This window comes from Nicotiana tabacum, chromosome 16 (genome assembly GCF_000715075.1).
Source record: "Nicotiana tabacum cultivar K326 chromosome 16, ASM71507v2, whole genome shotgun sequence".
NCBI lineage: Eukaryota > Viridiplantae > Streptophyta > Magnoliopsida > Solanales > Solanaceae > Nicotiana > Nicotiana tabacum.
The window spans coordinates 119,105,170-119,177,258 of NC_134095.1; the positions used below are offsets into that span (position 1 = coordinate 119,105,170).

Sequence of the window (72,089 nt, forward strand, 5' to 3'; positions counted from 1 at the left end):
ACAAACAGTCCATCAACAGGCAGCCTATATAAAACCTCCACGTCCTGCAGTGTGACGATGGCCTCACCAATGGGTAGGTGGAATGTGTGCGTCTCCGGTCGCCACCACTTTATCAAGGCCATGACAAAGATCAATCAAGCTACAACCGCCCGATCTCAATCACCTGTAGAAACCCGTGTCCGCAAGCGCGCGACTACACGGTCATGGAGATCTCTGGCATGCAGAAAGTCCCACATGTTGTTCACTTTCTTGGTGCAGAGAGTCTGGGTCAGTAACTCACCCTCCCATATGGGGGGGGGGGGCTATGATCGCTCTGTAACGAGAGTAGCGCATTGCTGGAAGGTCCGGGATGAATAGGCGACACCTCCATGTCGTCTACTGTAAATTAAACAACATTACTTACATGTTAGTTTTATAATTTAATATGTTAGTTATTAAATTAAATAATTATTTTTCATAATTATACAATATTTAATTATGATGTATTCACATAAGGGTTCCAGGCTAGATATTTGAGGCCCAGTAGCACCAAGATATCCTAAATTCTTTCATGTGTTAGTTTTATTATAATTTTATATGTTAGTTTGTAAATTAAATAATTAATTTTATAATTAAAAATATTCACATACGGGTTCCAGGCTCGATATTTGCGGTCCAGTAGCACCAAGATATCCTAAATTCTTCCATGTGTTAGTTTTATTATAATTTTATATGTTAGTTTGTAAATTTAATAATTAATTTTTATAATTAAATATTCACATATGAGTTTCACGCTCGATATTTGGAGCCCAGTAGCACCAATTTATTCTATGTGTTAGTTTTATTATTTTACATGTTAGTTTTATAATATTATATGTTTGTTTGTAAATTAAATAATTAATTTTTATAATTATACAATATTTAATTATCAAATATTCATATATGGGTTCCAGGATCGATATTTGTGGCCCAGTAGCACCAAATATATGTTGACTATAATTGGACAAAGTTTGTGTTTGATCTATCAGTTATTTTGACGTATTTTTGAGTATAAGAGATACTTAAACTACAGGAAACTACACTAAAAAGCACTACATTTTACTACGCTAAAAGACATTACATTTTACTACGCTAAAAGTCATTATATTTTACTACCCTAAAAGGCATTTTGATTTACTAGTCTTTAAGCAAAAAAATAATTTAAACCACATAAAACACAACAAATACATTGTAATCACAAAAATACATATAAAACAGTAATAGTAATTTATTAACATTTTTATTAACAAATAATAATGATTTCATAATTTTTAAATATTTTTTTACAACATTAATATCTTAGCCCGGATAAAAATAACATACCAATTTAATTGAAAAAAATAAAATAAAATACAAAATAACATACAACACATTCAAAACAACTAATATACACTATTTATATGAGTTTGGGCATAAACTAAATCGGAATACCTCGATTTATATTTTTCGAAAAGTTGATGATTTGAAAATTTAACTCCGAAACAAGCAACCTACAGTAATAGAAGGCTTGGCTAGGATGTGGGACCAACAATATCGATTTTTTACGGGACAGGTGGGGCCACACGAGCTTTTTTTGTTGCGAATGGAGGGGGAGGGGGCCCCTTTTTTTTACAAAAACGAAGGGGAGAGGGACTGGGCAGAACATGGGGAAAGGGAAGGGATTATGATATATATAACGTTGTTCATTATCACGCTTTATATAAAATGCTATAATGGACCGCATTTTATATACATGTCTTTTTAGTTGCCACTAAATCACGGTTTGTTACTGTGTTTTATGTAAAACGCGGTTACCTTAACGGTCGTGTTTTATATAAAAATGTAATTTTTTTAACACCTAAAAACGTATTTTGAATAAAAAAAACATAAAAACGTGGTTTTTTTTAATCTTTTGATTCCCTTTTCCGAGTGTCAGAGAAGTAATTATTCTCCTGTAATAATGAGTTGTACGTCTCAAAGTGTGTGCAAGCCTCTGTAATTGGATCTCTACACACTGTGCAATTCGCATTAAATAATCTTTAAAACAAAGTTTAAATAATTAGTTTGCCCCATTAATAGAGAACTCACGCTCGCCACCACTGTCCTTTCAACCAAAAAGCTGCACAAATTCTCTCTCTTCTTTCTCTCTCCAAACGTCAATGGCGAATCCAAACTGTGCACAACCCTTTGCAACTGACCTATATATCTATATAACGGAATTACACTCGCTCACAGGTTGTTACTATCTGGTAATCTAACATTCCTAAATCCTAATCATTAGTTTTGTTCAAGTGTGATTCCAAATTTAGTGTTAACGAGTTGAAAGTATATAAAATTGTTTTGTGTTCACGTGATTTGAACCAAAAGCAATGAGTTTAGTTGAATCCACTGCAAAAGGCTTGATTAGTCTCTCTGACTTTGTTAGTGATCGACTTTATATAATGTGATTTTATTATAGTGTGCAAAGTTGATTCGGATCTGATCTGTGTTTGAGATGTTGTTATCTCTCATGCTGGAAATGTTGGAAAATTGGACTCAATTGTCATTAGGATGTTCGTTCAAGCTGCTTTCTTTTTTCTTCTTCTCCATTTTTATTGATCTTAGCTGGATTTTCTGTTTTTGATCTGTATTTAAGACCTTTTTCAGCTAGAAATACTGAAAGTTGGATTATCAATAGTGATATTTCGTTTCTGTTTTTTTTTTTTTTTTTTGCGTGTGTGTCTATTTTCGTTCATCTTAGGTGAAAAATATTGTGTTTTGATATGTGTAACTGTGTTTGAGGTGAAGGGGAGCCTTGGGCAACGGTAAAGTTGTTGTGTCCATGTGACCTTTAAGTCTCGAGTTCAAGCCATGGAACCAAATGCTTGCGTCGGAGTAGACGGGCTACATTACATCCCTTGGGGTTCGGCCCTTTCCCAGACACTATGTGAATGCGGAATGTTTCGTGTACCGGGCTGCCCCCTTTTTTTATCTGTGTTTGAGGCCCTTTTCAGCTTGAATTGCTGAAAAGTGGAATATAAATTGTGCTTGGCATGTTAGTTTCTGGTGATTCTTTTTGCTTTTTTGTTGGTAAATTTTCCTATTTTTATTGATGTTTTTTTTTTTGCAGGTTGATTGGTCCGTATAGTTGCTGGATTTGAGTTATTTTGTTTTTGAGGATAGAGTTAAGAGTTGTTTCAGAATTGTTGTTTTATAGTGCAGTTGTGTTTTAGAGGACTTTTCAAGTCCATTCTGAGGAGTGGTAATTCATGCATCATTACCATCCTGGAGGAGTTTTGGTTGATCAGAATTTGCTTGTTTTAGTTTCCTATTGCAGACCTATAGGATCGAGATTGTGCTAATTGTGATCTTGATTATCTGATTGGTTTGGTGTACTTTTGGAAAACCATTCTTTTAAGGAAGTTACGTAGTCGAATGCTAGTTGAAATTGCTCGCATTTTGGGCGATATATATGGGAGATGGTATCTGATGATAGCTTACAGTTTTCATAGTTCTTGGAGGTTCAGGTTGAAGCAAATAGCTAGCACATTGTGATCTTCTCGACTTGAATTTTCTAGAGGTTACAGAAATTTGGACATGAAAAGCCCTTTGCTTAACAAATTATCTAAAACTTTCTGGTCTAAACCGCAATTCAACTGGTTACTCTTGTGTCTTGTCAGTGTCTTGGTTGTAATAGCATTGCTAGGATCATCTTCTTCAAGTGCCTTTAACTCAGTCACTTCCTCTGTGAAGCCTGATATCTATACAAATTACAGAAAGCTCAAGGAGCAAGCGAGAAGTGATTATTTAGAGCTAAAAAGCCTTTCTGTGGGAGAAAATCAGATAAAGGATGTTGGTCTTTGTGGTAAGGAAAGAGAGAATTATGTGCCTTGCTACAATGTGTCTGCAAATACTCTAGCTGGGTTTAAAGATGGGGAGGAGTTAGATCAGCATTGTGAGTTATCAAGAGAATATCAATATTGTTTGATTCGTCCTCCTAAGGACTATAAGATTCCACTGTCTTGGCCAGCAGGTAGGGATGTAATATGGAGCGGAAATGTGAAGCTAACCAAAGATCAGTTCCTTTCTTCTGGAAGCATTATGAAAAGGTATAGTTAATTAAATGATCTTGTAGATGATCTTAAACATGTCAAATTCCGTACTTAACATGCTAGAAGGATGAATGCCTCTTTTTTAAGTTTCCGAACTCTTCTGGATTGATGCATTTGTAGGAATAATCTTGAAGTCTTTATGTGAGGTGACAGCTATCATTCTACCTTATAATGACTTTTGTTTTCTCCAGGCTAATGTTACTAGAAGAGAATCAAATTGCTTTCCATTCACAAGATGGACTGATTGTCGACGATGTCAAAGATTACTCTCACCAAATCGCAGAGATGATTGGGCTGGGAAGTGACACAGAGTTTCTTCAAGCTGGTGTAAGTAAATCTTTTGTTCATCTTTCCGTAAGCTACTTGATTGAGCCCCTACAGTTTCCAAAGAATCAATGCTTCTAGTATGCTATCGGTTTCATAGCATTGGAACTCTGACGCAGAACCATAATTCTACTCTAGAATAAAAGATTTCTCTTTGCTGAATAACAGGTGCGTACTGTACTAGATATTGGCTGTGGATTTGGTAGCTTCAGTGCCCACCTACTCTCGTTGAACTTGATGGCTCTTTGTGTGGGAGCATATGAGTCATCTGGTAGCCAAGTTCAGCTAACACTCGAGAGAGGACTTCCTGCAGTCATTGGAAACTTTATTTCAAAACAGCTACCATTTCCATCATTGTCCTATGACATGGTTCATTGTGCTCAGTGTGGGATCATTTGGGACAGCAAAGGTATTGTCCTTGCTGGGTTTTCATGAACTGTGTTTCCCATCCTTATTTCTCATTATCGTTTAATGTGGACTGACCTGATTTACCGCCAGTAGTTTATAAAGACTTGTTTCATTAAGTATTCTTCTGTGTACCTAATTATGATACTTACTTTATTTTTACTAGTCTATTTATGCTGTGAGAGAAATACTTCACAACTATTGAAGTATTGATCCACGGTATCTTCTACTTTACAACGAACCTCTTTTACAGTCAAAAGATCTTCGCCAAGATAAAAGAAGTCTGGTCGATAAGGCCAATCTCATTAGAAAATTTTGGTGATACTGCTGATAAATTTTTTGTTCTAATTTAAAATTCTGCCCCTTCTCTGTCTCACCGAAGTGTAACTGCCACCAGCTGCTGCCCTAGAAGTTAAGACGGTCTTCTTCGTGTGATGATTGACCTTTACTGCTAAGCTGAAGTTAAATAGATCTTCACATTTAGACACCTTCATCTTTTTCTGATAGTGATGAGTTCTAGTTTTTGTTTGTTTATTGGATTCCTCAACAACCATCAGTATGGTAATCTTCTGAAAATTTATACCCGAACAAGTCTGTAATGGCATGAAACTAATAATGATTTGGTGAACAGATGGGCTGTTTCTTATTGAAATTGACCGCGTACTCAAGCCTGGAGGTTACTTTATTTTGACCTCACCCATAACCCGGCAGCAGGGTAGATCTACCAGTTCAAAGAAGGGAAGCATGTCTACTCCTTTGGAAGAGATCACTAAGAAGCTTTGTTGGTCTCTTTTGGAACAGCAAGAAGAAACTTTCGTCTGGCAGAAGACGGTTGATTCACAGTGCTACACATCTGGGTAAGGCTAACAAGAAAGCCAATGTCAAGTACTCCCTCTATCTTCTGTTTCTCATATCCTTGAAACTGCTTTTGAATTCGTTTTATTCAGTTGAATAAAGTAAAATTTGAAGAACAATAATTTATGAAAGTTACAACTGACTGTGGATTACTGGAATCAGGATATAATTAGACTAATTTTTGGGTTTAAAAACCTTTTTGTCCCCTCATCTTTCTGAAGGGAAAAAAATACATTTTCTAAGATACTTGCCTTTTGTATGTGTGTATGGTCAGCTTTGAAATAATTCACATTTTATTGCCCTGTTACTTTTATAAGCTCCACTTCAACCCCTCCCACTCCCACGAAAAAGTAAAGAAGAATAAGCTCTCTCATGTTCAGACTTTGACGTAGATTGTCTTCCATTTATGTTCTATTTTTCAAGTTAAACTTTTGCTTTTACTTTTTCAGTTTTCGTTTTTTCCCAGTTGACCTTGTCTAATTGGCTTTTGTTTTTTGATGTAGCAAGCAGGGTATGGTACCACTTTGTAAAGGAGAGGATATGCAACTGTACTACCAGCCACTTGCACGTTGTATATCTGGAACAGGCAGCAATCGATGGGTTCCAATTCTTAGCAGATCTGGTTCGCTGAACTCAACTGAGCTTAAAGTTCATGGCAAGTTTATTTGAATAAACTTGGTTTGTCGACTTTACTGTCATCCTCTAATTTCCTGCCATTCCGGCTCTTTGCTGTTAACATTCAATCATTGCCTGTGTTTTGCTTTATGGCAGGAGTTCATCCTGAGGATTTCTTTGAGGATTCAGGATTTTGGAAATCAGCTGTGAGAAACTATTGGTCTTTGCTGTCACCCTTGATTTTCTCTGACCATCCAAAGAGGCCAGGTGACGATGATCCATTACCTCCATATAATATGGTGCGCAATGTCTTGGACATGAATGCTCATTATGGGGGTTTAAATGCCGCATTGTTGGAGGCAAGCAAATCAGTTTGGGTGATGAATGTTGTGCCTCTTGGGGTGCATAATACACTTCCGCTCATACTTGATCGAGGTTTTACTGGTGTTCTGCATAACTGGTAAGACATTAAGTGTTAGACACATTAAGATTTATACGCTCTTGGATATTGTGCATATTAGTATATCAATCTAAAGTATACGGGTTAGCTATTCTCTTGCAAATTATTTTAGTAGAAGAAAATCACAGAGCTGTGTGAATTAAGTAGCAACTATTTATTTATTTTAATGTATGTGATCATAAATCACCTAATGACATTTACAATTTTGGAGTGGATCTGATATAGTGTAATGTAATATATCGAACTCTATTTGTTAGCAATGATGATGTCCTTTTCCTGGCGTACCATGAAATTCCTCTATAATACAATAATATATTTTCTTGTTTTTTTATGTATTGTGATCTTAGTTTGCACGTTGCATGGATTATTGTCTCTTTAGTTTGCTTGCTTCTTCATCCCTTCCGATTGATGATCAACAGGAATCTGCTGCATCCTGGAGCACATAGCAATAACAGCTGACCCAATACCTAATACACGAATCATAAAATTTTAAAATGATCCTGAAACTTTTCACCGAGTATCTTATAACTAAGCATCTCTAACAGTAGTGCGTGGGTTCAAAGACTTCATAAGCATAGAATAGTTTGTAGTTTTGTATTATGATTGTGTCCTTTTCTGAGTCTTGAATGTTTTCTTCGATAAACCCACGTCTGTTTGGTCAGTGAGGAGAAGTTGAAGATAAAGGAAGAGTAATAAACAATAAGAACCTTGACCTTATCCTCAACAGGATGTTTATCTATGATTCTGAGTCATGATTTCCGATGATATTGGTTACAGTAATTTTATGCTTTTAATGTTTGAAGAAATTCTGTTGGATACTGATATCAGATGTTCTTAAAATTGGGCCAGGTGCGAACCCTTTCCTACATATCCAAGAACATATGATTTGCTCCATGGTAATGGACTTCTGTCACACCTTGCTTCACAAGGATGCAGTATAATTGAACTACTTTTAGAGATGGATCGTATCTTGCGGCCTGAGGTAATATTATATTTGCAGTCCACACAATTAAAATATCTTTTGTTTTACTCGTTCGTTAAACTTAAGCTTGCTTTTCTTATATATGCTCTTATGTTTCTCTTTGGAGACGGGATTTGGCATTTAAGCGTAGTCCATTTATTGCTTTATGTCTTTCTTGTTGTATTTCAACGAAGAAGGTGAGTCTTGGAGCAACGGTAAAATTGTTTCCGTGTGATCTATAAGTCACGGGTTCAAGTCATGGAAGCAGCTATTAATGCTTGCATTAGGGTAGGTTGTCTACTTCACACCCTTACGGGGTGTGGCACTTCCCCGGACCCTGCAAGAACGCTGAATGCTTTCTACACCGAGCTGCTTTTTTTGTATTTGACTGAACACCTTCAAATGTGTCCCTCAAGTTTGCCCGATTCCTTGCAGTTATTGCATGTTTTAACATTTGAGTTTGATTCTAAGAACAAACTTATTGACAGGGATGGGTTATTCTCTCTGATAAATTGGGACCCATAGAGAAAGTGCGGATGTTAGCCACACAAATCCGCTGGGAAGCGAGGGTGATTGACCTCCAGAATGGAAGTGACCAACGACTACTCGTATGCCAAAAACCATTCGTGAGAAAGTGATCGATCATCTTGACATGAAACTTCGACAATTCAATGACAGACCAATCTGTTAGCGCACTGCTAATTCTCCTAAACTTTCAATGGAAAAGAGGAATTAGTATCACATGAAGAAGTGAAGTATTTCTTTTCCATTCGTGCGCGCAGGCTGCCCCAAAGGTGGAAATATAATTTTTGAAAGCTGTAGATTGAGCAAGATTGCTGTAGTAGAGACAGCACATAAAGAAGATTTCTCCCTTTCATTAGATTTATGTAGCAATTCATTCAGCACTATTTTTCTTCCTCGTTTTTCAGTTTTTAGCACATCTTTTTCAATTGTAATTAAATGGTATTTTAGCGAAGAATCACCTATTCTTGAGAGCAAGAGATTTTGTCGCAAAATGTACGAATCAATATAAATAATGGTTTCCCGATATACACCTTGTTTAACCAAAAATCTGAGTCTTTGGTCAAAGCTAAAAAGAAATTCGGGTTACTGATAATCAGGAGACAAAAATAAAATACTTTTGAGAACGATGGTAAAGAAGCAAATAGATGTATATTTCAATAAATTCTCAATAGTATCTCGTCCTTACAAATGATGATACTTCTTCCTTTTATAGATAATTCTAGGTAAAGGAATGAAGCCTCAGCTTTAATGATATAATCATGAGTAATAAATGATATTAAATAAGCCGTTATACAATCATTCCTATTAAATACCGATTTCATAACGTATCAAGTATTTAATAATGAATTTGGACTCCTTTCTGTCACCAGATCTTTGCTTTCAATGCCTTCTATCCGTTGGCTGTAGATAATTTAAATTGGTACGAGACTCGTATCTATACGTCGTCTCGTGCCTATTTAAATTCTTCTTCCCGTGGCTGTTTCCATCCGTGCCTCTTAGTCAATTGCTGCGCTTTGACCATTTAACTAATCCACGTGTCATGCCACATCATCTTTTAATATAAACTCAGTTTTTTCCCAATACAGATAGTCCCCCCACTTTCCATTTTTTTTATCAATTAAATAATTGGGAAGTGGATCTTCATGTAAAAGGAATTTTTACCACAATTAATGCTCATGACAGTACTAACGTCTCATCAGTCTTTTCCATTTAATGTTCTGCCCATGTGTCATTTTCTAATTGATTCCACTATTCATACTCTTTTTCGAGACTTCTTCACTCTCACTATTTACGAAGTGATAGCTGCCTTAATTATAGGCTTTTCATCATTACACTTAAAAAGTTGACGGTTCCCATTTTACACATAACTTTGTCCTCCTTTGTCTTCTTCACAAATCTTCAGCACATACTTCCTTCTTAACAATGTCTTCTTCAAACCCTAACCGTAAAAAAGTTCCAATTCTAGATCAATTCCCCAACGCCCCTGTTAGACACAGAAGAGGCGGAGGAGGTAGGCTTCGAACAGGGTTAGAATCTACGCGAGGCGGCTCCTCTGGTTCTTCTTCAAGGAGTTCTATCCCAAAAGCCCCTTCTTCTAAGAGTAGGGAAATTCTTGATCCTTCTCAAGAACCCTCTGTTGATGATATAGTTCCCGGCGATTTGTCTTTTGAAAGTGACAAAACGTCTCTTCAAAAACAAATTAAAAATTTAGAAAGAGCCGATACTTACCCCTTCACTTTAGGTTTCAATCCTCCGATTGACCCAGTTATTCTCGATTTTTGTCGTTTCTTTACAATTTGTTTGGCCCAAATCGGTCCATTGGTGTGGAGAACAGTGGCTTGTTTGAGATATTTATCTTCCAAGGCCAATGTCAATTTCACCTTTTCTCACCTCATTCATCTATACCATCCTAACTTAATACGCCATGGGTTTTTTACCTTAACTGCAAGGAGCAAAAAGGTTTTGGTAAATCCTGCGGATGACAAAGATCGTGGATGGTATATCCGTTACGTTGCTGTCCGTACAGTGGACTTGATTGGTGAAACAAATATTCCCTTTCCTGAGAAGTGGAATTTTGAACGTAGGTTTCCTTTTATTTACCGTACCTACTTTTGAGAATTTCAAAAAGAAAGTTGTTTTTTAATCTCGTCCCTTCTTGGTTTTTTGTAGCAACCATGAGAGATGTGGAACCTATTCCCAACTTTCGTGGTTGGGTAGACTCACTTTTGAAGATTGCTTCAAGGGAGCAGAGAACTTGGAAATCAATTTCTTCCTTACATGGTTGGAAAGTCAAAACATATGGTATCCCCCCTTTTATATAAATTTTTTTTACATGTTAAGCGCTTTTTCCTCAACTTTAATCATGTATATCCATCCTTTAATCAGGATTTGGCATTAGAGGAATGACGGCTGAAGTAGTTATGGCCATTCGCATGTCTGCGAATGCTGCTCTTGATTTGGATAAGGCTCGAGCCTTGCTGCCTAAAAGGAAAGCTACAAAGGAAAGTTCTGAAGAAGAAGAGGAGAGTACCTCCCTAATTACCAGGCCGAGGGTCAGGAGACGAATAATCATTGATGATGAAATTGAAAACACTCCTGCTCGTACCTCCGCCACCGAGCCTGTTTTGATTCAATCTGATGAGGACACCGAAGCAAGAGATAATGATGAATCAATTCAGCATCTTTTTGACAGTGGTTTCGGGAGTGGCGAGGTCGGCCCTGTTTTTGATGAAGCTCCTCTTTCCTCATTTGTTCCTATTTCCTCCATTCCTCTGCCAGCTGTAAGTATTTCGTTACCAGTTTTGACGACTTCCGTTCTTTTGCCAGTCTCTACCGCTCCTATATCCGTTCCTTTGGCTGTTTCTACCGCACCTGCTTCCGCTCCTGTGTTGGTTTCTACATCTTTTCCTTCCATTCCTTCCACTGCTCCTCTTCCCTCTGTTCATCATACAGAGATAGGTTCTAGCAGTGGAAGTATGACTATGAGAAGTGTTACTTTGGAGGTTCCTGCCAATCATAGCCTCTTGAGGAAGACCGGCAGAGCCGATGTTTGGCTCGAACCTCTAATTGGAGATATCGAGAAGAAGAAGATGGAGAGCCATAGCTGCTTAACTCTGATGAATGACGTAGTTCATTCTACTTTGAAGGTATTTTTACCAACAAGTTTTTTTTTTAAATTATCTTCAATCTCTCATTTCCATGACTTACCTCTGTAGGCTAACCTTATTGGCACGGAATTAATGGGAAGAATTTCCCTACTGGAAAGAAGAGCTCGTGAGTCTGAAAAGACTATGCACGAGGCCGAGGAAATAGCTAGGGGAGCCCAGCTTGAAGCAACCAATTGGAAGGAGCAGTTCGAGAATGCTCAAGGGACCATAGAGGAGTTGCAAGAAGATAAAAATCTCCTGGAGCAGCAAAACCGTGGTTTAACTTCTGAACTGGCAACTGTCAAAGCCTCTTCAAGCCAATTGAAAAGAGATAAAGAGCTTTTGGAATGCTCTTTGTCAGAACAATTATCCAGGGCTAGTGAAGAAGTTAGAGAGCTGAAGGCACTTTTGGCTAGGAAGGAAGAATATGCAGGAGAGTTAGTGCAAAGCTTGACTCAAGCTCAGGCTGACTTACAGACTTCCTCTGACGAGATTCATGCCTTGAAGAGTTCTCATGCTTCTCTTGAAGCTTCCCTTGATTCCCATTTAGCTGAATATCAAATCTTAAAAAACGATCTTGCTATGTGGGAAAAGGAATATGGACTTCTAGAGGAAAATTTTAACATAGAAGTAAGTTGGGCTTTCCTGAAATCTCGTCGTGATGCTTTGACGAAAGCTGCTCAAGAAGGTTTTGACTTGCAGTCTGAACTGGCCAAAGTCATAGATACCATCGAGAAAAGCCAACAGTCTGCTGATACTCCTTCTCCTGCACTTGAAGTTCCTGGAACAGAAGAACTTTTAAATGAAGAAGTGAATACTGCAGCAATTGGGATTACAATTCCTGCTTCAGCTGAAAATGTTGCAATTCCAGCTTCAGAGGGTGAAACTTCTATGACTCAGTCTGTGGAAGTTGAAGCTTCCGTGACTCTTTCTTCCCTCGTTGATCCTAACATTTCAAGCTCAGCTGAAACCGTTCTTGTTGCTGCTTCTTCAGAAGTTGCCACCGTGCCTGTGGCTGAAAGTGAAATTAATATTGCAACTTCTGATGCGCTAACCCCTTCAATTGAATGATGGTTTTATCCCTTAGTTTTTAAGGGATTTTTTGGTGAAAGTCCCCATTTATCATAATGGGGCACTTGTATAAACTTTTATTGACTAAGTTTCTACTTAGTCTTTTTAATTATATTAAGAAGTTTTGTTAGTACTGCAATGTGTTCTATTCTTGCCTTTACCTTACTTATTTAGGACTTATAGAATAGTTTAGCATTTTTATCCTTTGAAAATGCTTTATGATACTTCTCATGACTTATTAACATGAGGCTTATAAAAGAGGGCCCTTTTATTTTATCGACACTTAATGAAGAAGACGTCTCAACTTCATAATGGTGTTATAGTACGATGAAAGTAATAGGAAAACACACGTTTTATATGAAACAACTTTGGCAAGTTTTTATTCATAAACTTTTAACAAGTGTTTGACTGTTACATGTATTACAATACATCTACAGCTTTCTCGTAACTGTTTTTCTTGTAACAGATTTGTAAATAACATAAAATAAACAAGGTTTTTCTTCATAACCTGTTTCAGTACATAGTCATGACCCTATCTTTACATGTTAAGAAGGGTTTGAGAGGTGACTTTGTTTATGAGTTTGAGAGATGACTCTGTTGTTCTCATGAATGCTGAAGACTTCGTAACTTTTTCTCAACACTTGCTTCTTTGTAGCCGATTTTTGTTCGATACTCGTATCTGTTTCTTTCTCTACACATATCTGTGTATAATATGTAGTCCCCCAAGTGTTTGAGCGATGAAGTATGAAGCCTCGAGCACTTGTTTATTTCTTTTACTTTGGCCCTTTTCCTGAAACAGAAAGATATACGGGACTCGACGGTGCGATTATAGATGAAGACTGCCTAACTCGTGTGTATTTCCATCAGATTAATTGTAACCCTGGGCTAGGAATTTAAGAATACTCCATTTTGCCTTGCAGGTTGTGACTCATCATTTGGCACGAGTTAGGATATTTTGCCTAACATCTAAAATCGTTAGTAAAATATTAATAAACCAAGAGAGAAATTTTAACATGATGATACCTGACCGTAGGTACTTTCTTAAAAGTAATATCTTTTTAAGTGGACAGCATTCCAATGTGAGGGTAAAACTTTACCATCCATTGTTTCCAACTGGTATGCTCCTTTTCCCGCAATGCCACGGACTTTGTATGGTCCATCCCATGTTGGACTTAGCTTTCCTGAGTTAGCAGCTTTTGCAGATTGGAACACCTTTTTAAGCACAAAGTCCCCAATTTTGAAAAATCTGAGGCGTGCTTTCCTATTGTAATATCGTTCTATTACTTGCTTTTGTGCTGCCATTCTTATCGAAGCAACTTCTCTTCTTCCTTCAAGTAAATCTAGGCTAACCTGCATCTCTTCATTATTAGATTCCTCCGTTGCCTGATCGTATCGTGTGCTTGGCTCACCTATTTCAACTAGAATTAAGGCTTCCGTACCATAAACCATTGAAAATGGTGTTTCTCCAGTGCCTGTTTTGGTCGTTGTACGATAAGCCCATAGTACTCCAGGTAACACCTCAGGCCAATTACCTTTTGAATCTTGTAACCTCTTTTTCAAGTTATTAATAATAACTTTATTAGTTGATTCTGCTTGTCCATTCCCCACTGGATGATATGGCGTAGACGTTATTCTTTTGATCTGCCAACTTCGAAGAAATTCTGTAACTTGTGCTCCAATAAATTGTGGTCCATTGTCACACACGATCTCTTTTGGTACTCCAAAGCGGCATATTATATTTCGCCATATGAAGTCTTTAACTTCTTTTTCTCGTACCTGTTTAAATGCCCCTGCTTCCACCCATTTAGTGAAATAATCTGTAAGTACAAGTAGAAATTTTACCTGACCTTTTGCTTGTGGAAGTGGACCTACGATATCCATTCCCCATTTCATAAAGGGCCAAGGGGCTAAAACATGATGTAGTAACTCAGCTGGTCTGTGCATATTATTGCCGTACCTTTGACATTTATCACATTTGGACACGAAACTGGTTGCCTCTTCTTCCATCTTAGGCCAATAATATCCTGTGTGAATTAACGTTCTTACCAGTGACCGTCCTCCTGCGTGATTCCCACAATGTCCTTCATGTACTTCTCTCATGACATATTCGGTTTGAGAGGGACCTAGACACCTTGCTAGTGGTCCGCCGAACATCTTTCGATAAAAATTACCTTGATATAAACAATATCGTGCAGCTTTTTTGCGAAGCGCGTAAGCCTTTCCTTTGTCATTAGGCACGGTTCCGTGCTGTAAAAAGGCAACAATTTCATTTCTCCAATCCCATGTTAGATGATTAAAATGTACCTCGTTTTTATCAGGTTCAAGAACGGAATGAAATAGATGTATGACTGAAGCATCTGTATTGTTTGCCACGTCTGCTGCGGATGCAAGGTTAGCTAAAGCATCTGCCTCTACATTCTCATCTCTTGGGATCTACACTACTTTCCAAGTTTGGAATTGCTTTATTAACTCCCATACCTTTGCGAGGTATTCTTGCATTCATGACTCTCTGGCTGTATAAGTCCCCAGCATCTGATTAACCACGAGTTGAGAATCACTCTTGATTATAATCTGTGTTATGCCGAGTTCTCGTGCCAATTCTAAACCTGCAATTACAGCCTCATACTCTGCTTCATTGTTAGTTATAGAATGACATTTTATAGCCTGTCTAATGGTCTCACCCGCAGGTGGTACGAGGACTATTCCTAAGCCTGCCCCTTTTACATTAGATGAACTGTCAGCGTATAAAACCCAAGTCCCCGGGTTCGCACCATTAAAAACTAATAATTCTTTTTCTGCTTCTAAATGCATCCCCTGGCTAAAATCAGCCACGAAATCAGCTAGTACTTGAGACTTTATAGCGGTCCTAGGTTGATAAATAACTTCATACTCACTTAGTTCTATAGCCCATTTTGCTAATCTTCCTGAAAGTTCGTGTTTATGCAAAATATTTCGAAGTGGAAAAGCAGTAACAACTACAATGGGATGACATTGAAAATAAGGTCTTAACTTTCTAGATGCCATGATCAAAGCTAATGCTAATTTTTCTAGCTGTGGGTATCGTGTCTCAGCTTCCAATAAGGACTTACTTACATAATAAATAGGAGATTGTTTACCTTGGTCCTCGCGGACTAAAACAACACTTACTGCGACTTCAGACACGGCCAGATAAATGAGAAGTTTTTCCCCCACCTTCGGTTTTGCCAACAACGGTGGTTTTGACAAATAAGCTTTCAAATTTCTAAGAGCTTGTTGACAATCTTCATTCCATTCAAAATGATCTTGCTTTTTAAGTGCAGAGAAAAACTTAAAACACCTTTCCGAGGATTTGGAAATAAATCTCCCCAAAGCTGCAATTCTTCCCGTTAATCTTTGTACTTCCTTTTTATTAATAAGTATATCCGGGATTTCTTCTATTGCTTTGATCTGAGAAGGATTCACTTCAATACCACGATTAGAAACAAGAAAACCCCAAAACTTACCTGATGCAACCCCAAATGCACATTTTTCTGGGTTGAGTTTCATATTAAATTTTCGCAAAAATTTCAAAAGTAACAGATAGATGAGAAACATGGTCGTGAGACTGCTGGGTTTTGAAGAGCATATCTTCTATATATACCTCCATCGTTTTCCCTAAATGTTCTTGGAACATTTTGGTGACCAACCTTTGATAGGTTGCCCCAGCATTTTTGAGGCCAAAGGGCATTACTTTATAACAGTAAGTCCCCCTGTCTGTGATGAAAGAAGTTTTTTCTTCATCACCAGGATCCATTTTAATTTGATTATATCCTTAGTATGCATCTAAAAAACTTAAAAGCTCATGACCTGCGGTTGCATCAATTAGTTGATCTATATGCGGTAAGGGAAAGGAATCTTTTGGACAGGCTTTATTTAAATCGGTATAATCTACACAAACATGCCACTTACCATTTTTCTTGGGTACGACCACCGTATTAGCTAACCAAGTAGGATATTTTACCTCACGGATTGATCCGATTTTTAATAACTTTTGGACTTCCTCCTGAATCACCTGGTTCTTGAAAGCACCTTGTTTCCGTTTCTTTTGCTTTATTGGTGTGAAAGAGGGGTCCTCATTGAGTTTGTGAGTTACCACATTTGGTGGAATACCTGTCATGTCAGCGTGGGACCAAGCAAAGCAGTCTAAGTTAGCTTTTAAAAATTCGATTATCATACCTCGCATGTTCGTGCTTAAATTGGCCCCGACATAAACCTTCCGTTCAGGCCATTGATCAAATAACATCACTACCTCAAGATCTTCAATTGTCGTTTTGATGCTTTCATTTTCTTCAGGTTCTTGAATTGTGTCAGGTCTTGAGTCCAAATCCGTTTTTTCCTGTTCAGTTGAAGTTTGATCTTTTTTACCTTCAACTGTTTCCTGTAATTGCTACTTTTCTTTATTCTCGGCGCTCGTACTTGTTACAGCGTTAACACTTTTAGCCATCTGCTGATCCCCACGAATTTGGCAAATTCCCCATGGTGATGGGAATTTAATAACCTGATGTAGAGTTGATGGGACAGCGTCCATATCGTGTATCCATGGTCTCCCCATGATCATATTGTAGGCCATTTCCATATCAACTACCTGAAATTTAGTTTCCTTCACAACACCCATAGCAAAAGTTCTTAGAAATACCTCGCCTTTTGTTACTACACTTGAATTGTCAAAGCCTGACAATGTGTGCGCCTTAGGTATCATTTTGTCTTCAGCTTGCATTTCTCGTAGTACCCTTAATAATATAATGTTTACAGAACTCCCTGGATCAATCAAAACTCGTTTTACATTAGTATCATGTACAAGTAAAGATATTACTAGTGCGTCATTATGTGGAGTTGTTACTCCTTCGGTATCTGTGTCATCAAATGAAATACTTTCATTTTCAAGGACCTGCCGCACCCGTTTCCCGTGTGTAATTGTTACCTTAGAAACCTTGTTGAAGGCTGTATAGGTTACGTCGTGAATGTCCTCTCCCCCGCTTATGACATTCACTGTCCTTTTGGGTGAAGGAGGTTGTGGTGGCTCTTGTCTGTTTTTCATATAAGCTTGTTTTCCTTTCTCACTAAATAACTCAGTGAGGTACCCTTGCTTTAATAAATGATCCACTTCACTCTGCAGGAATCTGCATTCTGAAGTTTTGTGCCCGTGATCGTTGTGAAATTCGCACCAATGATCCGGATTGCGTCTACTTGGATTTGACCGCATCTCTTTTGGCCACCGTACCTTATCTCCCATGCTTCTTAAAACATCTACGAGCTCGGAGGTAGAGACATTAAAATTATATCCACCGAATCGTGCCTTTAAACTCCTGTCATCATCTCGTAATTCTTGTCTGTTCCGATCATTCCTGAACTTTGAAGAAGAGCCAGAATCCCGATTCCTTGATTTTTGATCATATTGCTGGCTATCTTGTTTCGACCGTGGGTCCTTTCCTGCGGGTCCCATATATGGATCGTACCTGTTTTTACCTGATCTTTTTTCGGTTTCTGACCTTCGGGTACCGCCCCTTTCTTCATGATGGAGCTTAGGTACGATATCTTCTTCGATTCGCAACTTCGTGCTATACCTGTTGTAAACATCATTCCATGTGGTTGCAGGAAATTCTCTAAGACTTTCTTTGAGTCGTCTCGTGGCTTCAGAACTTTTGTCATTTAAATTACTTGCAAAAGCTATAGCAGCCCAATTGTCAGGCACACGAGGTAGAGTCATTCTTTCACGCTGGAATCTATCAACGAAGTTTCTAAGCAACTCCGAATCCCTTTGTTTGATTTTGAAAATATCTTCCATCCTTTTCTCAACCTTTTGTGCTCCCGAATGTGCTTTAATAAAAGAATCTGCAAGCTCAGCAAAAGAATTAATAGAATTTTCAGATAAAAGAGAATACCAGGTTAATGCACCCTTGGTGAGTGTTTCTCCAAATTTCTTGACCAATACTGATTCAATTCCTTGTTTGGTCAAGTCGTTGCCTTTTACGCCGGTTGTAAATGCAGTTACGTGGTCACGTGGGTCTGTAGTACCATCATATTTCGGGATGTCAGGCATTTTGAACTTTTTCGGAATTGGAAGGGGAGCAACACTAGGCTTCCATGGTTGTTGTGAGTATTTGTCCATGTCTACTCCTTTTATTACAGGCGGAACTCCAGGGATTTGTTCAATACGCTCATTTTGTTCTTTAAGCTGTTTCTGCAAGGTTAGTACTAAATTTTGCAAATACGAATTATTTAAATTATCTGGTCCCCCTTCTTGTGGTTCACTGAGGGTTGCTCCGTTTCCAGAATTATCAAGACCAGAACGGGGGTTCTCCAATGTATTATTATTAGGAGTTGGTGTAGGTGGCGCAACAGGCAATCGACTAACAAGTGCCTGAAGAGCTTTGCCGACCTGTGCATCAATTAGCTTTTGCAAAGCTTCAGTTGTAACTCCTTCAAAATGTTCAGATTGCTCTTGTTGATCAGCACGTGATTCAGTAACAGGAGTGCCTTCACAAGATTGACGTGGTGAATTTAGAGGAGAGGGAACCACATTATCTTGATTTTGATATATTTGATTCTCATGGTTTCCCAATGTGTTGTTACTATTGTTGTCGGCGTTGTTGTTTGACATGGTGACGCCAATAGATAAGATGTAGCTTAAAAGGAAAGATTATCAGATTCCCGGTAACAGAACCAATTTGTTTAACCAAAAATCTGAGTCTTTGGTCAAAGCTAAAAAGAAATTCGGGTTACTGATAATCATGAGACAAAAATAAAATACTTTTGAGAACGATGGTAAAGAAGCAAATAGATGTATATTTCAATAAATTCTCAATAGTATCTCGTCCTTACAAATGATGATACTTCTTCCTTTTATAGATAATTCTAGGTAAAGGAATGAAGTCTCAGCTTTAATGATATAATCATGAGTAATAAATGATATTAAATAAGCCGTTATACAATCATTCCTATTAAATACCGATTTCATAATGTATCAAGTATTTAATAATGAATTTGGACTCCTTTCTGTCACTAGATCTTTGCTTTCAATATCTTCTATCTGTTGGCTGTAGATAATTTAAATTGGTACGAGACTCGTATCTATACGTCGTCTCGTGCCTATTTAAATTCTTCTTCTCGTGGCTGTTTCCATCCGTGCCTCTTAGTCAATTGCTGCGCTTTGACCATTTAACTAATCCACGTGTCATGTCACATCATCTTTTAATATAAACTCATTTTTTTCCCAATACACACCTTGTTTTCTAGCTCTACATATCATAATCTATGGGTAATCCTGGATTCGTGACTAACATTTCACTGCATCTTCATTGCTATATTTATATGACTTCGGCAGTTGCCTGACAATTCAGAATCTCTTTATCATCTTTCACCATTCATCAACTTCCAAGTTATTGGGTTGCTGGTAGAAGCATCTTTTCCCAAACTGTTACTCCTCAAGCCAGTAGAGAATATCTTACGGCTTAAGCACTCCTCTCCTTTTCCCATTGAGCTATGCACATCTCGCGGATAAGGTTCCCAAGCGCAAGTACTAAAAGAAAGGGAACATGCTATACAACACTAGCTGGCGTTTACATGCCCATTCCAATCTCCCTGCCATAGAATTACAACAACAACGCGCCACTTGACTGTTTTTGTTTGTTTGATCAAAGCAGATAAATAGTGAAAGGGAGCTTTAGCTGCACCTGGAAGAATAGGTTGCAACCACCGGAATGGAAATTCAACACTAGCTGGCGTTTACTTGCAGCTTTCACCGCATTTTGGCTAAAGATAAAGTTTAAAACTATAGCAGTCATGACTCTGTTGTTCTGTTTCTCCTCCTATCCCTAGTTGCCATTTTCTCCCCATACCTTGCAAATATATCAGCTAGATCAAAGTGCCCAACCTCTCTAAGTTTTTTGCTCATCACCTCAAACATAACCACACCTTCCTCATTGGAATAATAATGCAAAAACTTGTTATAATCAAACCTAGGCACCTCAACCTTTTTGTACAGTAATCTCTCTGCATACTTGGTCGCGTCAAACGTCCTTCCTGCCTTAACCAAACCTCCTACGAAAATGGTATCGAAATTCACAAGAGGATCGGATCCTTTCCTCCCTCTCTTCCCCAAATGTCCCTGTAACAACATCACATATGTATGCATTATCGGCTCACATCCTCTTTTTATCATCTCCCTAAATACTTCAGTTGCTTCACTTGCTCTTTTCAACTTCAATAGCCCCTTGATCATCCCATGATAAACACTTATATCAGCCTTCTCCATCCCTTGCACAACACTATACGCTTCCCTAATCCTCCCTCTACTCATAAGCCCATAGGTTATCGATGCTAATGTAAGGTTATCGGCTTTAATCCCTCTCTTTTGCATTTCTTCAAACACTACATAACTCTCTCCAAGCTTCCCTTTCTTGCACAACCAATTGATCACCAACCTGTAAGTAGAAACCCCCAATTCAGACATCCTATTCACTCTCATTGATTGAAAAACCTTCAATGCTTCATCATATCTATTATTCTTGAATAGGGTCTCCATCATAGTCTCAACACATTCAATATCAGGTTCAAAACCTTCATCAACCATTAAATTCCAAATCTTTGAGGCTTCAATCACATCACCAGCATCACAAAACCCATATATTAACCATCTATAAGTAACTCCATTTGGCTTTATCCAATCTTTCAACTTCAACACCACACGCTTAGCCTCCTCAACAAGCTTATATCTACAAAGAGCCTCAACTACCTTATTCAGTATTTCCACATTATACCCATATCCAAAACCATTCATTACATGAAAAACTTCAACACATTTCTTCAACTCCCTAGCTTCAGCCAGAGTTTTTAACCCAACTACATATGTTTTAGGGGTGACCAATTGACATCTTCCAATTTCTTGAAGTACTTCCCAGAAAAGATCAATGTTTCTTGATTTTCCAATTACATCTAGCATTTTGTTGAGGGTGGTGGATGTGTGATTGAAGTGGGGTTGTAACTTGGTAAATTCATAGAATTTGTAAAGGGGTCTCCAAGAATATGGGAATTTGTTGCATACTTGAAGGAAGAACTCATGGGTGAGGTCAAATGGTGTTTTGCAGAGGTTATTGTGGATTTTTTGGTTAGATGAGTACTGTTGTTGGTAGAGAATTGTACAGACTCTTAATAGGTGGGTTTCGTTTACTGGTTTGATGGGGTTTGGAGATTGGAGTTGAGGAGCAAATTGGGCTGCGCCGGTAGCTGCTGATATGGGGATAATTTGGAGATGACGATGGGGTGATAGGAGGAATGTGAAAGACCTGAAAATTTTAGGTTTTAACATTTGTGTCAGAAAATTGTGTAAGGCTGCTTTGTTTCTCTTCAAGTTCAATAGAGGTGTTGTCTTGAAGGAGCAATGAGAAGCAAAAGACGAGAGGCGATTCAATATAAATTTATACTGCTCACAAAAATTTCTTATTTTATTTTTCTAGAAGATATTTGCAATTATACATAGATTTTTTGTTGAAATTTTCGGATATCAATAATCCATCTCCCTATAGTGTGTGTCCAATTTACATGATGTTATAATCTGTTCCCAAAAAAATAATGTATGAATAATGTATATTCATTCAAGTGTTTAGATCTCACAAATTATATATAGTACATTAAGAAATGTTTCATATTCTGGTGAATAGGATCTATAACGCAAAATAGAAATAAATCTATCAACCATCAACTTAAAGAGCAGATGCGCATAAAACAGTATAATAAAAAAAATAATTTGTATCTTAGTTCTTTGATAATGTTAATAATCAAAGTCTGTTTGGTCAAAGCTTGTGTCTGGTCAAATTTTTGGAAGGAAAAAATATGTTATTGAGTAGAAGCTGTTTGTTTTTGAGAAGCTGAAAAAATAACTTTTTATCAAAAATCTAAGCAAAAGTTGTTTTAATTATCCTTTTGGCAAACATATCCCTCACAAAAAAGTTATATATATCAAAATAACTCTACTCAATTTGGACTAATTTTTAGCTATTCGAAACACAATTCTCATGTCCAGAAGTTTATTCGACGTCTCCTCCCTCACGATTCATGTATTCTCTCTCACGGTATAAGTGTTTTTTTTTTTTTTATGGTAGATTTCAAATATATAGTGACTTCGACGTAAATATTTTTATATTTCTTGAGAGATGTCTTGATATATTTAAATCGTCTTAAAAGAATAAAGTATTTTTCAATTTTATTATCATATTTTAGGGGTATCAAGTTGTTGAGCCATACGGTAAAAATCTGGGAGAGAGTGATAGAAGGGAGGATGAGGAGGAGTGTGTCCATTTTCGAGAACCAGTTTGGTTTCATGCCGGGTCGGTCGACTACTGAAGCCATTCCCCTTGTGAGGAGATTGGTGGAGCAATATAAGACGATGAAGAAAGACTTGCATCTCGTGTTCATTGACTTAGAGAAAGCTTATGACAAAGTCCCGAGAGAAGTTCTTTGGAGATGTTTGGAGGCTAAGGGAGTGCCAGTAGCGTATATTCGAGTTATCCAAGACATGTATGATGGAGCTAAGATACGGGTAAGGACAGTAGGAGGAGACTCTGAATACTTTCCAGTTGAGATGGGGTTGCATCAGGGATCTGCACTTAGCCCATTTTTTCTTTTCGTTGGCAATGGAGACATTGACACGACACATTTAAGGGGAGGTGCCTTAGTGCATGATATTTGCAAATAACGTAGTTCTGATTGATGAGACACGTGGTAGTGTTAACGAGAGGCTGAAGGTATGGAGACATACCCTTGAGTCTAAAGGTTTCAAGCTGAGCATGACCAAGATTGAATACTTGGAGTGCAAGTTCAGCGGTGTTGCCCAGGAAGCGGACGAGGATGTGAGGCTTGATACGCAAGTCATTCCCAGAAGAGAGAGGGAGTTTTAAGTACCTTGGGTATGTGATTCAAAGTAATGGGGAGATTGATGAGGATGTCACACATCGTATTAAAGCAGGGTGGATGAAGTGGAGACTTGCTTCCGTTGTCTTGTGCGATAAGATGTGTCGTTGAGACTTAAAGAGAAGTTTTACAAGGTGGTGGTTAGACTAACTATGTTGTATGGGGTTGAGTGCTGGTCAGTTAAGAACTCCTATGTCCAGCAGATAAAAGTAGCAGAGATGAGGATGTTGAGATGTGTGAGAAAATACGGGAGAAAATATTATTGATTAATGTTCTATGTTACAATATGCCCTATTTATATGTATACATAATACATAACCTACTCCTATTACATAGGGACTAGGACTAATTACATACATTCACATAACTATTCTAACACTCCTCCTCAAGCTGGTGCATATAAATCATATGTGTCGAGCTTGTTACATATGTAGTTAATACGAGGACCAGTGAGGGACTTGGTGAAAATATCTGCAAGTTAACCATTCGACTTCACAAACTTTGTAGCAATATCTCCCAAGAGTATCTTTTCTCTAACAAAGTGACAGTCAATCTCAATGTGTTTAGTTCTGGAACACTGGATTTGACGCAATATGAAGAGCAACTTGATTATCACACACAAGTCCCATCTGACTAATCTCACCAAATTTCAACTTTTTGAGCAACTGTTTGATCCAAATTAGCTCACATTTTGCCATAGCCATTGCTCGATATTTTGCTTCTGCACTAGACCGAGCAACCACATTCTATTTTTTGCTCTTCCAAGACACCAAATTTCCTCCTACTAAGACACAATATCCAGACGTAGAACGTCTATCAAAAGGTGATCCTATCCAATCAGCATCTGAGCATCCAACGATCTGCCCATGGCCTCGATCCTCAAATAATAAGCCTTTGCTTGGAGCTGATTTTATATACCGAAGAATGCGTAGAACTGTATCCCGATGACTATCATAGGGACAATCCATAAACTGACTCACAACACTCACAAGAAAGAAAATATCAAGTCTAGTCACTATGAGGTAATTTAATTTACCAGCCAACCGTCTATATCTTGTAGGATCGCTAAGAGGCTCCCCCTGTCCTGGCAAAAGTTTAGAATTTGGATCCATCGGAGTGTCAACAGGTCTACAACCTGTCATTCCTGTCTCCTCAAGATTATCTAAGGCATACTTCTGTTGTGAGATCACAATACCTGAGCTAGACTAAGCGACCTCAATACCCAGAAAATACTTTAATCTGCCCAGATCCTTAGTCTGAAAGTGCTGAAAGAGATGTTGCTTCAACTTACTAATATCATACCGTCAACATAAACGACCAGATAAATACATAAACGACCAGATAAATATAGATATTTGAAGCAGAATGTCGATAAAATACAGAGTGATTAGCTTCACTACGAGTCATGCCAAACTCTTGAATAATTGTGCTGAACTTACCAAACCAGGCTCGAGAAAACTACTTTAGACCATAGAGGGACCGGCGCAACCGACATACAAGGCCACTAGACTCCTCTTGAGCAACAAAACTAGGTGGTTGCTCAATATAAACCTCATCCTCAAGTTCAACATGAAGAAAAGCATTCTTAATGTCCAACTTATAGAGAGGCTAATGGCGAACAACAGTCATGGATAGAAAAAGACGGACTGATGCTATTTTAGCCACGGGAGAGAAAGTATCACTGTAATCGAGTCCAAATATCTGAGTATACCCTTTGGTAACAAGACGAGCCTTAAGTCGATCAACCTGGCCATCTAGACCAACTTTGACTGCATACACCCAATAACAACCAACAGTCGATTTACCCGAAGGAAGAGGAACAAGCTCCCAAGTACCACTCGTATATAAAGCAGACATCTCGCCAATCATAGCCTGTCGCCACTCGGGATGAGACAGTGCTTCATCTGTAGACTTAGGGATGGAAACAGAGGATAAATATGACACAAATGCACAATGGGATATGACAGACGATGGTAACTTAAACTGACATAATGAGGATTAGGATTAAGTGTGGACCGTATACCTTTTCGTAGTATGATTGGTTGATCAAGAGGAGACAAGTCCGCAGTATTAGCAGGGTCAGGTGCAGGATGTGAATCAGCTGGGCTTGATGCTGGATGCGGGCGATGATGATAAGTCAGAAGTGGTGGAGCTGTAGAAGGTTGAACTGGACTAGTTGGTGGCACTAAAGCTATAGTTGGTGGAACTGGACTAGGTGGTGGCACTGGAGCTATAAGTGGTGGAGCTTCAACTGGAGCTGTAGGTGGTAGAGTTGCAACTGGAGCTATGGAGGAAAATGAGTTGGGATAGTGTTCTCAGTCTCCAAAAGACAGAACTGGTAGCACCTCAGAAATATCTAAGTGATTAACTAGACCTATGAATTATTTGGGTTTCAAAGAAGGTAACATCAGCAGACATAAGAAACCGCTGGATGTAAGCACGTGATTTTTGCCCAATATGAGAATTACTCCCAAAAAATTCAAAAATAAAATAATTTTTCTTTGGTGTGCAATTTTGTGATGTTTTGTGATATTTTGAATAATTATTTGTATTTATCTGTGCGTGTTTATTTGCTAAATTAATAAAAAATACAAAAATATGTCGCATTTTGCATGTAGGATTTAATTCTATAATTGTTACTAATTAAATTTGTTTACAAAAAAATGAAAATTACAAAAATAGGCATCTTTTGCATTTTTAGCATCTAATGTCCAAATATACAATTTTATGCTTAATTATTACTTAATTATGTGTTAATTGTTATTTGGAGTTAATTTGCACTTTTATAACTTAATTTAGTTCTTAATAATAGTTTAAGTATTTTTATAATTTAGTTTTAGAAAAATAAAAGAAGAAAAAAGAGCGAAAATATAAAGAAAGTCGGAATTGGGCCTCTTCTTCGATTTCAAGCCACAGGCCCAAAAAATGGCCCAATCTTCCCTACGACCCAGTCCATTTCGAACTGGGTCGACCCAGTCCATAACCCAAAAGACCCAAACCCCTTTTGTCTTACATTTTACAAAAAAACAAAAACAAAACAAAAAAGAAAGAAAGAAGGGAAAACCCTAAAGAGCTAACCAACCCGCCCCCCCTTTCTATCTTTCTTCTTCTTCTTCCTCAAGAAAGACCCCTCCCATGGCTGCCCTTTACCCTCCATTAGCACGTCCTAATAGACCAGTTGTTCAAGCTTTACCTGCTCCGACCATGGATGACCCAGCTGCGTCTTCATCTCCTTCGTCAAGCTCAAAACTTACTTGACATCCATGGTTGCCAACGCTACGTCGAATGCTTCTGTCTCCGAGCTGCTGCCTCACGCCCATCATCTTCAACACCAAGCTCCCCGCGACTGCCCGTCACAGCTTCTGCCTCGTCAACTCAGGCAGCCATGGCTGCTATTGCATTCCATCAACGTCGAACAACTAATTTGGTTTGCCATTGTTCGACGACCAGCTGTTGTTGCTCCCCTATGCTTTACGTTGTTTCTTATCCCTCCCTCGACAAACTGTTGCTGCTACTCGTCGCAGTAGTTCACTATTGCCTGCTTCTCCATCGTCACTGTAGCAGCAGCTGCGTCCAGCCATAGGATCTCCGTCGCGATGCAGCTTCCTCCGAGTTGCTGCTGCCGGCATCTGCTGCTTCACTTCATCGTTCTTCTTTGCTTCTAGTGTTTTGTTGTTGCTTCGTCTTCTTTGTTTGTCAAATGTCGAGGGTTTTTCATTGAGTCGAGGCTTGGACAGATTTGTTTACAATCAAAGTTCGTCGTTGATTCATCTCCGGTTAGTTGTTTTTGAGTTTTATTTTGTCCATATTTTGTTTGATATTTTCCGGATCCAAAATCGTTAAATGATTTAATCCTTGTTTTGTTCGTTGTTCATCTTTGAAATAATTTTCTAGTGTGTTCATGTTGTTTGTTAAATTAATTTTCAGATTTCAAAATAGAAGTTTAATTAGTTGTTTTCATGTTTATTTCATGTTTGTATTATTGTTTAAGTGAATATTTGTTAGTTTAATATTTGTTAGATTCAAATTGAAATTTAATTAATTGTTTCTTCAATTTGTTTCATATATTTGATGTATTTTCCGGAAATTGTTAATATTGTTAAGTTCAAGTTTAAATTCATAATTGTTTCTTCTTAGTTTTTGTTTTGTCATTTGCCTAAAAGAATTTAGTTGTAATAAGGGAAGTATGTTGGTTTTAGTCATTTGAATCCGTCGTTTTTATTTTTAGATTTAATTCATGTTCATATTATGTTTGTTTGATTTTGAATCCGAAATGTGTATAGTTTGATTTCTTGTTTACCATTTGTGATTATTTCTTGAATTGGTCTCATAATCTTGTTTAAAGTTTAATATAAGAATTGTTTGTTGTAATGTTGTTAGAGTGGATTTTAAGTTCAATATGATTGAATTTAGAAATCTAAATATACTTGTTTGTTGTAGTTGTTGAATCCGAAAATAGGATTGTTTGTTGCTAAAAATTTGTTCAATCAAATTTTAGTTGTTCTTTGTTGTTCAATTTGTGTTCGTGTGATTTGTTGTTAAAATGTTGTTAAAATCTTGTTCATGTGATATTGTTGTTATGATGTTCATCCGTGTTCATATTGTTGTTTGAACATTGTTAGAAATTGATCATATTGTCTATATTTTGGTTAAGTTTGATTAATTGATGTGTTATAGCTGATGGGTAGTTTGGTAAATTTGTAGTACGTTCAGGGGTAGTTTGGTAATTTCAGTAAGGTCGTGAGGGGTAGTTTAGGAATTGTACATTTTGAAATTATTTATTTGAAGCATGGGGGACAAAATGAAATGGGGTGGGTTGTGATATAGTTGTTTAATATAAAGGGGGACAAGATTTAATTTAAAGGGGGAATCTTGCATTATTTTAAATGAAGCATGGGGGACAAAATATAATGGGGTGGTGTGATATGTTTATTTAATGTAATGGGGATGAGTGGAAAGATAATGGGTTGGGTAGAGAAAAAGTATTGATTTTAATTAATTGAAAGGTTTATGGGATGTATTATATATGTGAAGTCTTGAAGACATAAAGAAGACAGAGAGGACAGAAATAAGAGAGAAGAGAGACGAGAAAAAATACACACACAGATAGAGAGAAAAAACGGACAGAGAATAGAAGAGAGAAAAATTCCGAAAAAATATTTAAGCTTTCAAAATAAAAATAAAAGCTAAAAAATCTACTGCTTTCTTTCTTTGTTTGAAATTAGTATTAATGGTTGTTGTTTCATTTAAAGCTTAAAGCTTTTATTTTTTGGGATTACTACTCCACCGGTCTGTTACCGGTTTGTTACTGTTGCTGGGCAGTTGTTGCTGTTGCACTGTTATTACTGTTGCTGATTTTCATCTTCATTTTCTTTTGCTTCCAATATCAGGTACATATCTTTTAAACTCATGTTGTGAAGAGCTTCAACATGGCAAGTAAATGAAGTTTGGAATTATAAGGATGTCTTCTACTCATTTAAATTTTATTAGTTTAAATTTCAGTTTTGTTTTAGTGGGTTAATATAGTATTAAATCAATTGGTAGATTAGCTCTCTTTCTTAATAACTAATGGCTTAGTTATTTTAGGAACGCGATCAACTCATTTCTTTTAATATATGAAATAATGTCAATGATTTTTTTTACAAAATATAGAGTTAAGTGTTTGCAAATATTCGCATAGGCAGAGAATAAGAATTGGTTTATTTATCTCAAACTCAATCTTCGTAAGCAAAATTAACCAAATAATTATAACTTTGGACTAAAAACAAGTATATGAGAAGGATATGGGATTTATAAGCACGAATCGCAACATTTTATGTCAAGGATATGTAGAAATAGAGTTCGCATTAAATATAACAATGAAAATTCTTCAGAAACTATTAATTTGTCTATCAAATTAATTCTTTTTCCAGTTTTATATGCGATTCGATTTTTGGATATATTAATGTTGTATCCACGATAAAAATGGTAGTATTTTTAGTTACATGTTGTTTGTTTCTTTTTCATATCATTAATTCTTTAAAATTTGAATAGTTTTGAGGTATATAATTCATACGCGTAAAATAAGACTTGTAGCAACGCCTAATAAATTTTGAATTCTTTGTCAAAAAATTTGGTGGCATCCCAATCGGTGATTCTCCATGACTCTTACATTTAAAAATAGATGGATGCAATAAACATTTGTAGAGAATTTATATTACCGTCAAGAATATTTGCATAATTAAGGATGCGTTCGCGTGACTTGATTATACTTCTAAAGGCAATTCGGATTATGCGTTCGCGCAACTTCGAGCAATTTTTTATTAAAAAGAGATTCGTCGGAGGATCTTAAATTAATTTCATAAAACCCGAGATGTACGGTTCACTACTTAATCATATAAAAAGTGCGAATGTTCTTGATTTTATTTAAAAATACAATTTCGAAAAAAAAATTATTTTATAATAAATATATTATCAATATCATTGTGTACACGTACGCGTGACACGATTTTTCACGTTAAAAAAAATATATAATATATAAAACGAATACACGTATGCGTGATTCGATTCGAAGAAGGGTCTTTAATTGTAAACAATCTAAATAGAAGCGGTAACAAAATCATGCAATAAAAATGTAAAATCGAGATAATCAAGCCAAACATAACAGTTGAGCGACCGTGCTAGAACCACGAAATTCGGGAATGCCTAACACTTTCTCCCGGGTTAACAGAATTCCTTATCCGGATTTCTGGTTCGCAGACTATAATACAGAGTCATTCTTTTCCTCGATTCGGGATTAAAATTGGTGACTTGGGACACCCTAAATCTCCCAAGTGGCGACTCTGAAATAAACAAACAAATCTCGTTTCGACTGTCCTTTAATTGGAGAAAACTCCCTACGCACCCCTCGCGTGGGCGGAAAAAGGAGGTGCGACAGCTCTGGCGACTCCGCTGGGGATAAAACCCAGAACCACTGGTTCAGGGTTCAAGAATTCGAGCTTAAAATAATTGTTATAGTTGGCTTTATTTATTATCTGTTTTTTTTTACATGATATATGCCCAATGTGCTAAATGAAACTTTTACCGCTTTAATATTATTTGAATTATGAATATATACAACTGCTACGAAACCCCCTTCTTTCTGAGTCTTCTAAATTTATGGTGCACACGTGCGCGTGGCCCACCTTTCTGTTAAAGTCATACCAAATAAGACGAAGTTGGGACAAGTAACTAGGCCGGGTAGACTTTCGTGCTCCCGGTACGTTGCCCCCGCTTCGGCTCAAACTGTCCGTTTGGGTAAGCCAGGGCTAGATCAATATGCCTCAGGTTTTTTCACTTAGAATAACTCAGCTTCATGCCGGATCCCTAGTAGGAGCGATTGTTTGCATCACGTGCATTTGACTTTGGAGACTCAACACAGGGGTTGGGTCTGTCTAGGACAGGTGTACCAAAAAAAAATGACCATCCTGATGCATCTTACTTGCTGCTACTTGCGCATTTATTTGATCCGGATTTGTGTGTTGACTGACTTTTGAATATCATGAATAATATTTTAAAATTGAAAAAAAAAATAGCGGTTAGGGAATTGACTGTTTATTTTTGAAAAAAAAACCAATGCCCAAATAACTGTCAAAACTCTGCCGAAATTTTGAGAAAATGAAAAAAAAATGTTTTATTAGTTTGTTTTATTAAAAGCAAAGGAAAAATAGAAAAAATAAAAAAAAGAGTCTTATTTTTAAAATGGTTTTTTTATTTTATTTGCTTCAAAAATAAAAAATAAAAAATAAAAAATAAAAAAAAAGTCTTTCATTATTTGTCGCAAATATATATATATATATATATATATATATATATATATATATATATAAATCCGAAAAGTTTTTTTTATTTCCAAAAGATATATATATCTTTATTTGTTGCAAAGAGTATTTGTCTTGCCAAGAAAATTCAAAATAAAATTCCAAAAAAATATGTCTTGCAAAAAATAATATAAATATCTTTATTTTCCATTGTTTGATAAAACAAAAATAATAAAAATGTTTTCTTTTAAGAAAAAAAATCCGAAAATATTTTGATTCCTCTTTCAAAATTGAAAAGAAAATTCAAAATTCAAAAAATATTTTTTAGAAGCATTTCTTTTATCAAAAGTAAAATTCCAAAAATATTGTTTTTCTTTAGAATAAACAAAAGACAAATGGAAATTCGAAAAAAAAACTTCCTTTTACTTTTGAAATTCTCAAAGTTCAAATCAAAAGAAAAGGAATTTTTACGAGCTTTTCTTTCAAAAAGAAATCAATCAAAAAAAATATTTATACTTCCTTTGAGCAGTTCTTTCACAGTTCCAATAAAAAAAAATATTAGTTCATTTACTTATTCACGAGGCCCGAACTACGCGAGTTTGATTCTCACCGGATGTGAGATACGTAGACAACCCTCATCGGGTCCAATCCCATCTTTTTGCTAAAATAGCCAAAAACCAATAAATAAATAAAAACGTGTCAAAATTTTAATTTTGTCATAAATAAGTCGGGTGGTGTCTAACCTCCCCTGTTGCTAAAAATAGCCGAAAAAAAAATATGTAAATTTTAATTTTGTCATAAAGAAGTCGGGTGACGCTGTTTTATCAAGACATAGCCGAATGTTCCCGAAAGGGACGCCGGAAGGCTGACTTTGCATAAACAGCCACCTTTGGGTTATTTTTTAAAATTTGGTCCAGTTGACCCACACAGCCTTAAAAAATCTTCATCCCCGAGGCGCTGAAGGGCCGTGTTGCAACACCTGGTTTTTATTGTAATTTGAAAAAAAAAACAAAGAGTCAACGGTCAGGTGAATTTTTTTTTAGTCAAAAATAAGCCGAGCTAGCTTCGACAGTGTCTTAAACCGTTCTTGCCGAAATAGCCTTAGAGTATCTTTCAGTTGTCGAAAGGTTATTTTCGTAAAAGAACGGACAAGTTTGTAAAGTGTCAAAATAATCCTCCCCGGCCTCAAAATTCATGCAAGATTTGGAAGAGGCCACATTGGCAAAAATAGCCGTTTGGTTGCATTTGTCAAACGGGGAAAGGAAGCTGGCCTTTTTGTTTTAAGGTTACAAATCTTTAATTAGAATATGTGGGTTGTTTGATTTTTCAGTTTATTTTAATATGAAAATTGAAAAAAAAAAGATTAGTATTGTATTGCTTATCTTTTATTGGTCCGAACTACGCAAGGTCTGATTCATGCGGGGTAATGATACGTAGGCAATCTCCATAAGATTCGACCACAACAAATAATGAAAAAATGAATGAAAAAAATTGGAAAAAAAAAAAAAGATGTTGCTAGTAATAAGAACCGACTGAGTCCATTCTAACATGTTTTATTTTGAATTGTGAAGAAAGTTGAGTTGGTCGGTTTGTTCAGAGGGTTCAACAAGAGTCTACTGTGCCGGAAAAAAATAGAATACTGAAATAGCAAATGACCGGAGTGTGTCAAGCATGGGCCAGTGGGCAAGGACAGCCTCGTCATGAGTCACAATTTGCGACACAACAAGAGCAGTACCACTCTCCTAAGTACCACCCGTACTCGTTAGATCTTCCTTCAAAGATTGAAGAGCCTGCCCGAAAGATGGTACAAGAAGAAATGACCCAAATGGTGAAAAACTTAGAACAATGGTTGAAAAACATGCAAGGGTTGTCTGGCCAAAAGAGTGTTGCCTTCAAAGATCTATGTATGTTCCCCGATGTCCACTTGCCGCCGGTTTCAAGACTCCCAAATTTGAAAAGTACGATGGACATGGAGATCCCATTGCCCACCTGAAAAGGTATTGCAATCAACTGAGAGGTGCGGGAAGAAATGAAGAATTATTGATGGCTTATTTTGTGGAAAGCCTTACGGGAGTAGCTTCCGAATGGTTTATGGATCAAGAAACGTCTCGCTGGTATGTCTGGGACGACATGGCACAAGCATTTGTCAAACAGTTCCAATACAGCATCGACATTGCCCCAGACCGCATTTCCCTTTCAAACCTGAAGAAGAAACCAAGTGAAAGTTTCAGGGAATATGCCATTAAATGGAGAGAGCAAGAAGCTCGAGTTAAGCCACCCATGGATGACCACGAGCTAATAACTGTCTTCCTTCAAGCGCAAGAGCCAGATTACTTTCAGAACATGATGTCCGCAGTTGGCAAATCCTTTTCAGAAGCAATCAAAATGGGAGAAATAATAGAGAATGGTCTTAAGACAGGAAAAATTATAAGTCAAGCAGTTTTTAAAGCTGCAACTCATGTTGTCCGGGTTGAGTCTGATAATTTTTGCGACACAAATGAGAAGATTGAAGAAATCATGATGACATCAGGGTCAAGAAGAGGTCCTAGGAGAACATCTCGAAGGTATGAGCAGCCTCCTAAAGTTATCTATGAATCCCCTGAGCAATATTATCCTCCTCAGAACCCACAACACTCTATTGTTCCACCTCAGTATGTTGCCCGGCCACCAAAACGCCCCAGAAGGCGAGCACGAGCATCACAAAATCTCCAGAAGCCTCCACATAACTTTCAGGTGCCCTATAACCCACATCCAAGCCAGAAGTATAAAGGGGAACGAAGGTTGAAAGATAATTTTACACCAATAGGAGAGTCCTATGAAAGCTTATTTGAGAGGTTAAAGTATCACGACATGATTGCATCTATTCCTCCAAATCATCTGGACACACGTGCAAGAAGCTTTGACCCTTCTAAAAGGTGTGAATACCATTCCAATGCCCAGGGGCACAATGTTGAAAGTTGCCGGGATTTGAAAAAAGAAATAGAAAGGATGATCCAGGAAAATCTGATTGTAATCCAAGGTAATGACACCCAGAATATCGCGCAGAATCCTTTACCTGCACATCATGATGCACACTTTATGGGGAGGATGCCTGGTAACATGGGATTTTAGAGTCATCCCGGAAAGCCGCTAACCGATGATAATGATATCGAAGTTGGAAATGGTCTGGACAATACTGCAAAGCTCAGTGGCTAAAGATGCCAACTTTGATAAAATGGGAGGACGCTCTGTTCCTTGGTTAGCCAGAGAGAAGCTTGTGGTGGCTTATTTTGTTGTCATTTCTGTTGTCCGGATTATTCTTAGGGTTGTAATCCGAATATTGTCTTGAGTCAAACCTTCTTATTTTTCCATTTTGTCATATCAGTTTGTTTAAGTTTTGTCAAGGCTGTGTTAGGATTTTATTCTGCTTGTTTTGTTTGTTTTATTATTCAAACCATTTCGCCAGTAGTCTAATACAAAAGCCGGTCTTTTATTATTTCCAGTTTTCTTTTGACTAGTCCTTTTATCATTTTTATTCAAGCGCCGATTCTAGTGACATGACATGCGCACACAGTTTGGGCCTAGTCTTTAAAGATAATCATAAAACCCTGGAGAGGTGATCAAAGCATTTAAGGGAAATAAGAACAGTTTGAAATTATTTGAAGCCCGAGTTATGTGGAACTGGGGCAAGTAAAACTTAAAGAAAACCGTTAAATGCAAGATTCGCCAAATTGGCATGAGGGTCGTTCATGAGAATGAGAGTGTCGCCCAACGGTGCTTTAGAAATGACAAATGAAAAAGCAAGTGTTTAACATAATTGTCAAATCCAGCACCATCGGAAGAGACTATAAATCTATGATCAATTGTGTTGTTTGTATTTGGCATGTTTTGAAGACTGGAATGACGAAGGCATTTTGTTCTGCTATCTAAACACTTTATCCTTCGTTACCCCTTTTGAGCCTTATTTTATTTTCTTTCATACCCCTCGTTCGGAATCAATAGCAACGACTAGGAAATACGAGCCTAGAAGGTAAAAAAAAATCAAAAAAAAAACGAAAAAGAAAAAAAAATTGATAACAAAAAAAAAACAAAAGTCAGAAGAAAAAAGAGGAATTGGGAACTACGTTTGACCTGATTCCTCAAAGAGGATACGTAGGCGCCTCACGGCTCGGTCATAGGGTGCATAGTGTGCATAGTGTGCATAGTGTGCATGGTGTGCATAGTGTAACAAAAAAAAATTTAAAAATATAAATAATAAATAAATAATCCCCAAGCAAGAAACTGGTGCAAGAGTTGTACTCGTTGTAAGCAAAATTGGTTCCGAAGGTTGTAATTTTAAAACCCCAAATTTATTTTGTTTTTGAGCCTTTTAATACCCTTTCTTTCTAGCCTATCCAAAACCCGCATTACGGTCCAAAGAAAGACCTTCTGATCAGTCTTCAAAAGATGTCAAGTCAGACAAATGAGAGTCTTACCGGCGAACATAACATTCTGTTCCACAGCAGAAAGGACTCTAATCTCCAGCAGAGAGAGTCATACCGGCAACACTCCAAATCCCCAGCTAGAAAGTGATACAAATGAGAGAGTCTTATCGGTGAAAATCTTCACGGACACCATAAGGCGATGAAAGATGAGAGAAAAACCAAAATGAGAGAGACTTGATGGTGAAAACCTTTTGGGCACTACAAGTCGAATAAGATTGGGAATCAGATGGAGGATAGTCAAGGGAAGATCTTGAAAGACGATTAACGACGGAGGATAGGCCACATATGCATGTCATGACCATTAGAGTCGGTGTCTACGTTTGATAGGTTTTTATTTATAATTTCTTTTGTTATAGAGTCATCTTTTCCCTTTGTCTTTTATTTTGTTCCTTTTTATCTTTCTCCTTTCATAGAAAATTCCCCAGTAGAGTCTGTTTGGTCAGAACCAGTGGGAAATGACTTCAAAATAGGCCATCAGCTTTCCAATTATGCAAGATGAGATATGGCTAGTACATCCAAGTGGTATAGTCAGCAAGGAACGAGCACAAGGCCAGTGTCAAGAAAGATATCCCCAGCAAAAGGGAATTGACAAAAGGATTGACGAGTGTCAAGAGGGATATCCTTGCCAAAATCAGAGGTTATTAAAACCTCAAGGCCAAGGCCCGTGGACAAACAAGGAGAGCAATAAGCATGACTTGGAAAATTCATGCGAGACTAAAAGGTCGGAAAAATGCAAGTCTCCGAGCCATGCCACGAAAGAAGAGGGATATCCCTAGCAGAAAAGGATTATCCTCAGCAAATAATATCGTCCCTTGTGGAATGCAGAGCAAGGAAGGAGAAAGGGGAAAGCCATCCCAAGTAGGAGTATCACAACCAACCACCGCGTTTTAAACTAACAAATTTTGTTTAAAACAGGTAAAGGAAATGGCATTGATGTCGGAAATGCATGCCACAAGAAAGATTGTCAAACTGGGGCAGAAAATTTTCTTTTCAGTTAGAAAATTTTCTGGAAAATCAGGTACCCATTTGGGGAAGAATAAAAATAGCACCAAGGAAGTGGTCTTTGAACCAGGGTTGCCCCCAACATAATAAGTTTCCAATGGAGGAAGTTATCCCCAGCAGACAGAATAAAGGGATGACACTTGTGATCAGAAAAGCAAAGAGCCATTATCATCCCCAGCAGCTTCCAAAAGAATGAAGCATCGATTTGAAGGGATAAAATTCCCCAGCAGCGTTATCCTCAACAACGTTATCCCAAGAAGATAACACTTTTATCCCCAACAGTGTTGAAGAAAAAAAAAACCCAAAAACAAATTTGAAGGAGGGGAAGAAAGGAAACTCCCAGTGGTATTATCCCCAACAAGCAAGAACAAAGCAGCGCAAAGGAAGGAGAAAAGAAAAGAAGAAATTACGAAGGTAAGTTTCTCAAATCATTGATCTTTACTACATTTTTCTCCTAGGATAAAAAGTCCTAGTCTGATGAATTTACCTCCCGATACAATCTTGGTCCGATGAAATTTTTCTCCCAAGATAAGATATCAAATCTTAGTCGGATGAATCTTTCTCCTAAGATCACAATAAAATGGACCTAGTCTGACGATTTATCTCCTAGAGTCAAAATCTTGGTCTGATGAAATTGTTCTCCCAAGATAAAATCTTAGTCGGATGAATCTTTCTCCTAAGATCACAACAAAATGGACCTAGTCTGACGATTTATCTCCTAGAGTCAAAATCTTGGTCTGATGAAATTGTTCTCCCAAGATAAAATCTTAGTCGGATGAATCTTTCTCCTAAGATCACAACAAAATGGACCTAGTCTGACGATTTATCTCCTAGAGTCAAAATCTTGGTCTGATGAAATTGTTCTCCCAAGATAAAATCTTAGTTCGGATGAATCTTTCTCCTAAGATCACAACAAAATGGACCTAGTCTGACGATTTATCTCCTAGATTCAAAATCTTGGTCTGATGAAATTGTTCTCCCAAGATAAAATCTTAGTCGGATGAATCTTTCTCCTAAGATCACAACAAAATGGACCTAGTCTGACGATTTATCTCCTAGAGTCAAAATCTTGGTCTGATGAAATTGTTCTCCCAAGATAAAATCTTAGTCGGATGAATCTTTCTCCTAAGATCACAACAAATGGACCTAGTCTGACGATTTATCTCCTAGAGTCAAAATCTTGGTCTGATGAAATTGTTCTCCCAAGATAAAATCTTAGTCGGATGAATCTTTCTCCTAAGATCACAACAAAATGGACCTAGTCTGACGATTTATCTCCTAGAGTCAAAATCTTGGTCTGATGAAATTGTTCTCCCAAGATAAAATCTTAGTCGGATGAATCTTTCTCCTAAGATCACAACAAAATGGACCTAGTCTGACGATTTATCTCCTAGAGTCACAATCTTGGTCTGATGAAATTTTTCTCCCAAGATAAGATATCAAATCTTAGTCCGATGAATCTTTCTCCTAAGATAAGATATCAAATCCTAGTTTGATGAATTTTCTCCTAGGATAATTTGAAAAAAAGAAGAAGTTTGAATTTGAAAAAAAAAGAAGTTGTTGAAGTCAGGAGCCCGCCTGAAGAGAGGAAAGGCGTTTTTAAAAGTTGTTAAAATCTTGCCAACCTAAAGAAAGGAATGGAGATGTATCGGTTAAAGTCAGGAGCCCGCCTGAAGAGAGGAATGGCGATTATTTTCAAAGTTGTTGTTGAAGTCAGGAGCCCGCCTGAAGAAAGGAAAGGCATTTATTTTAAAAGTTGTGTATTTGAAGTCAGGAGCCCGCCTGAAGAGAGGAATGACGCTTATTTTTAAAAGTTGTTGTTGATGTTGGGAGCCCGCCCAGATAACAGAGGCATACATTTTAGTCTTTACATTTCAGTTGATGAAGTTGGGAGCCCGCCCATAGAACAGAGGCATACATTCAGTCTTTACATTTCAAGCATTGAAGTTGGGAGCCCGCCCAGACAACAGAGGCATACATTTCAGTCTTTACATTTCAAGCGTTGAAGTTGGGAGCCCGCCCAGATAACAGAGGCATACATTTCAAGTCTTTAATTTTCAAGTATTGAAGTTGGGAGCCCGCCCAGATAACAGAGGCATACATTTCAAGATCAAGTCAGAGGACAATAAAACAGAGGGTTACAATAGGAATCCCCAGCATGAAACAATAAAATTCCCCGGCACCGGGAAATAGAAGGTTGCAACAAGAGGTCACAGTACAAACTCAAGTACATGTGTCAAAAGAAGAAAAGCACCGGAAGAAATGCAAGAAGACAAGGAAGCAAGGCAACAAAAACAAATTATATTCTAGCCTAGCTTCTTGTTTTCTTTTAAGCATGGTGTAACAAGGAGATCGGTAAGCAGTAGTAATAGCATGCAACAACAGTAACAATGCAGTCCCACGGTAGTCCCAGCTACCAAAATTTTCCCGAACTACATTGACCTGATTCCTGTTTAGCCCAGGATATGTAGGAAACCTTTGAAGCAAAGGTTCGGTCAAATCTTTTTCAAAAAAAGCTTCAACAACGGAGTACTCGGATGGGCAAAAATCGCTCGCTTTATCTTTGCACGAAAACCCTTCGTGTCTCCGGGCAAAGAGGGGCAGCTGTAAGCACGTGATTTTTGCCCAATATGAGAATTACTCCCAAAAAATTCAAAAATAAAATGATTTTTCTTTGGTGTGCAATTTTGTGATGTTTTGTGATATTTTGAATAATTATTTGTATTTATCTGTGCGTGTTTATTTGCTAAATTAATAAAAAATACAAAAATATGTCGCATTTTGCATGTAGGATTTAATTCTATAATTGTTACTAATTAAATTTGTTTACAAAAAAATGAAAATTACAAAAATAGGCATCTTTTGCATTTTTAGCATCTAATGTCCAAATATACAATTTTATGCTTAATTATTACTTAATTATGTGTTAATTGTTATTTGGAGTTAATTTGCACTTTTATAACTTAATTTAGTTCTTAATAATAGTTTAAGTATTTTTATAATTTAGTTTTAGAAAAATAAAAGAAGAAAAAAGAGCGAAAATATAAAGAAAGTCGGAATTGGGCCTCTTCTTCGATTTCAAGCCAAAGGCCCAAAAAATGGCCCAATCTTCCCTACGACCCAGTCCATTTCGAACTGGGTCGACCCAGTCCATAACCCAAAAGACCCAAACCCCTTTTGTCTTACATTTTACAAAAAAACAAAAACAAAACAAAAAAGAAAGAAAGAAGGGAAAACCCTAAAGAGCTAACCAACCCGCCCCCCCTTTCTATCTTTCTTCTTCTTCTTCCTCAAGAAAGACCCCTCCCATGGCTGCCCTTTACCCTCCATTAGCACGTCCTAATAGACCAGTTGTTCAAGCTTTACCTGCTCCGACCATGGATGACCCAGCTGCGTCTTCATCTCCTTCGTCAAGCTCAAAACTTACTTGACATCCATGGTTGCCAACGCTACGTCGAATGCTTCTGTCTCCGAGCTGCTGCCTCACGCCCATCATCTTCAACACCAAGCTCCCCGCGACTGCCCGTCACAGCTTCTGCCTCGTCAACTCAGGCAGCCATGGCTGCCATTGCATTCCATCAACGTCGAACAGCTAATTTGGTTTGACATTGTTCGACGACCAGCTGTTGTTGCTCCCCTATGCTTTACGTTGTTTCTTATCCCTCCCTCGACAAACTGTTGCTGCTACTCGTCGCAGTAGTTCACTATTGCCTGCTTCTCCATCGTCACTGTAGCAGCAGCTGCGTCCAGCCATAGGATCTCCGTCGCGATGCCGCTTCCTCCGAGCTGCTGCTGCCGGCATCTGCTGCTTCACTTCATCGTTCTTCTTTGCTTCTAGTGTTTTTTTGTTGCTTCGTCTTCTTTGTTTGTCAAATGTCGAGGGTTTTTCATTGAGTCGAGGCTTGGACAGATTTGTTTACAATCAAAGTTCGTCGTTGATTCATCTCCGGTTAGTTGTTTTTGAGTTTTATTTTGTCCATATTTTGTTTGATATTTTCCGGATCCAAAATCGTTAAATGATTTAATCCTTGTTTTGTTCGTTGTTCATCTTTGAAATAATTTTCTAGTGTGTTCATGTTGTTTGTTAAATTAATTTTCAGATTTCAAAATAGAAGTTTAATTAGTTGTTTTCATGTTTATTTCATGTTTGTATTATTGTTTAAGTGAATATTTGTTAGTTTAATATTTGTTAGATTCAAATTGAAATTTAATTAATTGTTTCTTCAATTTGTTTCATATATTTGATGTATTTTCCGGAAATTGTTAATATTGTTAAGTTCAAGTTTAAATTCATAATTGTTTCTTCTTAGTTTTTGTTTTGTCATTTGCCTAAAAGAATTTAGTTGTAATAAGGGAAGTATGTTGGTTTTAGTCATTTGAATCCGTCGTTTTTATTTTTAGATTTAATTCATGTTCATATTATGTTTGTTTGATTTTGAATCCGAAATGTGTATAGTTTGATTTCTTGTTTACCATTTGTGATTATTTATTGAATTGGTCTCATAATCTTGTTTAAAGTTTAATATAAGAATTGTTTGTTGTAATGTCGTTAGAGTGGATTTTAAGTTCAATATGATTGAATTTAGAAATCTAAATATACTTGTTTGTTGTAGTTGTTGAATCCGAAAATAGGATTGTTTGTTGCTAAAAATTTGTTCAATCAAATTTTAGTTGTTCTTTGTTGTTCAATTTGTGTTCGTGTGATTTGTTGTTAAAATGTTGTTAAAATCTTGTTCATGTAATATTGTTGTTATGATGTTCATCCGTGTTCATATTGTTGTTTGAACATTGTTAGAAATTGATCATATTGTCTATATTTTGGTTAAGTTTGATTAATTGATGTGTTATAGCTGATGGGTAGTTTGGTAAATTTGTAGTACGTTCAGGGGTAGTTTGGTAATTTCAGTAAGGTCGTGAGGGGTAGTTTAGGAATTGTACATTTTGAAATTATTTATTTGAAGCATGGGGGACAAAATGAAATGGGGTTGGTTGTGATATAGTTGTTTAATATAAAGGGGGGACAAGATTTAATTTAAAGGGGGAATCTTGCATTATTTTAAATGAAGCATGGGGGACAAAATATAATGGGGTGGTGTGATATGTTTATTTAATGTAATGGGGATGAGTGGAAAGATAATGGGTTGGGTAGAGAAAAAGTATTGATTTTAATTAATTGAAAGGTTTATGGGATGTATTATATATGTGAAGTCTTGAAGACATAAAGAAGACAGAGAGGACAGAAATAAGAGAGAAGAGAGACGAGAAAAAATACACACACAGATAGAGAGAAAAAACGGACAGAGAATAGAAGAGAGAAAAATTCCGAAAAAATATTTAAGCTTTCAAAATAAAAATAAAAGCTAAAAAATCTACTGCTTTCTTTCTTTGTTTGAAATTAGTATTAATGGTTGTTGTTTCATTTAAAGCTTAAAGCTTTTATTTTTTGGGATTACTACTCCACCGGTCTGTTACCGGTTTGTTACTGTTGCTGGGCAGTTGTTGCTGTTGCACTGTTATTACTGTTGCTGATTTTCATCTTCATTTTCTTTTGCTTCCAATATCAGGTACATATCTTTTAAACTCATGTTGTGAAGAGCTTCAACATGGCAAGTAAATGAAGTTTGGAATTATAAGGATGTCTTCTACTCATTTAAATTTTATTAGTTTAAATTTCAGTTTTGTTTTAGTGGGTTAATATAGTATTAAATCAATTGGTAGATTAGCTCTCTTTCTTAATAACTAATGGCTTAGTTATTTTAGGAACGCGATCAACTCATTTCTTTTAATATATGAAATAATGTCAATGATTTTTTTTACAAAATATAGAGTTAAGTGTTTGCAAATATTCGCATAGGCAGAGAATAAGAATTGGTTTATTTATCTCAAACTCAATCTTCGTAAGCAAAATTAACCAAATAATTATAACTTTGGACTAAAAACAAGTATATGAGAACGATATGGGATTTATAAGCACGAATCGCAACATTTTATGTCAAGGATATGTAGAAATAGAGTTCGCATTAAATATAACAATGAAAATTCTTCAGAAACTATTAATTTGTCTATCAAATTAATTCTTTTTCCAGTTTTATATGCGATTCGATTTTTGGATATATTAATGTTGTATCCACGATAAAAATGGTAGTATTTTTAGTTACATGTTGTTTGTTTCTTTTTCATATCATTAATTCTTTAAAATTTGAATAGTTTTGAGGTATATAATTCATACGCGTAAAATAAGACTTGTAGCAACGCCTAATAAATTTTGAATTCTTTGTCAAGAAATTTGGTGGCATCCCAATCGGTGATTCTCCATGACTCTTACATTTAAAAATAGATGGATGCAATAAACATTTGTAGAGAATTTATATTACCGTCAAGAATATTTGCATAATTAAGGATGCGTTCGCGTGACTTGATTATACTTCTAAAGGCAATTCGGATTATGCGTTCGCGCAACTTCGAGCAAATTTTTATTAAAAAGAGATTCGTCGGAGGATCTTAAATTAATTTCATAAAACCCGAGATGTACGGTTCACTACCTAATCATATAAAAAGTGCGAATGTTCTTGATTTTATTTAAAAATACAATTTCGAAAAAAAAATTATTTTATAATAAATATATTATCAATATCATTGTGTACACGTACGCGTGACACGATTTTTCACGTTAAAAAAATATATAATATATAAACACGAATATACGTACGCGTGATTCGATTCAAAGAAGGGTCTTTAAATCTAAATAGAAGCGGTAACAATAAAATCATGCAATAAAAATGTATTTAACAAATCAAAATAATCAAGCCAAACACAACAGTTGAGCGACCGTGCTAGAACCACGGAATTCGGGAATGCCTAACACCTTCTCCCGGGTTAACAGAATTCCTTATCCGGATTTCTGGTTCGCAGACTATAATACAGAGTCATTCTTTTCCTCGATTCGGGATTAAAATTGGTGACTTGGGACACCCTAAATCTCCCAAGTGGCGACTCTGAAATAAACAAACAAATCCCGTTTCGAATGTCCTTTAATTGGAGAAAACTCCCTACGCACCCCTCGCGGGGGCGGAAAAAGGAGGTGCGACACTGGAGGTCAGGAGAATAACATCGATATCCCTTTTGCGTTCTCGAGTAACCCAGAAATATGCACTTAAGAGCATGGAGAGCTAACTTATCTTTTCCTGGAGTAAGGTCATGAACAAAACACGTACTCCCAAAGACACGGGGTGGAAGAGAGAACAAAGATAAGTGAGGAAATAGGACAGAGAATGGTACTTGATTCTGGATAGCTGAAGATGGCATACGATTAATAAGATAGCAAGATGTAAGAACTGCATCCCCCCAAAAACGCAGCGGAACATGAGATTGTATGAGTAGGGTACAAGCAGTTTCAATAAGATGTCTATTCTTTCAGCTACCCCATTTTGTTGGGATGTGAACGGACAAGATGTTTGATGAATAATCCCATGGGAGTTCATAAACTGCTGAAATGGGTAAGACAAATACTCTAGGGCATTATCACTATGAAATGTGCGGATAGAAACCCCAAATTGATTTTGAATTTCAGCGTGGAAGGTCTGGAAAATAGAAAACAACTCAGATTGATTTTTCATAAAAAATATCCAAGTGCACCGGCAATAATCATTAACGAAACTGACAAAGTAGCAGAATCTAAAGGTAGAACTGACCCGACTAGGACCCCAAACATCTGAATGGATTAAAGTAAAAGGTGACTCTACTCGATTATCAAGACGCCGTGGGAAATAGGAGCGAGTATGCTTACTGAGCTGACATGACTCACACTCTAGAGTGGACAAGTGAGATAAGCCAGGTACCATTTTCTGAAGTTTTGACAAACTAGGATGTCCCAACCGTTTATGTAATAAATCTGGTGAATCAGTAACGGGACAAGTTATTGAAGGAAGACAAGATGCGAGTCCATGTGATTTTGCAAGGATAAGGCAATAAAGTCCATCTGATTCACGTCCAGTACCAATGATCCGCCCTGTACTGCATTCCTGTATAAAAACAGGGTCATCAAGAAATAAAATAGCAGATTTAAGTGATTTAAGAAAGGAAGTGGACTTGCTTGACTTATTTCAGTTGCCATGGTTGGAGACCCATTAGCCATTGTGACTGTTGGAAGAGATTGAGAATATGAAATACTAGTGAAAAGAGATTTTTTATCAGAAAACCTTGCTCCTAGAACTGAACCTGTCTTGACCTCGCTCTGATATCAATTGTTAGGACCAAAATAATCAGGTGTCATGCGGGAGCTAGCAAATCAAACCTTGAACGATAATAAATCATTCAACAAACGAGAAATCTACCAAAAGAGAGATAAACATTTAATGTGGTTCGGTCAACTGACCTACATCCACGGCGGAGATGATCAATCCACTATATAAAAAGAAAGTACAAAATATTGAGAGAACAACTTCACGAAAAGTCAAACACAAGTGACACACTAACACTTGTCCCTTAAAGTTCTCCCTCTAAACACAACTCTCAAGCCTCATATGGCTACATTGTGGATGTTGTTGAATGGAAAAGAAGGATCCTTAATTTGTAGAAGTCCAAGCCTTTTCCTGCACGAAAAGGACTAGCCAAATATGGGAGATTTATAATTTCCTACTACAAGAAGAAAACCCCAATTAAGATAAATATCATCCATTTCCTTCAACAGGTAGGAAAACCAATTATGGTAAGAAAATCTGAACAAACACCTAACAATTTTCCCCCTTGGCCTGAATTTTCTAACAAAATAAACTCGATCCACCTTCTTCACATAGCCTTCAACAGGTCGCGTCTCCAATTATCTACCACAAAGTTTATCTCAACGTGAGTAGCACTCCGGTCAAATTTCTCAGACGAAAATCATAATAATCATAAAATAGGTTGCGCCTAGAACTGAACCCGCTAAGATGAACCTGTCTTGACCTCGCTCTGATACCAAAAATATGATCAGATGCACCTGAATCAATGACCCAAGACTTAGAAGTTCAAGATTGGGAGACACAAGTTATGCTACTATCTGTTGGAACAACGGAGGCTAATCCTGAAGATGTCTACTTATGTGTTTTGTACTAAAGAAACTCAATATAATCCGGTAAAGAAACCATCTGGATTGGATTCAATGCATTCGATCCAACGGATTTGTGTGTCTAAGGCTTCTATTAAGAATGACATTATAATGTTCACGCCGGAAAAAATCAAAAATCCTTCTGGAAATTACTATTAACACCAAAAACATCAGAAAATTTGCTGAAAATCACTATTCACACCGAAAATCACTGTTCATACCGAAAAAATATAAAAGTTGTCAGAATTATGTTTAAATTGGATGGGTAGGCTCGGAATTGCAAGACGATTACACTGTCCAAAAGAAACTTTTTCAAATTCTGGCTGGAACAACCTCACACATCGGCGCATGGGACAGACGCGTTACCGGCAGCAAAACTCCGGCAGGTGCATGGGGGCGCGTGGGTGTGTGTTTTCAGGTGGTTTTTTCTGGGGTTTGGTCGCCTATCTCTTGGAAACCTTTTGGTGGTGTTGGATTTCGCACAACACTGATAATTAGTGACTTTGACGCAAATAGTCACTTAGGTCACCGAAAAATCTCGCGGTGACTGAGTTCTTTCTTCCCGGATATCGCTGGAATGACGCACAACGATCTATTCTTACCAAAGCTCTAATACCATATGAGAAAATACGGGAGAAAATATTATTGATTAATGTTCTATGTTACAATAAGCCCTATTTATATGTATACATAACACAACATACTCCTATTACATAAGGGACTATGACTAATTACATACATTCACATAACTATTCTAACAAGATGGACATGTGGGTACACGAGGTTAGATAGAATTAGTAATGAAGTTATTAGGGACAATGTGGGAGTGGACCCTATGGAGGAAAGATGCGAGAGGTGAGGCTGAGATGGTTCAAGCATGTTAAGAGGAGAAACACGGATGCCCAGATTAGGAGGCATGAGAGGTTGGGCATGTGGGGTAAGAGGGAGATTAAAGGTACGCCGAAGAAGTCTTGGGGAGAAGCGATCATGCGTGACATATCATAGCTTGAGCTTACTGAGGACATGACTCTTGATAGGAGGGCGTAGAGGTTGAGAATTAGGGTAGAAGATTAGTATGTAGTTGAGCATTTCCCTTTGTCTTCCTTAGTTCAACAGTATTAGTGTTAGTATGGTATCTCTTTCACCCTTAGTTTGTTATTTCCACATATTTTGTATTGTTAGTACTTGCCATCAGTGTCCCTTTAGTTTGATCTCATAATATATTTTACCCTGTTATCACTTGTGATAAGTACTTCTTTCATCTTCCCCTTTGTTATCTTGGATTTAGTTTTCTAAATATCCTGTATTGTTATTACTTGCTATCAGTGCTTCTTACATCTTCTCTTTAGCCGAGGGTCTTCCGAAAACAGCCTCTCTGTCCTTCCAGGATAGGGGTAAGGTTGCGTACATCCTATCTTCCCAGATCCCACTTGTGAGAATATACTAGGATATTGTTGTTGTCGGTGTTAGTTGTTATTTTCAGCGGATGACTATTTCAGTTAGTATCTCTTAAACAATTTTCAGTAGTAAAAGCTTGGTCAAAAAATAAATTATTGAGCAAAAGCGCTTTTTAAATTGATTAGCCAAACATAAATAAATTCAAAAATACTTTTCTGAAAAATACTTTTTAAAATAGGCTGACTTTAAAGCTTGGTCAAACGGGCTATGAAGCAATACTCCATAGCAATTCCATCTTTTCTCAAACCACAAATTTCCTATTACGATTTATGTAATTCACACCGCATACACATGTCCATCTAGAGTTTGAAGATCTTATAAATAAATGTCAACCTTGATTGTATTATTAGCATGTTTGTAAAGTAACGAAAACTATGCATCAATGTAGTGTCACTACTTATGTATTTTTACGGTAATTGTTTTGATATTGTAGTATCCATAGTGTTGAAATCTTTTGAGGGTTGAACTTTTGAATGTTACACTTAGGAGTAACATATAGCCCAATCCTTTTAGACGTGAACCATGTTCGCCACTAAGAAGTTTGAAGAAAAAATCCTTGATGCCAAGTTCCTTCCAAGTAGAATGAATCAGCAAATTTACCCAAGGGATTAAAGCTGACCAGCTCTTTTCTATTTTTTTATTTTTATGACATTAGTATTTAAGCATACACCTCAGTTAATTTCATTAAATACCTAAACTTTGACAGATGGGTAACCTAGTATTTTTGTCTCCACTAGGACCAGCTATTTTATGGTATAATTAAACTCTCTAGTTGAATATGTCCAGTGCATTCTGCAACAAACTAAGTCCATCATACCTTGGTTTTGCCAGAGAACTTCTTCGGCTTCTTTCCTAATATCTTCCTGCCTAAGAGTAGTTAGTGCATATAAGCAACTGTCTGAATTAATCCCAATCGAAATTTAACAAGAGCTCAACAAGTTCTAAACAACATCAAATTGATCATCATTAGACCTGTTTATGAGAGTGGCATTTATGTCTTAGATTGGCACACTGACTTGTGTAAGAACATATGAAAATGCAGAAAAAGGATAAAAACAACTACTCTATTTCAGAGACTTTTTAGGAAATAAAATGCTACTATGGGAAATTAAAAAGCAATTATCATCAGGAAATATTATCTAGTAAGATTAGACTGCCTAATTGGGAGATCCGCTAAAAGTTCTACTCTGCTGAAAATGACATAACAGATAAAGAAAAGAAAGGCCTTATATACTTTACTACTATACATAAACGCCATAGATGCAGCCGAAAACTAGCATTATTTCCAAACTGTGTCATTCAAGATTCTTCCTTCAAGAAATAACTTTGTGGCAAGCAGAAATCTTCCTCTTGATTCAGGATTTCTGCATCCTCATCATCTGGTTTCTGAAATTACGAACCAAGCATGAGAGTGGCAACGGTTATTAGTCACAACGATAAACTTTTGAGGCAGTATGAGATACTTGTCAACTATGACTAAACCTCTAGATTCTAACAGAGTGACTCAACAAGTGTAGAATAGGTTATAGGCTTTAAGATGAGCACAACCAATACATCAACTTCAACAATTTCATAAAGCTTGCCCACTGCAAATTCCTAAGTTAGACGCTGAGCAAAACCAACTCTTTTTAGGACAGAAAAGCACAAAAATATCATAAAACTTGAGATTATAGAACATACCATCATTTCCAAGTTATAGAATCGATCCAGCAGCTGCAACACGTCATCAGGAGTAAATTGCCGGTTGAAGCTGTGGCAATAAGTTTTTCCAGTGTCAAATGGCAAAGATAAGGTCACGTTAGGATTCAAAGAAAGAACACCTCTCCCACACTCTTTTTAGTGTGTGATGTGCGGTCTTGAGTAGGTTGCTTAAGTGTCCGCTTTTTCTCTTTAATTTTTTTTCCCCTTCAGGGAGTGCAGACAATTCCTAGCTCCTGTAAAACTAGTCAAATCTAGAGATAAAACAAAGGAAAACAGAAAAAAGTATAGTTAACTAAACCTTCTCTGGAGATATTCTGTTAGGCTGTAAAGGACAAAGTGACGATGCATGCCTGCCAGAGAAAGCAAGGTGAGCATGTTAAATATCTACCACGGATAGCAGAATGCAAATTTCACGTGAGTCACTCTATCCTTTATACTTTTTATGGGATGGAAAAGACATCAAATCATCATTCCATTTGAAGAACACACCAATCACCCTTTCCTCCGTTAGAAAATACACACACACTCTACAAATCACCAAAGAGTAATTAAAGTTCAACTGTGTGCCCATGGTTGACGCTACTTCTTCTCTATCGTAATAATTTGACAATGTCTCTTACAATCAAAATTGATACAGCATCCAATATTTTGACATACATGATGCCAATACATTGACTTCCTTAGCTATCACATTCCTTTTTGGTTAAATAAGGTAGTCTCGTAGCCAAACAGACTAGATCTATGAAAGACTAGGTATAGAGTGAGAATTGCAATGAACTTATGACATCAAAACCATTACTTGACTTTCATGTAAGCAATTCAGCTGAATATTACACCATAGGCTAGGATTATGTTAAGAAGTGCAATTTAACTACGACGTTTCAAGCTCAAACTGTTGTATATATCAAAAATAAATTAAGCCTTTGAAGCCATCAAGCTCCCTATTGATGACTTGTTACATACACACAAGCACTTAGACGAGTACTTATGTTTTTAGTCAACATTCTACTTAATGGAAATGAAGTGTTCAAATTTATACCTCAAATTTGTATAAACCATATTCAAATGTATATCATTATGAATTTCTACTTTTATTTTGATAATCGAAAAATTCACAAGGGCCAATGGTGAACGGTTAGAAATTCGACAGATAATGAGTCCACCCCTTTACTCTTCTCCGCTTAAATACCAAGTTTTTTATCTGCGACAAGGTTTGATGCTGACATGTGCCTAAGACACGCGTCAAATGTTGGGCTCTTACCACTAGACCGAGTCTTGGGGCTTATGAGTTTAGTTTTTAACTAGTCATAAACTTTGATATAGTTACCACCTTTTTGGCTTTAACAAGAGCAAACACATGGACGGATAAAGAGCTTATAAGAAGGAAACAAAATGAACTGAGTAATTTCAAAAAAAAACTGAAATTACCACTTAATTTGGAGAGAGGATAGGTTTCAAGAGCCTCCAACAACCTTATCTCCAAATCCACCTGCAATAGCCCCTATTTTTCATACCAAAAGTACCCAAAAAAGGAAAGAGACAGGTAATATTTTGTAAAATTCAACAAATGAAATACATACATACGTACACACACTGTTCAGAAAAAGAAAAAAAAAATACTCACCCTCCATCACGTTTTAGAAACTATTATTATTTGTTGGGTTTAAGCTTGGGTAGCTTAAAATAAAGGGTGAATGGGAAATTGAGAGAAAATGAAATATTTGAATTTTCCTCCTTGGCAAAGGCACATTGTCCCATATTGGAAAAGACTTTTGATGAATATATTATACAATTGCTCTTCTTCTAGCTCTTAAAGAGTTAAAAAGAAGGCAAGCCTCGCGTCGTCGTCGCTCGGCTTCGGCTCCGGATTTGGTCAAAGATTGATTGATTAATCTTTTTGGACAAAATTTCTTTAATTTTTTAATAAAATATTAATTAAATTATCCAAATATCCAACCCGAACCGGACGACCCGATTCACTTTTCTTCCCGGGTTTTTATTTAAATTTCCCTCCCGTTTTGAAGTGACTGTTCTGATGAGTTGTGAACTTTCAAAAGCAGTACTTCCATTGGCTATAAATTCGTTTGATTCCTCAGATTTTCCTTACGAATTTTCTGAACTTCAACACTTCTTCTCCTTCTGCACTTTACAGTCATTAAGTGGTTTGCAGTTCATAGGAGTTTTTGGTACCAATACACTGATGAGTTAAAATCGTTCTATCCTGGGAGGATAATATTCCAGCACCTTGGATACTTGAGGGGAATAATTTACTTAAGTACATACTGCATTCAGTGGGCTCGATTTATTTCAAAATTATTTTCAAATATTATTTCGACATTCTGTTGCTACTAACTTTCTGTTTATGTTTCTATTTCGGACTGTTTTATTATTTATTACAGTAATAAAGATTGTATAACACTATTGAACAAAACGAATTTTAAATATTTCTTGTATTTTCTATTTATGAAAGATTGGAGTTTGCAGATATTCAAATGTTTGCTTACGAAGAGATAATAGGAAACAAAAGAAGAAAAGGGTACCTTACGAAGAGCGGACGAAGAAGGTTTAGAAGGGGAATGTACGGACATGCCATCTTCTTCTGTACCTTTATCATTAGCGCCACTCTTTTGCCCCATTTTGAGATCTTGATTTTCCAAAAAGCTCTCCGATTCACTCTACTATGCTTGGTATATGTCTGCGTGAGAGAGACTCATCAATTAATTTTAGATTTAAGGTATTGTTTTATAGATTTACATATTATAAATTGTTGGGAGCTTTTTGTTTAGTTGATGAGAATTGCTAGGGATGAAATCCGATGTTAAATTGGGTCGTTTCGGGCTTTGGATGTAAATTCTAACATCATAATATAATTTTTTTTTTAAATTTAAATTTTTTTATTTAAAGATAAGTTCTAGAAAGCAGTAATTAGATCAACTATGTTGTATAGGCAGAGTGTTGGCCGGTCAAGAACTATCATGTCCACAAGATAAAGGTAGCTGAAATAATAACATGTTTGGTCAAGCTTCTTATTTGCAAAAAGTGCTTCTTTTTTTTTGCCAAAAGCACTTTTGGCCAAAAATTGAGGTGTTTGGCCAAGCTTTTGGAAGGAAAAAAAAGTGCTTTTGAGGAGCAGCAGAAGCAGAAAAAAGTAGCTTATCTCCAAAAGCACTTTTTTGAGAAGCACTTTTGAGAAAAATACACTTAGAAACAGTTTTTTAAAGCTTGGTCAAACACTAATTGCTGCTCAGAAGTGCTTTTCAAACTAATTAGTCAAACACAAACTGCTTTTCACCAAAAGTACTTTTGAGAAAAGCACTTCTCAAAATAAGCTGATTTTTGCAACTTGGCCAAACGGTCTATAAGTATGTTGAGACTTGAGATGGATGTGCGGGCACACTATGTTAGATAAGATTATGAATAGAAATATTTGGGACAAGGTGGGAGTGACCCATATGGAAGATAAGATGCGAGTGGCGAGGTTGAGATGGTTTGGGCATGTTAAGAGGAGAAACACAGAAGCTCTAGTTAGGAGGTAGGAGAGGTTAGCTTTGGTAGATACGAGGAGAGGTAGAGGTAGGCCTAAGAAGACATGGGGAGAGGTGATTAGGCGGAACATGCGGCAGCTGGAGCTTACTGAGGACATGACTTTAATAGGAGGGTGTGCCGGTCGAGGATCGGGATAGAAGATTAGTAGGTAGGATAGTGTTTTCCTTTATCTTCCTCTGTTCGGTAGCATTAGTGCTAATTTGATATCTTTATGCTCTTAAATTGCTATTATTACCTACCATTTCGTTGCTGCCTTTGCTTTAGTTTTCTTTTATCATATTCAAGTTATTACTTGTTGTCACTTCTTTTCATCATTTCATTGGCCGAGGGTCTATCGGAAACAGTCTCTCTGCCCTTCGAAGGTAGGGGTAAGGCTGCGTACATCTTACTCTCTCCAGACCTCACTTATAAAAATTCACTAGGCATGTTGTTGTAAGATTTCCATATTTAAAATTGCATGAGAATTTATGATGGTTCACAGTAGTGTTGGATGCATGTCCATGTTGTCCAACCAAAGGCCTAATGACTTAATCTTATTCTCCTTTAGTTTTCATTCCTATTAAGAATTGCATTCTATTCTTATTCCTATTTAGAATTAGTTTTGGCTTTAAGAGAAAACACCACTCATTATCTATAAATAGATCAATTTTGGAGAATTGTTCTATGCTCATTGGTATAAGTCTATGAAAGACTTTAACACATAACAATGGCTTTTGAGAGAGCTTCCGTCATCAAGAGAGAAAGATAAGAAAAAATGTTCATTTTGTTGCAGATTTTGTTCTGCCCAACCAACTTCAAATCACATTTTTGATTTGTTAACCGTTGGATCGGGCTAAAATTTTGACTGGGTATTTCTAACATCTTGTCGTTGATTTGAACAGTGGAGATCGGATTTGGAGGCCCGTAGCATCCGATTTTGAGCCCCGAACAACAGCTCCATTTTGTGACTTCTCCTCTTTCTTTAATTGATCTGTTGTTGCTACTTTGACACTTGTTGAGTAGTCAATTTGAATAACTTTTGTACCCTCTTATGGTTATAGTGAAGCTTTTTACATCTTTGTGATCCTGTGATTTTTACCTTCGATTTGAAGGTTTTTCACGTTAAAATTTGGTGTTCTTTATGTTCTTTATTTTCGGGTTTACCTCTTTCTCGACATAACAGTGGTAAAGAGATTAGTTATTTGTCCGTATTTTTACGGAATGGAGGCGAATATGAGCAAGATAGTATGTTTAAATGGGAGCAATTATAATATTTGGAGAAGCAAGATGAAAAATTTGTTGTTCATGCAGAAGATGCATCTACCAGTTTTTGTAGCTCATAAACCCGAGATTATATCTAATAAAGATTGGGATTTCGATCACTAACAAGTATGTGGATTTATACGATAATGTTTTGAAGATAATGTTGACAGCCATATTGTGAATGAGACACATGCGAGATCATTGTGGGAAAAGCTAGAGACTCTTTATGCTTCAAAAATTGGGAACAACAAGTTGTTCATACTAAAGCAATTGATGACCTTTAAATACAATAAACCAATAAGGCAGGTTGCGGCGTGCAACCCGATCCAAATAACAATAACCAACTCTCTTAGAGCTCACATCAACCAGAAACTCATCGGTTTCTCATAATCTGCGTGTACACCGTCAAGAGAGGAACATGAGAGAGTGACCCTAGGGGGATAGATCCGTATTCACACGCTGCACGTACAACTCACGTGCTGCATGGACAACTCACGTGCTGCATGGACAACTCACGTGCTTATAATATCAATCCGCATGGACAACTCACGTGCTATAATATCAATATCTGAATCCGCACGAACAACTCACATGCAAATATCACAATCCGCCTAGCGTGGTCACAAACACAATATCATAATCCGCCCAACATGGTCACAAACATAACAACACAATACGCCCGCCGTGATCACAGTCATAGCAACACAATCCGCCCGGCGTGGTCACATGCATCCAGTCCAAATCATATCACACAAAAACAAGTGTACAAAAACATATGCATATGATGAATAAATATCGATTTTATGATCTTGGACTGGTATAATAACATGCTAAAGTGTAGGCATGTGTAACGTGTGCTATCATAACTCAAATCAAAATTTTCATCACATAATTAGAAATTACCAAGTTTATTCAGAGAATTAGCCTCTTTGTTACCTCAAACATAGCTCAAATAGTTCACAACAACATTATAAATATGAGAAACATCATATCTTATAGCTTAACAGTCAATTGTAGGCATATCATAGCCTAAGCACTACCCCGAGTATGTATAAATACCCCGGTACTCGCACATGGGCCAAAACCCCACACATATGCACACCCATAGCTCGTAGGTATCGTAAATAATTCAGGCAACTAGTGCCTCAACCAAGTTTAGATAAGATACTTACCTCAAACATACCAAAACAAATACCAAGCAAGCCAAACAACACTCTATAAATGCCATCCAGCGTGAATCAATCTCCGAATGGCTCAACACTAGCCAAAAGCAACTCAAATCCATCAAAAAGTGCCAAAGGAAACAAACTCAAACGATAAAGGTCGAATATTTACTCAATTACTCAAAGTCAACAAAAAGTTAAACCTTGGACACGCACCGCAGAACCCGATCTAACTCACAAATTCCGATAAATCATTCGAATACGAGTCCAAGCATACTAATTTCACTCAAATCTAAATATGAATGGATGTTCAAAACTCAAAAATTCTCTTTAGGAATCAAAAACCTTGAATTTCTCTTTTAGATTCACCATTTAAATACTAAAATAAAGATGGAATCATGTAAAATAATTAGAACTGATTCAAAAATACTTATCTCAATCCAAATCTAACTTCAAATCGACCTCTAAATTCATAAATTTCATCCCTTTAAGTTTTAGGGATAAAACCCACAAATCTCCAATCAAAATATGGACTAGTGCATAAATGAACTAGTATAATAATGTTAAATACAAAATTTGAGGTTAGATACTGGCCGCCATGAAAAAACGAGAAGAACGCTGAGAAAATCACCGGTAATTTTCGTATTTGCGGACCATTTTGCGCAATTTACGGGTCGCAGATGCAGACCCAACTTCGCATTTGTGAAGCATCAGCACCAACTTTCTCCTCCTACACTAAAATGGGCATAACTCCCTTATACGATGTCTGAATTCAACAATTCTTTTAGTTATGGCTCCATAATTATGTTACAGATCTAATCGTTCAATCAAATAGTATTTAGAGCTCATTTGTTTAATATGGTACCATTTATGCTTGAAAAAATAAAGTCGAAACATAAAAAACGAGCGCAACACAACCCAAACCAATCCGAAACTAACCCGAGCCCTTCGGTACCACGTCTGAACATACCAATAAGCCCCAAAACATAATTTGGACTTTCTTGAGGCCTCACATCTCACATAACAACATCAAAACCACGAATTTCACATCAAATCAAACTTAATAAACTTCTGAACTTTCGACTTTCAAAACTCATACTGAACCCTATTAAATCAACTCGAAATGACCTCAAATTTTGCACACAAGTTCCAAATGATATAACGAACCTATTCCAACTCTCGGAACCAATCTAAACGTGATAACATCAATGTCAACTCTCGATCAAACCTATGAACTTCTCAAACCTTCAAATTGCCAACTTTCGCCAATTAGCGCCAAAACCTTCTAGGAACATCCAAATGCAACTCCGAGCATACGTTCAAGTCCAAAATCACATCCAGGACTAACAGTACCATCAAAACTCCGATCTGAGGTCAAATACACGAAAGTCAAACTTGGTCAACTCTTCCAACTTAAAATTTCCTTTTAGGAATCATTCATCTTCCAAATCAATTCCGAACAACTCGAAGTAAAATCGATAATACACGCAATTCATAATATACCATATAAAGTTATTCATGACCTCAGACCACTAAACTGGATGCTAATTCTCAAAATGATCGGTCGGGCCGTTACACTTCTGTTCTTTTCGACTTTGCATATGTTAAAGTAAAGGAATATATCAAACGCTTCTGACAAACTGAGAAAAAAAACAACCTTTTCTTGGCAAGAACTTCTTTGCAATTCTGGACTTTGGATTATCTCTATTCACCGCATTGTAATTTGGGTAGGTTGATGATTTCTTCTTTTTTACTTTCGGCATTCCGTATCTGACTCTAAATCTATTGACCTGACTAATTTAGATTATATCGGGTAAGCCCGATAAAAAAGATAATACACTTTATTCAATAGGTTTTTCAGCTTTAGAATTATTCGAAATTAAGATTTTTGATTAAAAATGGAGGAACCCGACCTATCCCACTGCATCTCTTCATGGTGTTTCAAGACTTCCCTTTTTCACTTCTTGAGCATTGTACAATTGGTGGGAAATAATAGGGTAATTTATAGATAAGGATGCGAAAGATTACAATAATTGAATAATTTATCAAATTCCTAAACGAAAAAGGGCCAAAACTGCCCCCCAGACTATTCAATTTGGTATAAATATGTCCTCCGTCCACCTATTGAGCTGAAAATGTCCCGCCGTTATCTTTATGGCTCATTTATGCCCTTATGACTAGCGGTTAATGCCAAATAAAAAAGGTTTATTTAAATTGCACGTGACAACTTTTTATTGGTCCAATTTTAAACTATGAATCCAACTATATAACACACCCTTAACCCATTTTATAGCGCAACCCAAAACTCCAGCCCGTCTTAAAAAATGGTCAAATTCTTGATTGTCAAAAAAATTAACTTCTCCATCTTTCCAATTCTACCACCATCATAGCTGCCTCCATCCCCTTTCCTCCTTAGCAATCACGTTTCCACCACATTTTTAGTTTAGGGCAATTTTGGTCATTTTTCATATATTTATCATCTTCTGCATTTTACATTTACCATTGGAGCTGTCATTTTTTTAACATATTTATCAAAAGACCTTAATTTTCACATTCAAATGTCACTTACAATGAAAAATCTTTTCTTTTCCTTTCTAAATAATCAAAGAACCCATTATGAATTCATGGGCTTTAAATTTCGGAATAGTCCAGTTTTTGCTTCACAATTTTTGTAAATTTTGCAAACTCTTAATAAGTTGTAGACACAAATAGGAATTTATTGTAGAAAATAAAAAATTTATGGCCTATGTACTCCTCCTTAAACAAAATCCTAATATTACAACAAAAAAGGACATCAAATCGAAAAAAATAAAGATTTTCTAATTGGACCCTTTTTGATTAGTATAATATTATTGATGTTATTGTTTGAAAATGGAAGAACGGAGCAAACATGAACATCATGGTTCTGGTGGCAGCATTGTTGTTATGGAGGAAAGGGGGTGGTGGCAGCTATGATGATGATATAGTCGAAAAGATGAAGAAGTTAATTTTTTGACAATCAAGAGTTTGGCCATTTTTTTTAGGTGTCTCGAATTTTAGGGTTGGATTAAAAAAAAGGATAAAGGTGGGTTTATTTAATTGGAGTCATGATTTAAAATTGGACCAATAAAAAGTTGTCACGTGTAATTTAAATAAGCTTTTGCATTGACGGTTAATCGTAGGAGCATAAGTGAGCCAGAAAGATAACGGTGGGGATATTTTTGGCTCAATAAATAAACGGAGAACATATTTGTACCAAATCTAATAGTCCGAGGATAGTTTTGCTCTTTTCCGATTCCTAAATGTGGAATGGAATCTGTTCTTTTGTTTTTTTCTTTTTCAGTTTTACAATTTCCTTTTACCCATTTCTTGTTCTATCATTATACTTAGATCTAGGGAGGGAAGAGCATTTTGAACCACAATATGGGAACATATATTTGCTGTTAGGAATATGCTTTGATTTCCATACGATTAATGAAATATACACTCTTTTTCTTCCTTCAAACCATTTAAAATTGGAACACAAATAGTACAATTGCAGAAAACTACTTTCTGAAAAGTGAAATAAAAAGAAACTTGGGTTTCATTAATTATCTCGTTATTATCTACTTTAGTTTCCGTTGTTGGTTCCATAGGGCAACTCCACTTTATACTTTTTCAATTCCTTTTATAAATCAATCTTTTATGCAAAAGCTTTCTATAGTTCTATTCTCTGGATAAAGATGACGAATATCTTTCTGAATATATAACAATATAGCTGGCTAAATGACAGAAAGAAGCTTTTCGTACATGTACTTATATAAGAGAGGTTTGGCTTAGATTTTAAAAGGTTTCTAGCTCTAATCATGCTTTTATTCCTCTTATTTGTTAATTTTAAACAATTAGCTCATCTTTAACATAAAGTGTTCATTCAATGATTCATATTTAAATTAGTTAAATAACAAATGTAGTACTATTCAGGGTCAAGGGTTGCTCGAGCACCCGATAAGCTCTAAATTGGTTCACCTCTACCTTTATATATAAGAATTTTTACCTCTTCTAGCAAATGTTAGATACGTTATTTATTTTAAATAAATACCCCTTTAGAAAATTATATTCCATAGCTATCTTTTGATTTTTATAGCCAAATATCTATTTATGGCCACCTCCTACCCTTAAGCCATAAAATACGTTTTGTATTATTTTTCTCTCTCGTTCTTTCAGATTTTTCTCCACCCTCTCTCTCTACGCCAGTCTTTCTCCATGAATACAACCATGATTATCCACTGATTCATCTCCATTGTCGAACAAAATTTTCATTGTCAGTGGCCTGGGGCTCTGAATCAATGTCGAAATCAAGCCCTAGAGAGAAAGATGGAGGTTCCAAATCTGCTATTGAAAGGTAAATTGAGGCTGACAATGAAAATTTCGTATAGTTATGTTTAGTGGTTGAAAAGTTTGTTTAGAAATCAATGTCTTATGTTTTATATCAATGTCGAAATCTTACATAAGGTAAATTGGGGCTGACAATGGAGGTTCGAAATCTGCTATCGACGAGACGACATTAGGGTTATTCTTGAACAAAGACGACGGAGTTTGGGGCTAAGCAACTTGAAGAATCTGTTACCTTTTTTTTTTCATTGTATTTCAATGTATCTCGCTGTATTCTATGTATTTCATTGTCTTTTTTTTCATTGTACTTCAATGTATCTCGTTGTATTCCATGTATTTCATTGTATTCACTGTCTCGCTATATTCCATGAATGTATTCATATATATTTTCTAATTAATATAATTTATGTATTCAGATGTATTTATGTATTTGCATTTATAATTGAGTTTGTTGAGTTATATTAGGAGTCTATTTGTGTTAAGTGATTCACTTTTCGTTTAAAAACAACTGAATAGACCACGATTTACGCTATTTACGTTACTGTATTCACAAATATATATCGTGAATACAGTCGAATACAATAATTGTCTAGTTGTACTCCCCTATTTCACGCCGAGTTTTGTTACTGTATTCATGAATACAGTAGCTTAAATACATCGAATACACTCTAGCAAAACTGAAAACATAGCTATAGGAAGTAATATAGTAAATGATAGCTACAACTAGCTAATAACCACTAAACAATAGTGGTTTGTGAAAATTTCTCTTATTTATAGTCTTTTCTGCCAAGCTTTTAGTACTACTTAAGCATGTAGAACTCGACTAAGTAACATTTTTGTGCACTAGCGAAAAAATGGCACATAGGAGGTGGAAATTTGAGCCCAAATCTATTCAACCCGTCCAATCCGCCCGTAAATTAATTGGTTGGGCTACAAACATTTTAGAACATGAGTCAATTCGGGTTGAGCTCAAGTTAACCCATTATTTTTTATAGCTCATTCTGACCCATTAAGTAGCCCTAATACAACTCATGAAACTTACCCAAAACACAACTCAACTTATCTAGAAATTTACTTAGTTGCACCAATTTTACTTTTTTTTTTGTATTTTTAACTTTCTGTTCTTTTGTTTTTATGCACCACCCACTAACCCTACCCCCTAATTCCCCCATGCAAACCTCCTAAAAAAAGTATTTTTTTGTATTTTCAATATTCTATTTATTTTTTAAATTTTTCTGCACCACCCACCCACCCTACCCCCTAATCCCCTCCCCTCCCCCACACAAACCCCCTCAATTTTTTTTTATAGTTTTAATTTTCTTTTTATTTTATTTTTCTGCACCACCCACCCACCCCCTACCTCCCCCCCAAACTCTTCAAAAGAAAATTTTTTTACTTTTTTTTTTGTATTTTTTTATTTTTTTGCTTTTCTACACCACCCTACACCTACCCCCCACCCTCCGCGCAAACCCCCTCGAAATTTTGATTTTACTTTTCTTTTTGTATTTTCAATTTTTTGTTTTCAATTTTTTTGTTTTTCTGCATTACCCACCCATCCTCACCTCCATCCGCAAAATATTTTTCAATTTACACATTTTAAAGGTAAAAGACTTTTTTATGCAAGATGAGCATGGTTCTAAAATATGGGTCAAGTTGAACGGGTTGGGTTATGACCCATTGTTTAGCCCATCTTGACCCAGCCCATCGTAGCCCAAGTACACTTTGGGTTGGGTTGGGCAATAACCCATTTATTAACCTAATCCATCTTGACCCGCCCAAATTTAGCCCAATCCGTCCATTTGTCACTAGCACATTACAAAGCCTCTTGCTAAGGATCAATACATCTCATCACTGGTTTAATAAGCAAGGTAGAAATTGTTTTATCACTTTTCACTGACTTGAGGGAATTATTGAAAATAAGAATAAGGAATTGATTAAGTAGGTGTTTGAACATAAAAATTATAATTTTGAAAAAAAAGTAATTTTTGAAGTTAAGTTGAAAAATGATATTTGCAATTTAAAATTATGTTTGAACATACATTTCACGTAAAAAATATTGTATTTTTATGAGTAGGAAAAAAAAATTCCCAAAAAGCTTGAAAAAAATGATCAAAATTGTTATGAATATATATTATATGAATGTCCACTAATCAAATATAACTCTCACTACTCTTCTCCATTATGTAGATAATTTTCACTGCTTCTCACCATTATAGTTGTAATTCTCACATCTCCATAACCTTCCCATGATCTTTCTCTATGTTCTTAATAGTTAATACCATGTTCATGACATCCACTTGTATTACCTCAATGTCATCCTATAAATAGAGGATTTAGGCATCACATTGTACATGAAACACTTGAAAGAAATAAGAAGCTCTCATCTCTTGCTCTCTACATTCTTATCTATTTTCTTGTTTCATATTGTTGTTTTGATTTAGTTTCTTAACACGTTATCATCACGAATTACTATTTTATATGGCACTTAGTAAAAGAGATGAAAAAGGCACGAAATTGATTTTGAAGGTAAAGTTGTTAATAGTGGTTGTTTTCTTCTAAGTTAAATGGCCTAATCCCTGAAACATTGGGCAAGCTTCAGAAACTACGTTTCCTGTATGAGTTATACATCATTTTGCCTCTTTACTGTGTATTTGTTTTTGGTCTTCTTTTCTTCTGCTGATTAGTTCCTTAACAAGCCTCGTAACGTGGGCTTGTAACCAAGTGGGGCATTAAAGTGGTTGGATGTTGATAATGGACTTAGTAGATGTGAAGTCCGTAGCACGTCACAACTCTATATGAGTTGTTAGCATTACAAAATCAAATGGATTTTCGGGGTCAAAGCTCCAGGGCTTAGCATTACAAAATCAAATGGATTTTCGGGGTCAAAGCTCCAGGGCCCAGAGGTTGCCGGACCTTAACTGGTGCCTGCACCTAATGGAGAGAAACCATCGGTTTCGCTGAAACGTGCCTGCTAGGTCCTATTCCAACACACAATTACTTTAATGCCCCACTTGGTTACAAGCACACGTTACAAGGCTCGGCAAAATATTTTTGGCGTACCACATATATGCGACCAATGACATAGTCATGTAACCATATTGTAAAATTTATTATCTTTATTTCTCTCAAACCTCCCTTAGAGGTGAGTTGTGGTATTTATCTAACCATACATAAGTACGTTATTATGCATAATCTTTATCACATGAAGTATATATTTTCACATTCGCTTTCAGGAATGAGTCTGCAGTTACAATGCTTATCACAAGTCACATTTTCAAGTAATGGACTATAATCATGTGAGCGTGTCTCGTATTAACAGACCATGTCGATACATATTTCCTTCATATTTGAAGGATTATTTTGAGAACCCTTATTGTTCTCCTTTTTACAATTACCAGAATGATGACTTCTATAATTTTGATCTTTGGCACGGCCATGTTCATCGGTTAACCACTTGTCTTTATTTTGACTTATTATGCATCGTTATCACATTGACTTCAAGAATGGAGCAAATCAAGTGGGACAAACTTCATGCTTTTTTTATTTTTGTTTTTCACCCGGTGTCCGGTACTCACATTGGGGCCCGACTAAATCCGAATTCTCATCGGGAAGTCCCACATTGGGGGTAAAGCGCTTCCTAACAAAGGCGACTCCATACCCAGGGGCTCGAACTCGAGACCTCTAGTTAAGAATGAAGGAGTACTTACCACTCCAAATCAAGTGTTACAAAACTAAGATCAAAGTAACAATATAAGTTTAGAAAAACAAGCTAAGAGATATAGAGAGAATGAGAGGAAAGATTATCATTTCTTCCATGTATTCAAGTATATACAATGTGATGCTCAAACCCTCTATTTATAGAATGACATTGAGGTATACAAAGGAATATCATAAACATGGTATTAACTATTGATAACATGGGGGAAGATCATGGGGAGGCTATGGAGGTGTGGGAGTTACAACTATAATGGTGAGAAGTAGTAGATGTTATCTACATAATGGAGAAGAGTAATGAGAATTATATTTAATTAGTAGACATCCATATAATGTACAATCTCAATTTGGTCAAACACTATATCCTCTTGTCCTGTTAATAAATTACTTCTTGCATTTCACATGAATAAGAAAAAATAATGCTAAAACGAATTATTTTTCAGAAAACAGTGAGTATATTTTAAGAAAATCAAGGGTGAGTCTTAGTTGCACTTTGGCCTATTATTCTATTGGTTGAGGGTAAGACGGTAGGTTCAAGTCCCGTCGCACCTTGTAAGACACCAGTTTAAGTCCTAGTATACCATGATAATAAGACGTTGGGTTCGAGTCCCAACACATTATGACCTAACATAATTTATATGGGTAAGGCATTGGGTTTGAGTCCCAATGCACCATATTGATGATATAATGATGACTAAAATTTTTCATGAAAAAGCATGAAGCTTGTCCCACTTGATTTACTGCATTCTTGAAGTGAATGTGATAACGGTATAAGTAGTTGACCAATGAATGTGGGCGTGCCAAAGATCAAAATAATAATAGTCATCATTATGGTAATTTTAAAAAGGAGAACAATAAGGGTTCTCAAAATAATTTTTCAAAGGTGAAGGAAATATGTATCAATGTCATCTATTAATACTAGGGGCGGGCGTTTGGTATTTCGGTTCGGTATTTTGGTATTCAGTTTATCAATTGTATATACCAAATATCGTACCATAATATTTTGGTATGGTTCGGTATTTCTTATTTTGGTTCGGTACTATTTCGATACAGTTTCGGTTTAAACCAAATCTTCACTGTCTCCCCCTCTATTAACTAGCAAAATCTGGCGCCAACATTATTTTACCTTCAATTACTCTAATATTGTGCTTTTTTTTCTTCTTGATCCTCTAAAGTTGTTCACATAATTTTTTGCCATTCGTTTGACACCTACATTTATGTGCTTGAGCCTATAAGATCCAGAGTATTCTAAAAGTTACATCGACTTTTTACATTAAGACCAATGCTGGTAGCCAATATAATTTGAGACTAAGCACTACACACCAGATTAAGAATTTTGTATTAAGGCCAATGCTGAAAAAATGATCGTTCTACTACACCACTATGTATTTTGAGGTCCGAAAATTACAATGATGGTGAACCAGTCTCCTTTTCCAGTTGCCAATTCTGCTTTCCGGATGCATTTCTCCTCTGGGGGTTCACTATAAATAGATGAAACTTATATAAGAACTTTATTCAAGAAAATGGCATAATTTCATAATAAAATAGATGCCTAATTGTGAATTACCATTCTCAAATGAAAGCTTGAACCGAACAGAGGGACTTTCTCAAATAAATGAAAATATTAACTTGAAAACTTCGCGTGACAAGTTTAACTTATTCTACTTCCTCTCTCATGTTTAAATGACTGAGAGACAAGCCTGAGAATACTTTAAGACATGCATATGCCTTCAGGTTTTTTGTCGCACAACTTCTATGCTCAACAAATGACATTAGAGCTATCGATATTCCTAAAAGGCTCAAAAAACTCTGGTGTAGTGCTTAGTCTCAAATTACAAACTCTGAGAAGTCCGAAAATTTTTAGAAGCACGTTGACAGTAGTGAAATTTGCTTTTGTTTCGGGACACCGAAATATTGATCTCACCTTATTAAACTATTTCGGTATACCGAAATACCGAAATATCAATAATTCAATACTGTATACCGTACCGAATTACCGAAATACCGAAATAAACCGAAACCGAAATACCAAATTAATTCGGTTCGGTTCGAAATTCGATTTTTCGGATTTTATGCCCACCCCTAGTTAATACGAGATACACTCACATGATTATAGTCCATTCCTTGACAATGTGACTTGTGATAGGCATTATAAATGCAGACTCATTCCTTAAAGTGAATATAAAAATATATATGTGATAAAGATTATGTATAGTAATGTGCTTATGTATGGTTGGATAAATACCACAATTCACCTCCAAGGAAGATTTGAGAGAAAGAAATATAATGAACATTACTGTGTGGTTATATGAATCATTCATTGGTCGCGTACATATGGTACGCAAAAAATATTTCGTCATGCCTTATAAAAAGTTATTAAAGACAAAATTAAAGCAAGAAATGATTTTGCTTATGATGATTTTGACCATGACAATTATTATGATATAGTTTTCTCCGTGAAGGAGATATTCACCATATGGATGGTGTGACAAAAGATCTTGTAGTACAAAATCAATTAAGAACTCTGGAAGAACTAATTTGTTATTCTCCGGATGAAATAAAATTGTTCATGACATTGATATTATAGTAAGTCTCAAAAGAAACTTTTTGAGTTTCAAAAGATATTAGCCAAAGTGTCTGGCATATTGAGACTATAAATGAAAGGAAGATTTGAATATATTCATATTACTATAATCATATCGGGTAAATGTGAAAGGTTATCCGATTTTTCTTTTATTTGTACTACATATGTATAAGCATGATTATGGAATCACATGCCACAAGTAAACTAGAGGTTTATTGAAACAAAGATTTGAATATATTCATATTACTATAATCATACCGGGTAAATGTGAAAAATTACCCAATTTTTTTTATTTGTACTACACATGTATAAGCATGATTATGAAATCACATGCCACAAGTAAACTAGAGGTTTACTGAAACAAAGATTAGTTGGCATGATCGGTTGGCCATTCCAGTTCAATTATGATGCGAAAATTAAATTGAGAATTCACATTGGCATATATTGAAGAAATAGAAGATTCTTCAACAATTCTCTTGTGTTGCTTATTCTCATGATATACCAGTTAAGGTTGGGATTGAATCCCTTGATACCTGGAACAAATAAAATGTGATATATATGTATGGGCCCAATCACCTGCCGTGTGGACCGTTTATTATTATATAGTTTAATAGATGCATCTATTGTATGGTCACATGTGCGTTTGTTATCAACTTGCAGTTTAGTTTTTGCAAGATTACTTGCTCAAATTATTAGAGCACAGTTCAAGAATATAAATTATGATAATTTATCTTGATAATGCTGGTTTAAATCCAAGTTGGTTTAGCAAAAATTGTATGCCTCCAATTAAGCTAAACCATTGGTTATGAGAACAAAACTCTCAAATAGAAATTTGGTATGAGGTGTATTATTTAAGATACAACAACAATTGTACGCATCTTGCCAACAAGTTATGATAAATTCTCCCTATCACAATTGGTTCAAGGTCAGGAACCAAGTAATTTCCATCTAGAGATATGGATGTGTTATACGATTTAATTGTTTCACCACAATGCACAAAGATGAGTCTCAAAGAAGGTTGGGGATATGTGTTGGTGATCCCAACATTAGGGGGAGAAAACGGGCAGCTGAAAAAATAATAAATGGAATGAATTATTATGAGTACACATAGATCCTCGTACAAGAAAATGTGAACTTGAAGTTCAAGTGATAATTCATTTGCAAAATAATGCCAGACTCATTTGCTGACCCAAAAGCTTATTGTCATATTTCAGCTTTAATGCTCCAAACAAAATAAAGTCCATGATGGACATAGTCTATGGAACACATGAAGCGTAATATACTAATTGGTTCCAAAGATAAAACTCCTTGAAGAAGGAGAGGAGCAAATGATAAGGATGGTCATATTAAGGAGGCAAATGCTTATAAGAGCACCACAACATAACACTTTATAAGACCTCATGGGAGAGGTTCAGGTACTTGAAACTATTGAGATCTCGATAAGTTGTGTCTTTATTGAGTGGTGATTGAACCGATATAAAATAATCGTCGACGATATTGTTAATATAACCTTGAGCTGAAATCTGTCATGGAATTTGGACAGATAAATGATTGGCCAAATGAAAAATGCGCAATGAAAATTGACTTCACCTGAAAAATATGAAATTGGACGGATAGTCCATTGTGCAAAAAGTGAAATAAAAAATCAAGTCGATAGACATAAAGACGACTTGTAGCACAAGATTTTTCGTAAATATTTCGGCATTAGTTATATGGAGATATATTCTCCTATGGTGGATGAAATCCTTTTCAGGTTTTAATTTGACAATACATGAAAAACTTGATATGTATAATGAAAATCCTTGAAGGATTTAAATTGTTCTGAAATATGTAAAGTTTAAGCAGATCCTTATGTGGATTAGAGTAATCATGGTGTACATGATTTGTTTTTGTGTCTAGTGCAATTGGTGCACTAATGTATCTGGCTAGAATCATAAGTATAACAATATTCTAGCGAGATATAGTTTTACTCCTATGTATATTGAAATACGATTAGTGTTATATTGCAAAAGGAATCTTTGATATAGATTTGTTTATTCTAACAAATATTGTCAAGATTTTGTTGGTTATGCAAATGCAGGCATTTTTTGAAGTTCGTTCTTCAAACAATCTATTTGTATCTTTAATAAAGCAAGTGACTCAACACACACCAAATGTTTGACTTTTCCTTGAAGAGAAGATTCCAATAATAGTAAAGGCGATGATATTTGTTTATCTCAATTGAAAGAAGGATATATTGAAGGAGACAGAATAAAACATATATTTCATAAATGTTCTTTATCAGACACAATCTTCACCGAAAGGTAAAATAGATGTTCAACAAATTTATTTGCTTGATAATTTGGTGTTTTGTTCAGTGAAACATGAGCAACCTCAATATTTGAGAAGTTGGTATACAAGATCGGAACACGTCATCTCGGAACAAATTGATGTTTTCATCTGGGGGAGCCAAATACGCGCTATACTCTTTTTCCTTTAGCTAAGATTTTATTCCACTGAGTTTTTCTGGCAAGATTTTTAATGAGGCAGCAAATAATGCGTATTACAAGATGTGTGTACTCTTTTTCCTTCACTAAGATTTTTTCCCATAGGATTTTTTCTTAGTAAGGTTTTAACGAGGCACATGATCTGTGGACATCCAGGGGGGGTGTTATGAAATACATATTATATGAATGTCCACTAATCAAATATAACTCCCACTACTCTTTTCCATTATGTAAATAATTCCCACTGCTTCTCATCATTATAGTTATAACTTCCATACCTCCATAACCTCCCCATGATCTTCCCCCATGTTCTCAATAGTTAATACCATGTTCATGACATCCATTTGTATTACCTCAATGTCATCCTATAAATAGAGGGTGTAGGCATCACATTGTACACACTTGAAACACTTGAAAGAAATAAGAAGCTCCCATCTCTTACTCTCTACATTCTTGTCTATTTTCTTGTTCATATTGTTATTTTGATTTAGTTTCTTAACAAAAATCATCTTTTGATTTTTGAAAAAACTCATTTTCGGAAATTCTCCTAAAACTTACTAATTTTCATGGACATATTTTTGAACAAAAAAAATCCGTAAAAACGAAAAAAGCAATCCATGGACAAACGGGTCCTAATTAATATCGAATTATGTTAGTTAAGTTTATTTTCGAATTCAAATCAAATTCTATTGTATCCGAGCTATATCTAAAAACCTAAACAGTACTTAACTTATGTTTAGATTCTAATGCGATTCCCTTGTATAAATACACATTTGATGTAACAACACTAAAATATAATCCCAATTTCATCTCCCCAAACGTGTGTTTGTTGAGTTTATCATCAGAGAACCTCGGTATCCTTTTTAAATGATTCAATCCAGAAAATTATACAGTGTGGGCGGAAAAGGAAAATAACCCAAGGAATAACGTTAACATCTTGAGTTTCATTGCTTTCTTCAATATTCAGAATGAATATGTCATTTTCTCTCAACTAACTTTTGAAAGTCTGGTCTCTCATTCAATGATCTCGTCTTCTCCTACTAATTTTTTTTTTTGAAAATATATAAAACTATTTTAATTCATATATTTCATCTGTTTCAATTTATATGATGTAGTTTGACCCCGGTATGAATTTAATTTTTTTTTTTTTTTTAAACTTATGATCTTAAACTTTCCATAGTAATATTTTGTGTGAGTATAAGATGTTGACTAGAGTTAATAAAGCAAGCTGATAAGTTAACTATAGTTAGAAATGTTACTGTAGACTAGACTGTAGTTGGAAGTAAGTTAGTTAGTACAATGTTAGAAGGTAGTTATATTGTAGCTTTTATAAATACACAGTACACTCATGTAAGATAGATGGTTGTATCATTTTCTTCTTAATAACAGATTCTGTTTTCTATCATTCTCTGAGTATTGCCTTCTCTTTGCATGTCTTCTTTCTCAAGCTCAACCTTTAGATCCATAGCAACTAACATGGTATCAGATCTACCGGAGTAGATCGAAGGCAGTTCTCAAGCTAGTCTTTATTCTCGTTACTTCAATTTCAGAATGTGGTAATTGTCCAATTGTAGCGTATAGTTGAAAGACTAGTGTTTACTCTTGAGAAGAAGCTGAAAATGGCGATTGGAGAAGAAACATTAGGTGAAACTTCATTTCCAGCAACTACAACCTCTGGTAATGTCAATTCTACCACCGGTGCAACTGTATTTCCATCAATTGACCACAATCACCCACTCTTCCTTCAACCAAAACACACTCCAGGTAGTATTCTGATTTCTCTTCAACTTAAAGGTTCAGATAACTATGCGCTATGGAGTAAGTCTATGAGGATTGGTCTGTTAGGGAAGAGCAAGTTAGGTTTTGTAGATGGTCGATTTCCTAAATCTAAGATTGAACCTGAACTTCATGATCAATGGGAGAAAGTTAATGATGTAGTTCTCTCATGGATAATGAATGCAGTAAGGCCATGTTTACTTAGTAGTGTAGTATATGCCTCTAATGCTCACAAGTTTTGGGAGGACTTAAAGGAGAGATTCAATAAGGTAAGTGGATCTAGGATTCTGTATCTACATAGATAGATTTATACCATCACTCAGGATACTATGTCTATTGTTGACTACTTCTCCAAATTGAGAGATCTCTGGGATGAATTTGATGCGTTAATGCTCTGTCACTAGATGTCCATGTCTCGAGTCTAAAAGATATGCCCAACACTTTGAGTATCACATGCTACTTCAGTTTCTGATGGGATTGAATAAGTCCTACTCATAGTCAAGGAGCTAGATCATGATGATGTCTCCAATTCCTAGTATTAACAAAGCTTACTCTCTATTGATTGATCAAGAGCAAAGGAGTCTGGCTAATTTCACTCAGACTACTCAAACTACTGAAGGCACAGAAGGAGTTGTATTCTATAGTAATAAGAACCCAACAAATGCAGGTGAAAACTTCAAGTATAAGAAGAATCAGTTTCAGTCTGAATACTGTCATTATAAGGGGCACACAAAGGAGAATTGCTACAAACTTCATGGCTATCTATTAGACTTCAAAGGGGAAAAAAAGGGTCATAGTTCTGGAGTGTATGCAAATAGTGTAAATAGTCCAATGTTTCCAAATGTTGCAGAGGTAGGCACTCAGCAAGTCTCTTAAGAAACTCAATCAGGGATACATCAAGTCCAGCATGCTTACATGACTCAATTTACAAAAACTACTTCCAAATGTTCCTTTCTTCACCTGAGAGCAGTACCAACAAATTCTTCAGATGCTCTCCAAAGGGAATGAAGATGGTCTAGAATCATCTACCAAGTTAGCTGATGCATGTACTCTAATTACTCTAATGTCCAATTATCTCAAGCATAATTGGATTATAGACACAAGAGCCTCAAATCATAATACTTCACAACTTGATGTTGTTACCTCTTGTCAAGCAATCCCCAGCTTAGAGAGATGCACTGTTCAATTACCTAATGGGAATGTAGTATCTGTATCACATAAAGGAATCCTCCTCAGTACTTAGAAATAACAATATCTGTAATGTGCTATACATTCTAGACTTTAGATACAACTTGCTCTCAGTGTCTCAGCTCACCAAAGAACTTTAATGCATGATTGCATTCTTCCCTGACTTCTACATTTTCCAGAATTTCTACAGTGGTTAGGTGAAGGGGATTGGTAAGGATGAGCATGATTTGTACATACTTCAAGGAGGATCATCACAGTATTCTGCAGTAACACCAAAAAATAAGTGTGCTAACACAACCAACTTACTTAATTCGGAAGTAATATGGCATATGAGATTAGGACATGCTCCTATTGATGTAATAAGGAAGTTAAATGCTCTTAGTACCTTAAAGACATGAACTTATCACTGTTATGTATGCCCAATTTCTAAATAGTCTAGATTGCCTTTTCCTCTAAGTACATCAGTGTCTCAATCTGCATTTGGCTTAGTTCATTGTGATATATGGGGGCCCTATAGAGTTCCCTCTCATAGTGGTAAGAGGTATTTTTATCACAATATTTGATGACTATATCAGATACACTTGGATTTTTTTGCTCAACTTCAAATCAGAAGTTATAGTTGTACTAAGAGGCTTTCTAACTCAAATAAAGAAGATGTTTCAGCTTCCATAAAAGTCTTAAGGACTGATGATGGTAGTGAGTTTTTCAGTAACGAGTTTAAATAGTTGTTCTCCAGTCTTGGGATCTTTCATCAGAGTACATGTGTCTAAACTCCTCAACACAATAGAATTGTTGAGAGGAAACACAGAACTATCTTAGACATGGCCAGGTCTCTCAGGTTTCAGGCTGCTGTTCCTCTAAGGTTTTGGGGTGAATGTGTCACCACTGCAGTCTAACTCATCAACAAGCTGCCATCTAGAACACTTGGGTAAAAATCACCATTTGAGTTGCTTTGATTGCATACTCTTTCACTACAACACTTAAAGGTCTTTAGTTGTCTATGTCATGCAGTATGTCCCAGAATTGTTGACAACTTCACACCAAGAGCTATACATGCTGTCTTCATGGGCTATTCTTCATCTCAGAAGGGTTATGTTCGGTATGACTTGAACTCTAAGTCTCTATTTGTTAACAAAAATGTTGTTTTTCAGGAAGACATTTTTCCTTTCAAACATAT

The 72,089-nt window shown here is 36.2% G+C and overlaps 5 protein-coding genes across 7 annotated transcripts; 3 read left to right on the plus strand and 2 right to left on the minus strand.

The window, feature by feature from the left end:
• The first annotated feature begins 1,931 nt into the window (after positions 1–1,931).
• LOC107796491 (putative methyltransferase PMT5) lies at positions 1,932–8,724 on the plus strand. 2 transcript variants are annotated; one of them, XM_016619275.2, is made up of 9 exons: positions 1,932–2,246; positions 3,107–4,085; positions 4,280–4,415; positions 4,581–4,821; positions 5,449–5,674; positions 6,176–6,327; positions 6,444–6,747; positions 7,597–7,729; positions 8,197–8,724. In XM_016619275.2, the coding sequence occupies exons 2-9, from the start codon at positions 3,574–3,576 to the stop codon at positions 8,344–8,346; spliced, it is 1,854 nt and encodes a 617-aa protein (XP_016474761.2). In that variant the 5' UTR covers positions 1,932–2,246; positions 3,107–3,573; the 3' UTR covers positions 8,347–8,724. The 2 variants fall into 2 exon arrangements, with proteins under 2 accessions (XP_016474761.2, XP_016474762.2); XM_016619276.2 differs by having other exon boundaries at positions 2,064–2,232.
• Positions 8,725–19,236: 10,512 nt separating this feature from the next.
• On the minus strand, positions 19,237–21,876 carry LOC107805974 (putative pentatricopeptide repeat-containing protein At1g26500). The gene has a single exon (XM_016630091.2). It carries the CDS (start codon positions 21,773–21,775, stop codon positions 20,249–20,251), a length of 1,527 nt encoding a protein of 508 aa, XP_016485577.1. The 5' UTR covers positions 21,776–21,876; the 3' UTR covers positions 19,237–20,248.
• An 868-nt stretch (positions 21,877–22,744) lies between these two features.
• Positions 22,745–23,161, plus strand: LOC142170383 (secreted RxLR effector protein 78-like). The gene has a single exon (XM_075232281.1). The coding sequence runs from the start codon at positions 22,745–22,747 to the stop codon at positions 23,159–23,161; it is 417 nt and encodes a 138-aa protein (XP_075088382.1).
• A 25,049-nt stretch (positions 23,162–48,210) lies between these two features.
• Positions 48,211–51,632, minus strand: LOC107792786 (uncharacterized). 2 transcript variants are annotated; one of them, XM_016615022.2, is made up of 5 exons: positions 51,404–51,632; positions 50,292–50,352; positions 49,162–49,213; positions 48,843–48,912; positions 48,211–48,548 (listed from the first exon to the last, which is right to left on the minus strand). In XM_016615022.2, exons 1-5 carry the CDS (start codon positions 51,497–51,499, stop codon positions 48,462–48,464), a joined length of 366 nt encoding a protein of 121 aa, XP_016470508.1. In that variant the 5' UTR covers positions 51,500–51,632; the 3' UTR covers positions 48,211–48,461. The 2 variants fall into 2 exon arrangements, with proteins under 2 accessions (XP_016470508.1, XP_016470507.1); XM_016615021.2 differs by having other exon boundaries at positions 50,292–50,364.
• Positions 51,633–69,567: 17,935 nt separating this feature from the next.
• Positions 69,568–70,128, plus strand: LOC107792785 (uncharacterized). The gene is made up of 2 exons (XM_016615020.1): positions 69,568–69,993; positions 70,048–70,128. Exons 1-2 carry the CDS (start codon positions 69,568–69,570, stop codon positions 70,126–70,128), a joined length of 507 nt encoding a protein of 168 aa, XP_016470506.1.
• Positions 70,129–72,089: the final 1,961 nt, after the last annotated feature.

Bases quoted from the DNA above. Each gene is read 5' to 3' on its own strand.
- LOC142170383 (XM_075232281.1), top strand. From the start codon at position 22,745: ATGAGGAGGAGTGTGTCCATTTTCGAGAACCAGTTTGGTTTCATGCCG.
- LOC107796491 (XM_016619275.2), top strand. From the start codon at position 3,574: ATGAAAAGCCCTTTGCTTAACAAATTATCTAAAACTTTCTGGTCTAAA. The intron at 4,086-4,279 runs GTATAGTTAATT...TGTTTTCTCCAG, and splicing joins TCTGGAAGCATTATGAAAAG to GCTAATGTTACTAGAAGAGA. The intron at 5,675-6,175 runs GTAAGGCTAACA...TTTTTGATGTAG, and splicing joins TCACAGTGCTACACATCTGG to CAAGCAGGGTATGGTACCAC.
- LOC107792785 (XM_016615020.1), top strand. From the start codon at position 69,568: ATGGCGATTGGAGAAGAAACATTAGGTGAAACTTCATTTCCAGCAACT. The intron at 69,994-70,047 runs GTAAGTGGATCT...ACCATCACTCAG, and splicing joins TAAAGGAGAGATTCAATAAG to GATACTATGTCTATTGTTGA.
- LOC107792786 (XM_016615021.2), bottom strand. From the start codon at position 51,499: ATGGGGCAAAAGAGTGGCGCTAATGATAAAGGTACAGAAGAAGATGGC. The intron at 50,365-51,403 runs GTACCCTTTTCT...TATGAAAAATAG, and splicing joins CTTCGTCCGCTCTTCGTAAG to GGGCTATTGCAGGTGGATTT. The intron at 48,913-49,161 runs GTTTAGTTAACT...TTATTGCCACAG, and splicing joins ACAGAATATCTCCAGAGAAG to CTTCAACCGGCAATTTACTC.
- LOC107805974 (XM_016630091.2), bottom strand. From the start codon at position 21,775: ATGTTAAAACCTAAAATTTTCAGGTCTTTCACATTCCTCCTATCACCC.